The 72,089-nt window shown below is 35.1% G+C and overlaps 4 protein-coding genes and 1 pseudogene across 6 annotated transcripts; 3 read left to right on the top strand and 2 right to left on the bottom strand.

Moving 5' to 3' along the window:
• Window positions 1-6,367: 6,367 nt before the first annotated feature.
• LOC132068583 (GDSL esterase/lipase At4g01130-like) lies at window positions 6,368-10,140 on the top strand. The gene is made up of 6 exons (XM_059462220.1): window positions 6,368-6,538; window positions 6,653-6,760; window positions 7,551-7,760; window positions 7,965-8,122; window positions 8,995-9,265; window positions 9,801-10,140. Exons 1-6 carry the CDS (start codon window positions 6,421-6,423, stop codon window positions 10,067-10,069), a joined length of 1,134 nt encoding a protein of 377 aa, XP_059318203.1. The 5' UTR covers window positions 6,368-6,420; the 3' UTR covers window positions 10,070-10,140.
• Window positions 10,141-10,987: 847 nt separating this feature from the next.
• LOC132068585 (eukaryotic translation initiation factor 1A) lies at window positions 10,988-22,911 on the bottom strand. Of its 3 annotated transcripts, XR_009417445.1 has the most exons (4): window positions 22,523-22,911; window positions 11,752-11,961; window positions 11,450-11,500; window positions 10,988-11,319 (listed from the first exon to the last, which is right to left on the bottom strand). XR_009417445.1 is itself a non-coding variant. In XM_059462222.1 (3 exons), the coding sequence occupies exons 1-2, from the start codon at window positions 22,775-22,777 to the stop codon at window positions 11,779-11,781; spliced, it is 438 nt and encodes a 145-aa protein (XP_059318205.1). In that variant the 5' UTR covers window positions 22,778-22,911; the 3' UTR covers window positions 10,988-11,319; window positions 11,752-11,778. The 3 variants fall into 3 exon arrangements, 2 of the variants coding, with proteins under 2 accessions (XP_059318205.1, XP_059318204.1); XM_059462222.1 differs by lacking the exon at window positions 11,450-11,500; XM_059462221.1 differs by lacking the exons at window positions 10,988-11,319; window positions 11,450-11,500 and having other exon boundaries at window positions 11,593-11,961; window positions 22,523-22,909.
• On the top strand, window positions 15,631-16,522 carry LOC132068584 (DNA (cytosine-5)-methyltransferase DRM2-like; annotated as a pseudogene).
• A 13,069-nt stretch (window positions 22,912-35,980) lies between the features above and the next one.
• LOC132068581 (F-box/kelch-repeat protein At3g61590-like) lies at window positions 35,981-48,361 on the bottom strand. The gene is made up of 3 exons (XM_059462219.1): window positions 48,219-48,361; window positions 38,557-38,633; window positions 35,981-37,434 (listed from the first exon to the last, which is right to left on the bottom strand). The coding sequence occupies exon 3, from the start codon at window positions 37,410-37,412 to the stop codon at window positions 36,192-36,194; it is 1,221 nt and encodes a 406-aa protein (XP_059318202.1). The 5' UTR covers window positions 37,413-37,434; window positions 38,557-38,633; window positions 48,219-48,361; the 3' UTR covers window positions 35,981-36,191.
• Window positions 48,362-54,024: 5,663 nt separating this feature from the next.
• LOC132066406 (cysteine-rich repeat secretory protein 38-like) lies at window positions 54,025-54,537 on the top strand. Its single transcript, XM_059459723.1, has one exon. It carries the CDS (start codon window positions 54,025-54,027, stop codon window positions 54,535-54,537), a length of 513 nt encoding a protein of 170 aa, XP_059315706.1.
• The last annotated feature ends 17,552 nt before the right edge of the window (window positions 54,538-72,089 follow it).

Raw genomic sequence — 72,089 nt, 5'->3', positions numbered from 1 at the left:
TTTCAATGGCTTGATAGGAACCTTTTAAAACTCCATATACATCTCCATCATCGTGTCCCTTTGTCCTTTGATTCGTTTGATTCGTCAAAGATCGTATGCATACTTTCTTCCACACATTGAGTTCTTTTGTTATAGACCTTGTACGCCTTGCTTTGAGAAAAGTAACTGAGAAATATTCCTTCATCACTCTTTGCGTCGAATTTTCCCAAAGCTTCCTTACCATTGTTGAGAACAAAGCATTTGCGTCTAAAGGCTTTTAGGGTCGACTTAGGCTTTCTCCCGTTTTGCAATTCATAGGAGTCTTCTCAAGTAAGGACCTGATCATGCCTATTAATCACATGGCAAGCGGTGTTGATAGCCTCGACCCCAAAACTTTTAGACACACCACTTACTGTCAACATTGTTCTTCGTATCTTCAAGTGTCCTTTTTTCTCTCTCGACAACACCATTTTTGAGAGGTTTTGGGGGGCAAAAAAATTGTGACTTATACCATTTTCAGCAGAATTCTTTAAATTTGGCATTCTCGAACTCGGTACATGATTAGATCTAATACTCACCACTTGATTTCCCAACTTTACTTGAATTTGTTTCTGAAAGGCCACAAATACGGGGAATGTTTCATCCTTGGTTCTTAAACGAGTCGAGTAATCTGCGGAATAGTCATCAACAATCATAAAGATATACTTATTTCCTCATACGCTTTTAAACCCTCGTTGGTCCACAGGATCCGTGTGAAGAAGATCGAGTAGCCTTGAGGTGCTGCGCTAAGCCTTTGGTTTGAAGGAGTGCTCTCACTCTCGCTTCTCCACTTTTATGCATGCATCGCACGCCTTGTGATCTTTGAATTTGACTTTTGGCGACCCACGGACGAGGTCCTTTACAACAAGTTTATTCAACAAAGAGAAGCTTGCATGTCCTAGTCGCCTGTGCCATAACTTAGCATTATCATCTACATAACTGAGGCATGTCAAATCACCACCATTTAATGAATCAAAATTTGCAACATAGATGTTCTTGAATCCTATATAAGCACAACTTCACCCAGTTGCTAGATTGAGTGACGGTAAGAAATAGGACAAAAACTTCACTTCATTTCCTTATCACGCATTGGGACACAACTTAACAACCGTATTTCAAGCCATTTACATAGTAGACATTTTCAATTGCATGGGAGTGTGTCTTTCCAATTTTGTCAATGCCAAGAATATATCCTTTCTTGCCATTTCTAAAAGACACACTCACACCTTAGAAGGCCTTAAGTGAGAGGAAATCATTCGTTCTTCCAGTCGTATGCTTTGAGCAACCACTATCCATGTACCATTTTTTACTGCCTCCTCTCACTTTAGCCTGCAAATAGAGTCACTTGTTAGATTTAGGAACCCAAACCAGTTTGGGTCCTTTATAATGATAGAATGGGTGAATTAAGTTTATTTTTGCCCAAACAGGGAGCACATTCTTCTTCGTCCGGGGATCAGGTCCCTGGCTTTAGACTTCTTTTCAACAAAATTCTTGTTTTTATGCAAGGATTGAAGTTTGGCTCAACATGTTTCTTTGTAATAGCCAGTTTGACCACAGTGAGTGCACAGCCAATTGTCAGTCACAGTGACATATTTACTATGGGGATTGTCGGGGGCTTTGGCCTTTTGAAAACCAATGCCTTGCCTTCCACCAGTACTCTTGTACATATCAACAACTAAATCAGAGGACCAGGTCCAGTGACGTGACTTGTCAAGATCAATTTTAACCCTTTTTAGATCCTTTTGAAGTTGCTTATTCTTTTCTAGCTTAGCAGTGAGACTCATTTTGATTTTCTTGAGTTCACTTTCAAGCTCAAGGTGAGTCTCACTGGCCACTTATTTTCCCTTAGAAGGAGTGTTAACCCATTTTTCCATTTGCCTTTGTAACAGAGGGTTATCTCTAGTTACATCCTTAACTTGCTCTTTTAGATATACCACAGTGACTACCAAATCATCCCTTACTTGTTCTAATTCATCAATTTCTTCGCTTAAAGCATTTTTCTCATTAATAAGGCTATTATAGGTATCAATCAACACATTTGCTAAAGATATTAACCTTTTTTTAGAGTAACTTTTTAGATTTTTCTTAACATAAAAAAAGTTTACCTTATCTTTCTCATTGTCTCCATCATCTTCAGATTTGGCCATGAGTGCACTTATTGACTCATATTCTGAACTATCAATAGCCAGCATGGATGTATCACCTGCACCATCTTCATATTCAGATTCGCTGGAAGAATCTCCCCAAGCAGTCAGAGCCTACTTTACCAGGTTGTCAGCAACTTCCCTTTTGTTGAATTTCTTGTCAGGGACTTGGTTCTTCCAAGCCGTCTTATCAGGATTTTTGTAGTAATCTTGCTTGTGAAGAGGACACTCTTTGATGAAGTGTCCAGGCTTCCCATATTTATGACAGCAATCATTTCATTTGAAGTTCCTGCTAGAACTTCCTCTCTTTGGGACCCCACCATTTCTTCTAATCATCTTATGAAATCTTCTAGTGAGGTACGCCATCTTAGATTCATCACTGCTCATGTCACTTTTAGCAGCTTTAAGAACCAGGTTCTTCTCCCTTTTTGGCTCTCTTCTTTAAGGATCCTTCTTTTTCTTCATTTCATAAGTCTTAAGATTCCCAATAAACTCATTAATAGTCAGTGTTTGCAGGTCCTTGGCTTCAGTGATAGCATTAGCTTTGCTTTCCCAAGACCCTAGTAGAACAACGAGTATTTTTCGCACTAGCTTGTTTGTGGGAATGATTTCCCCAAGTGAATGGAGCTCATTGATTATGGAGGTGAAACGAGTGTGCATATCATGAATGGACTCATCCTCTTCCATTTTGAACAACTCATACTCAGTGGTAAGCAGATCTATTTTGGACTTCTTTACCTGAATGGTTCCTTCATGGGCTGTTTGAAGAAATTCTCATATCTCTTTAGCAGATCCATAAGATGAGAGACAATTGTATTCATCTGCCCAATACCACAAATCAAAATTTTCTCTACCTTGTAGTTCTTTTTAATGGCTTTTCTGTCAGTTTCAGAGTACTCTTTTCTAGTTTTAGGAACTGACTTATAGCTCTCATCAGTTTTCATGGGAACAAAAGGACCACACAGATGATGTCCCAAAGCTTTGAATCTTCGGCCATAATGTAATCATGCATCCTTGTCTTCCACCACCTATAGTACTTTCCATTAAACCTTAGTGGTCTTGTTTGAGATTGTTCTTCCTCGAGGTTTGGTGGAGCAGCCATGGAGAAGATCCTTTTTAGGTGTTAACCTTTTAGAAAGAACCTCATCTGATACCAATTGATAGAAACTAAGAGTCCACCAACGGTTCTCTATCTGTTCCTTCAAGTAAATAACAAAAAGTAAATAAGACAAGATATTTACGTGAAAAAATCCTTGCTCGCGGATTAAAAACCACGGCCCACCGGAGTAGGATTTCAACTTCACTAACTGAGTAATTTTCAGATTACAACCTTACCAACCTAGGAATTAAAACTCTTAATTATAATAACTCTATTGTAAGCTACAACCCTTGACTAACTCTAGCTAAGAAACCAACTCATATTGACTAACTCTAGCCAATAAACTACTGACCTTGACTAACTCTAGCCAAGACAACAGAATAACCAAGGTTGAGAAGCTTCCTACAATGACACTTCTCGAAAGTAGTGTAGGATTACAAGTAAGAACAAAGTAACAAAGACTTAACAAACTTTAGGAATTAAGACGTCTTCAGTTGTTGGGATCTGGTCCTTGAGTTTGATGAAGCTTTGTTCTCGAAAGCACTAAGAGAGCAGTGGCGGCTACACTTGAGAGAGAATGTATTTTCTGATTTTGCAAGTGATTCATTGAACCTAGTAACATGTTGTATATATATTAGGGAGCATGTGAGTAGCATGTGACCATGGATAGAGACCTTTCACCTTTTGATACTGGCCTTTAGCTATAGGTTTGACCTTCAACACGCTGCGCATTTGTCTTTAATATGGTTCTGCCAGTCGGCACATAAAAATCTGACGAGCCTTTACGGTGCAGCGCGTTCGTATTGCACTCAAAGGACCTCATTGAGTACCTAGTCCCTCTGGTGTTTGTTAAATCATCAAAACACAATATGGCATAACTTATCATTGTCATTTTGGCAGGTGAAAGAATGAAATCAATCTTCTTGCAAAATATTTCGACAACCCAACCAAGGGACGGTCATTGCCGAAAAATACATTCTATATAAAAGATTAAGATATATTTATGTATATGTAGTAGATGTTGAATTCCTTTGATTTCTTGATGTGTTTGTCTTTATATTTTTTATCCCTTTACTGAAAATCTTAGCTCCGCTACAGCCCCAACCCCCAATACTTTGTCATTTGGGCTAGTGAAAGTCAAAACGAAATCAAACTTCTCGCAAGTACGTACTTTCATACTCTTTTCTAGTATTCTATTTCATGTGACACTTCTTACTCATTAGTCAATTCTAAAGTGAATGACATCTTTTTTATATTTAAAATAGAGATATTGACACAAATAGCTAGCCGGATTCATTGTTTACTTTCCTAGCTGGTATACATAGATTATGCACTGATTATACATGGTTATACACACATTACATATGTTATACATCCACCTGGCTTTAGTTTAAGCGGTTGGTGGAAGCTATTTAGGTTATACATTTCTTAATTTACATATGGATTATACATATGTTATACATTTCTCATTTCGCCATTAATTCAATGGCTTGCTTTTATAAACACAAATTATCATGAATACATGTTAAATACCACCAATTTCAAAAATATTTTCTCTTAAATTCTATGTGTAGTCAAATAATGCCACGTAAATTGAAACGACGAGTTATTAGCTATCCACCTTTTTGTTGTAGTGTTATATCAACACCGACGTTATCCCTAAATTGTCATGAGTTGATCATCATCATTGTTGCTAGCTAGCTGTATAATAGCTAGCTAATTTGTTGTGCTTGCCCACAGCTTAGAAAAAGACATTGTTCATTCCCACCCCTCTTTTAGACTAAATCAAAGAAGACAATCTTGTGCATACGTTAATTTGTTGCACTTCCCAAGTTAATGATAAGTTCTTCCCCCCACCACAACATCCAAATCGAAAGATACAGTTGTTCCTTTTTTGTTTTCAGCCATCGAAATGAACTAGGTAGGAAACAAAGAACAAGAGACAAGTACTTTTTATAGAGGCTGAGACGCAGAATATGAAATTTATGGGTCTGGAATTTTAGTCATGACTTTGAGTTACTGATTTATAAATTAAATATTTTTATATATTACCAAATGAATTTCTTAAGATATATTCTCTCTGTTTCAAATTGTTTGTCTGGTTTTGACTTGGCACGGAGTTTAAGAAAATAAAGAAGACTTTTGAATCTTGTGGTCTTAAATTAAAGATATGTAGAATATACCAAAATGCGTTATAATTTTGTGGTCTTACACATGCCGTGTGGAAAGTTGGAATTAAAGAGTTGCCAAAAAAAGACTGAGACGTTCTTTTTTAAACTGACTAAATAGAAAATTAAGACAAATAAATTAAAACAGAGGGAATATATATACTCAACGGAAAAAGCTCAAATATGTCATCGAACTATCGGAAATGGCTCATTTATGTCACTCATCAATAGTTTGGCTCATTTATGCCATCGAACTATCGGAAATGGCTCATTTATGCCACTCATCAATAGTTTGGCTCATTTATGCCATCTCCGTTACCAAAATGATTCATTCATGTCATTTTTCATTAACGCCGATTTTATAATACCAAATATGACACGTAGCCTCCAATTAGAAGTCTACATCGTTTAATTAAACCAACTCAATTTTAAATCCCAAATTAATAAAAAATCCAACCCATACACCCGACCCACCCACAACCATAATCCAGTTGGAGGCCACATATCATATTTGGTATTGTAAAACCGGTGTTAATGAAAAATGGCATGAATGAATTATTTTGGTAACGGACGATGGCATAAATGAGTCAAACTATTAATAAGTGACATAGATGAGTCATTTCCGATAGTTCGATAGCGTAAAGAGCCAAACTATTGACGAGTTGCATAAATGAACAATTTCCGATAGTTCAATGGCATATTTGAGCCTTTTCCGTATACTAAAACTACTGAATTCTGTCTAACCCGCTTTCTTCACGTACTCAGGCTCATTCCCTAACTCTTTGGGAAAACTATTAGTAGTACGTCAATAGTTTGAAAGTATTAGTAACAGTATTTCTTTGTACATACAATAATTCATTGCGTCAGCAATTGATGTGGTCCCCATGCATTGGCTTCTCCTTCTATAAAGCTGGAAAATGTGCTATAACAGAATCCATCACTATATTACTATATTTTTGTGTCTTGTGAGAAAAACTTAACAACAAAAAAAATGAGTTTTTGGTGTTCAATTGCGGTTTGGTTACTTTTAATAGGAAGTTCTAGTTTGGTGGAAAGCAAATGTGCATTTGAGGCTATCTTTAACTTTGGAGACTCCAACACTGATACAGGTAGTTGAAGTATAATTCATAGTTATAGAAAATTATATTTGTTTAGGATTTGATAATGTAATATTTTTTTAGTTTATGATACTGAGAATAAATCATTTTCCTTCATATATACAGGTGGATTTTGTGCAGCATTTCCACCTCAAGGGTCTCCTTATGGAATGACTTATTTCAAAAGACCAGTAGGACGACCAACTGATGGCAGGGTTATCGTTGATTTTCTTGGTATATATTTCATCTAGTTTTATTTTATTTTCAGATTGATATTATTCTGTATGTTTGTTACTGTTCCATATTTTGCATAACTACCGATTCCTCATTACGCTATATTCATACTATTAGTTTCTTCCGGAAAGAATGATACACTTTTATACGTGAAAATAATTTAATTTAGACTTTTTATCTTTATCCTAAGTGAGAATCTTTGATAGGTTGGGAAAAAATAACATTTATAGCCATACAAATGTTGTGACATGTTTAAGAACACAAGTTTCAAGAGTCTGATAGTCACACTAATGTTATGAATGTTTAAGATCACAGTTTTTAAAAAAAATTGTTGCTTTTTTAAACTCTGTGTCGACTATTCAAATTATATCAAATAAATTAAAACGTGGAGTAAATTAAGAAGAAGTGTTTTTCTCATCATAGCTTTAGCTAGATATTTGATTGCTTAGTACTCTTGGAAGAATGAATTTTATGTACGCATTAGCGTTCAAGTACCTAGAGATATATACCAGAAAATGAACCTACTAATAATATGGTTTTAATGTCTGAATGTCAAGTGTAAGTATTAAAAGTTCTGTCCTAGGTTCTAATGGATTTAACTTAAACACACTGATCATGATGTTAATTTTCTTTACGTTATTAGCATATTTTAACTTGTTATAGTAGCATATAACTTGTCTTATTTTTCAAGTTACTTTCTGCTCCCTTTGGACTCTAATTCACGATTTATCATAAAAGAGGGTTATAGCATTTCTGAAAGTCTTATTAATTAGTCTTGTTTGACGTGCAGCTCAAGCATTTGGTTTGCCATTTGTGAGTCCATATTTGCAATCAATTGGATCTGATTTCAAACATGGTGCCAACTTTGCAACATCTGCATCCACAGTGCTCATGCCACAAACATCATTGTTTGTATCAGGCGTTAGCCCCTTCTATCTTGATGTTCAGCTACAACAGTTCAAGGAATTTAAGGTCAAAGTCGATGCACTTCAGAATAAAGGTAACGAAAATATGTTCCATTTAGCAACATTCATATATTTTTACCTTAATCATAAAATTTACATACAGTCAAACCTCTTTAAAACAGTGTCGTTACATAACATGAAATATCGATTCCACAGAAAACATGACTGTTATTAAGAAATGTTATTATAGAGGATGATTATCATAGAAATGTCTTGACTGTATGTATTTTTCTTTCCAGGGAATACTAATCTGCCTCCCTCAGACATATTTGGGAAGTCACTTTATACATTCTACATAGGTCAGAATGATTTCACTGGCAATTTGGCAAGTCAAGGAATAGGTGGAGTGAAGCAGTACTTACCTCAAGTAGTTTCCAAAATTACTAGCACCATCAAGGTAATAACATTAGAATATACTCCCGGCCTGTTATAATTTATGTTAAGTAGTTTGATTCTACACGAAATTTAATTAAGAAAAGAAAAAGATTTTTAAAACTTGTAATCTTAAACATATCATAACATTTGTGTGTCAATAAAAGTTTCTCGTTAAGGGTAGAATGAAAAGTGTAGAGTTACTTATTTTTAATATAAGAATTGTTAAGTTTCCCACATTAGTTGTGGATGTGGAACTTGGTATCCATATATCGGTCATGAGCTAGTTTTTAGGGTTGGGTTAGCTTAAGGCTCATTTATGGTATTAGAACTAGACCCGTCTCAATTCATAGTTTTCCCGATGTTGGGCCCATTTTATATTTTCCACGCGCCAGTTGTCAAATTTGAGCATGGGGAGGGTGTTTCCCCACATCGCCTTTGTGGATGGGGACTTAGTCTCCATATAGTCATGGGCAATCCTCACCTCACGATCTAGCTTTTGGAATAGAGTTTGGTCAAGTTCCATTTCTTCATCATGGTATAAGATCCATACTCATCTGAATTCGTAGTTTACCGATGTTCGGCCCCCATGTATATTATATATGCTTCAGTTATCAGGCCGGAGCGTGTAGGAGGTATTGAGTTTCCCACATCAGTTGTGGAGTTGGTCTCCTTATATAGTCTTGCACAATCCTCACCTCATGATCTAGCATTTGAAGTTAAGTTTGGCTCAAGATCCAGTTTCTTTTGCAACGGAGTAATAACAAAATAGAATCACATAAACTCGGACGGAGGGAATAGTCTTTGGGGTCCTAAATTTGAAGGATAATTAGCTGTTTTCTACAACTAAATAGTGTGAAAATCTGATCATTTTTTATTTTATTAATTTTTCACCAGGAAATCCATGGATTAGGGGGGAGAACATTTTTCGTACTTAACCTTGCACCAATTGGATGCTACCCAATGTTTCTGGTCCAGCTCTCTCACGATAGTTCTGATATTGATGAGTTTGGGTGCTTGAAATCATACGACAATGCAGTGGTGGAATATAACAATATGCTTAAAGAAGCATTGGCACAAACCAGAAAAGAACTTTCAGATGCAAATGTTGTTTATGTGGATACTCATTCTGTGCTCCTGGAGCTTTTCCAACACCCCACTTCTCACGGTAAGTTAATTTCTTTTGATATTATGTAAGTTCAATGAAACAATTGCTGCCGAGACAAAATTCCGAACTATGACGTGTTCCAATTGATCACTTGAACATATGATAAAGTGTTCCTATTAGACATTCCCGACTCATACTTTGAAAAAGTTCTTGCAAATGTTCATAAGCGCTCATTATGTAAATAAGTTAATCATTTAAAATGCCTCCTCCCGTAATTATCCAAATCAACACCATTGAAACATGCAAGAGGTTTTACGGTATTGATGCTAATGCATAAAAATAAAGGAAGTGACATATTTTAAGTGATTAACTTGTCTATATAATGGACGCTTGACAATACGCGCAAAAGCTTTTTCAAAATTTTGAGTCGGAAATGTCCAATGGAAACCGTTTATCATGTGTTCAAGTTGTTAATTGAAACATGTAGTATTTCGAGTACCATCAACACTCGAGTAGCTCTAATGGTGCATTGGTATTCTGCTTCCACTGACTTTAACATTATCAACTAGCTTCAAATGATGTTTTGTCTTTGTAGGGTTAAAATATGGAACCAGAGCATGTTGTGGACATGGAGGAGGTTCTTACAACTTCAACCAGCAGGTATTATGCGGAAATACCAAAGAGATAGATGGACAAACATTGTCAGCCACAGCTTGTGAGGATCCATACAATTATGTAAGCTGGGATGGGATACATGCCACTGACGCAGCAAACAAACAAATTGCATCTGCCATTCTCAGTGATTCTCATTTTGATCCTCCATTTTCACTACATAAATTATGTGATATTCAGCGAATCGGTTGATACATGGAGAAAATGAGCCGTGGGTTATTATTACTAGGGAAGATGAATAAAAGAAAGTGATGTTTCTATGATTTATATTGTTATGGCCTACTGTTATTTTGTGTTGATGATAGATGCATTAGGTTGCATTTAAATGTAATGAACGCCGGATTAACAGAGACGTCCTTTAACACAAACAGGCCATCATCAACAAATCTCATCAGTCGATTTCTCCCCACAAGACATAATCTCATAAGCATCAATCAACAACTTATCATGAACGAAAATAGTGACTTTCACCCAAAGAAGATCGAAACAACTAATACAGGTAAAAAGATTCTCGACTGCAGAAGGCCTACCAAAGTGGCACCATGAGCTGCTGTCTCTATATCTAAAAGGGCACCCCACAAATAGGGCTGAACAAACCATCTAACACAAAGACATATGCCTTCAATGGTTCGCTTGGTTTTAGTTCCAAGTCCCAACCATCTTCAAGTTATTACCTAAAATTTCATCAAAATTCTGTTGTTGAACGAACATTCTCATTTGCCAACTGAATTAAAGTTTGCACCCTTGTTATATAGTAAAAAGATTGTACACTCGTATGATTTTGATGTTTGTTAATCCATTCCAGTTACAAAGTGCAACAACTGCAATTGTTTCCAGGTATATTTCAGTAGATGATTGACCTCTGAATGTAAATTTTCCCTTTCAATCTGCAAGGCTGACCAAATATGAGGACATCATTTCATACTAGGTCGACCTCACATAACACTGTATCAGCAAATGGCCAGGTCTTAGAGTCTTACACCACACCATATTTTCTACCACAAGCCTTTTACAGATGTGGCAAAAACTAGAATCAGTGATTATAAAGTGCTATTTAAAGCAATGTGAGACAGCAACACAAATTAATCCCCTAAAACCCCAAGAAATCAGTGATTATAAAGTGCTATTTAAAGCAATGTGAGACAGCAACACAAATTAATCCCCTAAAACCCCAAGAATGACAGTCTTGATAAGGCAGCATTATACCATTGGTCCCTGTGAGAAACCTTGGTTTTTGCCATAAGTTGATTCCTTTCAAAACTCTGTTGTTCAAACAGCATGCAACCCTCAAAATAAACAGTGCACAAGCAAAATAAAAAGAAGGAAGCATGTCGGACCATTTAATTCAGTTCCTAAACCAAATTCATCATCCAGCATCACCTTACAAAACCATTGCAAAAGCGGTAGTAGATGAATTGAGTCCAAATCCCTCATTTCTACCCCTAAAAAGGCAAAAAACTCTAGATCAGTAATCTATGAAGTAAAGCAGTTCATCAGCTACGGATTCAACCATAAACTTAGAAGCCCTACAAAACCTAAAGGCTACGGGTCCTGCAATCGTAGTCTACTCACCCCATCCTCAAAGATGAGCTTCCTTTATCAGAAGATAACTTAGAGCAGACACTAGAAGAAAAAGGGTAGACTAAATAGGTCTTAGTCCTCAATTAAGTACATCAACAAGCCCCTCTAATGAGGTCAACAACCAATTCAGAAACTAGCTAGAAAATTGCATTCATTTCATGAAACATAAATTTTCATACAGAACTCCGATGCACAAAGCTGGATCATACAACTTCAAACGATACACATAAATACTCTCTCAATGTTTATGGAAAAAGAACCCCACAGAAATATTAGCAAGACCTATAATGGACCTCAGTAACAGCAGTTTGAGTTCAGATTTATATTTTGTCAATGTCTTCATCCTCAAATTCAATGTAATCATCCACAGCAGCGTCATCCTCTTCATCCAGACCATTAGCAATACCCTCATTAAGCCTTGTGTTCTCCGGTAACTCTCCATATGCCTTCAATAACCTGGCCTCATCAGGCATGTACTTCAAGATCACATCAGCTTTGTCGTCCTGGCAAAATAAAAAATACAAAGTTAAAATACAGCAATATCCACATTGGATAAGAACCCAAATCTCATCAAAGCAAATAATAATAACATGCCTCAATCCCAAGCAAGTTGAGGTCGATAACAAATCCTCATTATCAAACTAGATGCCACTGCTAGCACGGGCCCAACAATTTAGTTGTTTCCTGTCAAATTTTAATTATTATTTTCTTGACCTAGAAGTTTTATCTCTTCTACTTTGTATTGTTAGTGTTTTGTTGTGCAGACTATTTTAGCCATGAATCTCTTATTCTAGTTGGTTCTTGTTAAATGTTTATTGTATTTTATTACTCCCTCCGTCCCAATTAACGTGTTTAGAAAAACCTCAAGACCTTGCCAAGGTTGAATTATTCTTTGTAGAGTAAAATAAAAGTAGATACTAACTGCAGTTCTGCATTATGCCCGGATATGAAACTAAAGAAATCATCATGGTAAAAAAAAAAAATGATATATACACTTAGTACTTCCTTGTGATAGCATGTCCATACTATTACAAAGTAGTTAGGCGCTCCATATCCAATAACTTAAATCCTCTATATGCATATGCCCTTCAATTAGAAAACTGGGATCAATAGTTTTGTCCCAATATACAAGAGGCTATTTTTGTACATCAACCCGTTTATAATTTATAAAAAGTCCAACTCATTTGGGCAAGGTAGCCAAAATTTTACAAGCAAACCTATACCCTAAAAAGCAAAGGGAGATTTTTGGTGAAGAGACAATTCGGTTGTCCAAACCTATGATTAGATTCAGAGTTCTCAACGAATCAGTTCCAACAATAGTCCAAAGAATTCTTCCAAAGAAAACCATTGGCCCGCCTTTTCCTACTATGAAAATGTCGGTCTGGCTCCAAAGGGTGTGTGGGACACCATTGTACCATTAAGAGGTATATGTATGAGATTGAGCCCGAGTTTGTTAACTCAAAAGTATTTTTCCGCTACTGCAAGAAAAGAGGATATCATAACAATCTACCAGTTGAAAATAGATTTCCTTTATTTCCACTTACCCCACGGATCATACATGAGACACTTCCCAGATTAAAAAAATGGTGGCCATCTTGGGATACAAGGACAAAGTTAAATTGTTTGCAAACAGCCACTAGGAGTGCAAAAATGATAGATAAGACTAGGAAAGTTGTGGAGAAGTATGATGGTGAGCCACCTACGGAAGTACAGAATGTTTTTTATCAATGCAGGAAGTGGAGTTTGGTGTGGGTTGGGAGAAACAAAGTTGCCCCTTTGGAGCGTGATGAAGTTGAAATGCTATTTGGGTTTCCAAAGAACCATACTACGAAGGTGGCATAAGTAGGATAGATAGATACAAGTCGCTTGGCAACTCATTCCGGGTCGAAACAATGGTTAACACTTATCAGTGTTGAGAGTTGTGTTTCCAAATAGCATCAATATCTTATCACTCTTCTCAGGAATTGGCGGTGCTGAAGTTTCTCTTCTCGAGATTAGACTCAGTAATGTGGTTTCGATTGAAAAATCCAAAGTCAACAGGAATATTGTGAGAAGCTAGTGGGAGCAAATAAATCAGAGGAGGAATCTCATACATTTTGACGATGTGCAACTGCTGAACAAAGACCGATTGAAGAAATTAATAGAATCATTTAGAAGAATTGATTTAGTGATTGTTGGAAGCCTGTGTAACAACCTCGCAGGCAGTAACCGATGAGTAGGGATGGGCTTGAAGGCAAAGAGTTCTCTATTTTTTTATTATGTTCAGTTATTGTATAACGTCAAAGTCCATAATGTCTACACATAGATATGAAACTGTCTCAAATCTAGAAATCCTATTCCTTTTTCTTAACCTTGCCAAGGCTGAATTATTCTTTGTAGAGTAAAATCAAAGTAGATACTAATTGCAAAGCTGCATTATGGGGGGTATCTTTACTATATGAAACTAATGAGACTATCATGGTAAAAAACAAATCGTACACACTCTTTCTACATCCTTGTAATAGCATGTCCATACTATTACAAAGTTGTAGGTATTCCATATCCAATAACTTAAAATCCTCTATCTGCATATGCCCTTCAATTACAAAACTATGGTTTCAATAGTTGTCCCAATATACAGGAGATTATTTTTGTACATCATCCTGTTTATACTTCTTCAAAAATCCAACCAATTTGGGCAAGGTAGTCAAAATTTTACAAGAAAACCCCAAACCCTAAAAAGCAAAGGGAGATTTTTGATGAAGAGACGATTCGATTGCCCAAACCTATGATTGGATTCAAAGTTCCTACTGAATCAGTTCCAACAATAGTCCAAAGACTTCTTCTTGAAAAGACCATTGGCCCGCCTTTTTTCGGGTGTGCGGGACACCATTAACATTAAGAGGATTTTGTATGAGATTGAGCTTGAGTTTGTCGACTCAAAGTATTTTCCCGTTACTACAAGAAAAAGTGAATATCTTCATAATTCTGCCTGTTGAAAATAGTTTTGCTTTGTTTCCAATTACCCCACGGCCCATTCATGAGATACTTCCTCTATCAAAAAAATGGTGGTTAAACAGTTTGCAAACAGCCATTGAGAGTGCAAAATTGATAGATAAGATCAAGAAAGTTGTGGAGAAGTATGATGGTGAGCCACCTATGGAAGTACATAGGTATGTTCTTGATCAATACAGGAAATGGAATTTGGTGTCGGTTGTGAGAAACGAAGTTGCCCTTTGGAGGCTGATGAAGTTGAAATGCTATTGGGATTTCGATAGAACCTTACCAGGGGAGGTGGTGTAAGTAGGACGGATAGATACAAGTCGCTTCACAACTCATTCGTGGTTGAAACAATAGCGTACTACTTATCGGTGTTGAGAGACGTGTTTCCAAATGGCATCAGCATCTTATCACTCTTCCTCGGAAGTAGCGGTGCTGAATTTGCTCCTTACCGTCTCGGGATTAAACTCAATAACGTGGTTCGACTGAAAAACTCAAAGTCAACATGAATATTGTGAGAAGCTGGTGGGAGCAAACTAATCAGAGGGGAAAATCATACAGTTTGACGATGTGCAACTGCTGAACAAAGACCGCTTAGAGAAATTGATAGAACCATTTAGAGGATTTGACTTAGTGATTGGTGGAAGCCTGTGTAACAACCTTGCAAGCGGTAACAGGGTGATTAGAGATGGGCTTGAAGGCAGAGAGTATTCTCTAATTTTTTATTATGTTCGGATACGGGATAACGTCAAGTCCATAATGTCTAAACATAGATGTTATTGTCTCAAGTGTAGATATTCTAGTTTATTCTTGGTAGAGTTAAATCAGACTAATTACTAATTGCAATTCTGCATTGTACTGGGTATCATTACTATATAAAACTAATGAGACTGTCATGGTAAAAAACAAATCATACACACACTTTCTACTTCCTTGTGGTAGCATGTCCAAACTATTACAAAGTATTAGGTTCTCCACATCTAATAACTTAAAATCCTCTATCTGCATATGCCCTTCAATCAGAAAACTTTGGGATCAATAGTTTTGTCCCAATATACCGAAGGCTATTTTTATACATCATCCCGTTTATACTTCATTAAAATTCCAACTCATTTGGGCAAGGTAGTCAAAATTTTACAAGCAAACTCTAAACACAAAAAGGCAAAGGGAGATTTTTGGGAAGAGACAATTCGATTGCCCAAACCTATGGTTGGATTTAGAGTTCCTACCGGATTAGTTCCAACAATGGTGATAATTCTTCCCAAGAAAACCATTTGCCCACCTTTTTTCTACCTATGAAAAATGTTGCTCTAGCTCCAAAGGGTGTGTGGGACACCATCAAGAGGTTTCCATATGAGATTGAGCCTGAGTTTGTCGACTCAAAGTATGATGGTCATCTTGGGATACAAGGACAAAGTTAAATTGTTTGCAAACAGCCATTAGGCATGCAAAAATGATAGATAAGATCAGAAAGTTGTGGAGAAGTTTGATGGTGAGTCACCTAGATATATGTTCTTGATCAATACAGGAAGCGGAATTTAGTGTGTGTTGGGAGAAACCATGTTACCACTTTGGAGCTTGATGAAGTTGAAATGCTATTGGGGTTTTCAAAGAACCATACTAGGGGAGGTGGTATAAGTAGGACAGATAGATACAATTCGCTCGGCAACTCATTCCAAGTTGAAACAGTGGCGTACCACTTATCAGTATCAACATCTTATTACTCTCCTCTGGAATTGGCGGTGCTGAAGTTGCGCTTTACCGTCTCGGGATTAGACTCAATAATATGGTTTCAATTGAAAAATCCAAAGTCAACAGGTGGGAGCAAACTAATCAGAGGGGGAATCTCTGACCCCAATATTGCCCAATACAGGGTAGACAACACTTGAACCCCCAATATTCAGAAGGAACTTGCAGGAGGAACTTGCAGGACTGGGAAATCAATGAACTCATCTCATTACTACATACACCGGAGGAATGCAACATTTGATGAACAAATCCCAGACTGACTACTTTGGGGCAACACCAAGGAAGGGATTTATACTGTGAAGGAAAGCTACAAATTTTGGTGTTCACAGAATGGCATCTTTGATGTTTTTCTTTGGAAACATATCTGGAGAACAGACAACCTCTGAAGGTTTCCTGTTTTACCTGGACAGCCTTACATAAAGCATGTCTAACTCAAAATAACCTCAGAAAGAAAGGACTCATCCTCATCAACAGATGTTTCTTCTGCAAGTAGGCCAATGAAACTGTCAGCCATCTCTTTTTGCACTGTCCCACAGCAACTGATTTATAGCATCTCTGTCACTTCTCTGTTTGGTCCTCAATGGGTTATGCCCCTTTCCATTAAAGATGCCTTTGCTAGCCGGATAGGCTGGAAAGTTGACAAGACCAGCAAAAGGATCTGGAGGATGATCCCAGCAGTTATTTTTTGGAGTATTTGGAAAGAAAGGAATTGCAGATGCTTTGATGGAATCTCAACTTCCATTAGCACACTTAAGGCTACATGTCTAACCACTCTTTTCAGTTGGCACTTTCTTTCCCCTGCAAACAGTGTGGATAACTTTTTGGATTTTGTTAATTCACTAACTCTAGCACACGGTTTTGGAGATGAAATTTTTGGCTGTTTACAGACTTTTGCTCAGCTAGCTTCATGTTTATTTTGTTTTGAAGCAGCTATTTATCTTTCCTGTAACTTTGCATTTTCTTGATGCCTTTCTAATACAATTTAATTACTTCACCCAAAAAACAAAAAAAAATCAGAGGGGGAATCGCATACATTTTGACGATGTGCAATAGCTAGACATAGATCACTTGAAGAAATTGATAGAATCATTTAGAGGATTTGATTTAGTGATGGATGGAAGCCCGCATAACAACCTTGCGGGCTGTAACAAGGTGAACAGGTATGGGCTTGAAGGCAAAGAGTCTTCTTTGTTTTCTTATTATGTTCAAATATTGGATAACATCAAGTCCATAATGTCTAGACATAGATGATACTGTCTCAGATTTAGATATCCTATTCCTTTTTCTTCTTCTTCTTTTTTTTTTTTTTTTTTTTTAAATAAAGAATCCTATTCCTTTTTCTTAACCTTGCCAAGGATGAATTATTCGTTGCAGAGAAAATCAAACTGGATACTAATTGCAATTCTGCATTATGTTAGGATATCTTTACTATATTAAATTAACGAGACTGTCATGGTCAAAAACAAGTCATGCATACACTTTTTCCTTCCTTGTGATAGCATGTCATACACTTTTTCCTTCCTTGTGATAGCATGTCCATACTATTACAAGGTAGTAGGTGCTCCATATCCAATAACTTAGAATACTCTATCTGCATATGCCCTTCAATAAGAAAACTATGGGATCAATAGTTTTGTCCCAATATATATGACGCTATTTTTGTACATCATCCCATTTATACTTTATAAAAGATCCAACTCAATTGGGCAAGGTAGTCAAAATTTTACAAGCAAACCCTAAACCCTAAATAGCAAAGGTAGATTTTTGGTGAAGAGATAGTTCAATTGCCCGAACCTATGATTGGATTCAAAGTTCCTACCGAATCAGTTCCAACAATGGTCAAAACAATTCTTCCTGAGAAAACTATTGGCCCACCTTTTTCCTACAATGAAAATGTTGCTCTAGCTCCAACGGGTGTGTGGGACACCATTAAGAGGTTTTTGTATGAGATTAAGCCTGAGTTTGTTGACTCAAAGTATTTTTCCGATACTGCAAGAAAAAGAGGATATCTTCATAATTTGCCGGATGAAAATAGATTTCTTTTTTAGTTACCAGTATCCAAAAAAAAAAAAATAGATTTCTTTTGTTTCCACTGACCCCATGAACCATTCATGTGGCATTTCCCTATCAAAAAAATGGTGGCCATCTTGGGATACAACAACAAAGTTAAAATGTTTGCACACAGCCATTGGGAGTGCAATATTGACAGATAAGATCAAGAAAGTTATGGAGAAGTATGGTGATTAGCCATCTATGGAAGTACATAAGTTGATCAATGCAGGGAGTGAAATTTGGTGTGGATTGGGAGAAACAAAGTTGCCCCTTTAGAGCCTAATGAAGTTGAAATGCTAATGGGATTTACTATACTAGTGGAGGTGGTATAAGTAGGACGGATAGATACAAGTCGCTTGGCAACTCATTCCAGGTTGAAATAGTGGCGTACCACTTAGGTGTTGAGACATGTTTCCAAGTGACATCAACATCTTATCACTCTTCTCTGGAATTGACAGTGCTAAAGTTGATCTTTAGAATCGTTTAGAGGATTTGATTTAGTGTTTGGGGGATGCTTGTGTAACAACCTTGCAAGAAGGTTTGAATGGCTTTAACACGTGTGGAGATATCTATAATATCCGTCTTTCTTCTCTTTTATCGTTGGCAAAGAGTTAGCAGGGATGGGCTAGAAGGCAAAGAGTCTTCTCTATTTTTTAATTATGTTCGTATATTGTATAACGTTAAGTCCATAATATCTAGACAGAGATGATATTGTCTCAAATTTAGACATCTTATTCCCTTTTCTTAACCTTGTCAAGGCTGAATTATTCTTTGTAGAGTAAACTAAAACTAGACACTAATTGCAGTTCTGTATTATGATGGGTTATCTTTATTGTATGAAACAAATGAGACTGTCATGGTCAAAAACAAATCATACATAAACTTAGTACTTCCTTGTGATAGCATGTCCATACTATTACAAAGTAGCAGGTGCACCATATCCAATAACTTAAAAATCCTCTATCGCATATGCCCTTCAATCAAAGAACTATGGGATCAATAGTTTTGTCCCAGAATACAAGAGGCTATTTTTGTACATCATCCCATCTATACTTCATAAAAAATCCAACTCATTCGGGCAAGGTAGTCAAAATTTTACAAGCAAACCCTAAACACTAAAAAGCAAAGGGAGATTTTTGGTGAAGAGACAATTCGATTGCCCAAACCTATGATTAGATTCAAAATTCCTACCGTATCAGTTCCAACAATGGTCCAAAAAATCTTCCCCCAGAAAACCATGGCCCACCTTTTTTCTACTATGAAAATGTTGCTCTAGCTCCAAAGGGTGTGTGGGATACCATTAAGAGGTTCCTGTATGAGATTGAGCAAGTGTTTGTCGACTCAAAGTATTTTTCCGCTACTGCACAAAAAAAAAAAAAGAGGATATCTTCATTATCTACCGGTTGAAAATAGATTTACTTTGTTTCCACTGACACCAATACTTCCACTAACAAAAAAATGGTGGTCATCTTGGAATACAAGGACAAAGTTAAATTGTTTGCAAACAGCCATTGAGAGTGCAAAATTGATGAATAAGATCAGGAAAGCTGTGGAGAAGTATGATGGTAAGCCACCTATGGAAGTACAAAAGTATGTTCTTAACCAATGCAGAAAGTGGAATTCGGTGTGGGTTGGGAGAAACAAAGTTACCACTTTGGTGCCTAGAAATGCTATTGGAGTTTTCAAAAATCATACTAGGGGAGGTGGTATAAGTGGACTAATAGATCCAAGTCGCTTAGCTACTCATTCCAGGTTGACACAGTGGCGTACCACTTATCGGTGTTGAGAGACATGTTTCCAAATGGCATCAACGTCTTATCACTCTTCTCTGGAATTGTCGTTGCTGAAATTGCGCTTTACTGTCTCGGGATTAGACTCAATAATGTGGTTTCAAATGAAAATCCAAAGTCAATAGGAATATTGTGAAAAGAAGTTGGGAGCAAACCAGTGTTGTCAAAGGCGCGCTTACGCCCTGAAGCGAAGCTCAAAACATGTTGAGCGCTTCGCCTCCCTTTATGTCCGCATCAGTGTCATCATCAAGGCTCTAAAACATACTTTTCCTTGCCAACGAGCCTCTCTTGATGAGGTGGCACCAGATAATTGATATTTCACTTTATCGTAATGTTTTTACAATTACTTTGTCCATATATTTGTTATTCATGCTTATTGTTATTAGTCTTGGACTATACATATATATTTTTGTATGTTCGCACCATTGCGCTTTTATTCATTAAAGCTCACACTTTATTTGCGCTTAAAGCCCCAGCTGACCTTAGAGCTTTTTTAAGCTTTTCGCTTTTGATAACACTGGAGCAAACTAATCAAAGGGGGAATCTCAAACATTTTGACGATGTGCAGCTGCTAAACAAAGACCGCTTAGAGAAATTGATAGAATCATTTGGAGGATTTGATTTAACGATTGTTGGAAGCCCATGTAACAACCTTGCAGACAGGTAACAGGGTGATGGGCTTGAAGGCAAAGAGTCTTCTCTATTTTTTTATTATGTTCGGATATTGGATAACCTCAAGTCTATAATGTTGTTGTCTCAGATTTAGATATCCTATTCCTTTTTCTTAACCTTGCCAAGGCTGAATTATTCATTGTAGAGTAAAATCAAACTAAGATACTAATTGCAATTCTACATTATACTGGGTATCATAACTATATGAAACTAATGAGACTATCATGGTAATAAACAAATTATTCATACAGTTACTTCCTTGTGTTAGCATGTCCATACTATTACAAAGTTGTAGGTGCTCCATATCTAATAACTTAAAATCCTCTATCTGCATATGCCCTTCAATCGGAAAACTATGGGATCAATAGTTGTGTCCCAACATACAAGAGGATATTTTTGTACATCATCCTATTTATACTTCATAAATAATTCAGCTAATTTGGGCAAGGTAATCAAAATGTTACAAGCAAACCCTAAACATTAAAACGCAAAGAGAGATTTTTGGTGAAGATACAATTCGATTGCCCAAACCTATGATTGGATTCAGAGTTCCTACCGTATCAGTTCCAACAATGGTACAAAAAATTCTTCCCCAGAAAACCCTGGCCCACCTTTTATCTACTATGAAAATGTTGCTCTGGCTCCAAAGGGTGTGTGGGATACCATTAAGAGGTTCCCGTATGAGATTGAGCAAGAGTTTGTCGACAAAGTATTTTTCCGCTACTGCAAAAAAAAAAAAAGGATATCTTCATAATCTACCGATTGAAAATAGATTTCCTTTGTTTCCACTTACCACAAACCATTCATGAGACACTTCCTCTATCAATAAAAATGGCAGTCATCTTGGAATACAAGGAAATGTTAAATTGTTTGCAAATAGCCATTGGGAGTGCAAAATTGATAGATAAGATTAGGAAAGTTCTGGAGAATATGATTGTGACCCACCTATGGAAGTAGAGAAGTATGTTCTTGATCAATGCAAGAAAAGGAATTTGGTGTGGATCGGGAGAAACAAAGTTTCCCTTTTGGAACCTGATGAAGTGGAAATGCTATTGGGGTTTCCAAAGAAACATACTCAGGGAGGTGGTATAAGTAGGACTGAAGATACAACTCACTTGGCAGCTGGCAACTCATTCCAGGTTGAAACAGTAGTGTACCACTTATCGGTGTTGAGAGACTCTAATCACTTTTATCTGGAGCTGGCGGTGCTGAAGTTGCTCTTTTCGGTCTCGAGAGCAGACTCAATAATGTGATTTCAGTTGAAAAATCTAAAGTCAACAAGAATTTTGTGAGAAGCAAGTGGAAGCAAACTAATGTCTAATCAGAGGGGAAATCTCATACATTTTGACGATGTGCAACTGTTGAACAAAGACCGCTCGTAGAAATTGATAGAATCATTTAGAGGATTTGATTTACTGATTGTTTAGTCATTGTTGGAACCCCGTGTAACAACCTTGCAGACAGTTACAGGGTAAAGAGGGATGGGCTTGAAGGAAAAGAGACTTCTCTATCTTTTGATTATGTTCGGGTATTGGATAACCACCCCCACCCCACCACCCACCCACTTAGACAAGGTAGTCAAAATTTTACACGGGAATATCCACTGTAAACTAACAAAAAAAAAACACCTGGGCACGAACAAAAATTACTCAGATACGCAAAATAAGTTAATTTCTTACTTATTTTCTCATGTTCGGTTGGCCAGTGAAAAACATATTTGGAAAATACTCACCCACCCCAAATTACACAAGCAAACAACACAAACAAAAACTACACCAAATTACAAATAGCATTAAAGGTATCAGAAAAACAGGATGATTACCTGATAATCACGAAGTCCAACAAGAACGATATCACCAGCAGCAATCCAAACTTTCTTATGCATTTTACCACGTATATGACAAAGACGTTTTGTTCCATCAATACACATAGCTTCACAACGACCATTACCTAACATACGTTGTACCTGTGCATATTCTTGTCCATCTTCTTTGAAAACAAGTTCTCTTTTCTCATCATCTGCTTCATTTTTACCTCTTTTCCTGTTTTTACCTCCTTTACCTTTGTTCTTTGGCATGTTTTTTGTTTGATTTGCTTCTCTTTAAGTGTCTGTTGAAACCCTAAACTGGAAATGAGGGGGGGTTCTTGTTCCTTTATTTTATTTATCTGATCTGATGAATGGTTATTTTTTGGTGTTCTTTTGATGTTGTAGAAGTGTTGAGAACTAGCGTTGAACCCACGAGTGTTATGGTTGGCACACGTGCGGTGAACAAAGGTTTACTGTATTCAACATCAATACCCTTTTTGTCCTTTTCAATTTCCATTTTCGGTTGAAAAGGCGATCGTGTAGTTTGCTTTCTTCCTTGCGTATTAGTATTTGTTGCCCCATTTGCTTAAATAAAATTATCTTAATTTGATTTGATATGAAATTTAAAAAATAAAAAAATATTTTTAAAATGTGTGGTTTACAACAAGCCTTAGATATTTGTGTGGCTATAAATCATCTCATAAATTTAAATTATTTCTAAATATAAAAATGTGTCTATCTTTTTTGGACAATTTAATAAGGAAAGTAAGACAATTTTTTTTTGACGGATAGATTATTTCTTGTGATATCATACTTCAAATTTTTTTCTTTTCTTTTGAGCTAAAAATCTATCGAAAAATGCTTTCTTCCTACAGATAGAGATAGGTTCCGCATATATCTCCTATCCTTTCCGGACATCACTTATGTTAATATACTGGTATGTTGTTGTTGGTTGAAAAGGAGATCAAATGAAAAATTGTTTGCACATCAATTTCCTTTGGAGTCCTTTGGTTTAAAATCGAAATATATCAAAATTGTTGAGATTATCATCAGGATTATAATATGAATTATTTATCCCATTTTCTATATGAAATAAGTTATTCAAATTATACTTCTAATTATAATATTGATTTTAGCTAATACAATCAAACATGAAATAAAATCCCAAATTTTATATTCGAATAATCCAGTTGATTCCTTGAACCAAGCCTTTAGTATTCAATCGTCATATCTGAATATTTTTATGGAGTACTATTTAAATACTTTTTGCAATATTTTGCACATCACTATATCCATCCGAGTACCCAACATTAACATTCCTAAAACTGTCAGCATTTTGCATTTTGTTGAAGGTCAGGCAGCAATGTTAAATACTTATTAGTGTTTACACCAAATCAATGCAATTTATTATGGTTAAGTGATTTAATAAAGTAAATATATACATTAATTAATCATGGTACCCTTTTTGCTCCGTTCGCCTTATCCCCCTTTAGGGGTATTTTAGTGATAGGTTCTATAGGAACTGGACGATCCTATCAGGGTCGGCTCAACAAATTTGGTGGCCTAAACCCAAACTGCAATACGAGGCCTTAGTTTATTTTGTGACATTTATTCAAATGACAAATGTATATAATTCAAAAAGATCTATATTCCGAGGTAATGTAAAGATCTAAATGGGTTTTTTTTCTACACTAATATCAATCATAGTTTCAAAAAAAATCTTTTTTATACTCCTTCCTTCCCAACAGACTAGTCATATTTCGTTTCTACAAAGTCAAATCGTATACATTTTGATCAACATTTTTAAGATGTACTTTTTCATCATATTTATATGAGAAAAAATACGACTTATAATATTTTTCATATAGTTTTTGAATATCTAACTTTTAAAATATTGAATTAACCAAATCTAATTTAGCTTGGAATATTAATCAAATTGATTCTCGAGAAGTGAAAGATACCAATTATTTTGGAATGGAGGGAGTAAATATATTTCATAGTTTCTACACCATACTTTTTAATAATTTTTTAATACACATTCTATAATTAGAAAATGAGGCCTCCAAAACTTGGGGGCCTAAAGCAATAGCTTTAGAGGCCTTACCCTCTAGCCGGCTCTAGATCCTATTTGGTCAAATACCTAATGACAAACTCCTTAAGTGATAGTTGTATATATTCAAATACGTGTCATGTCATACATTGTATATATTCAAATACGTGTCATGTCATACATGTATTACTTTGGTGTAAACACGCGATATGGATAAGTTTTTACTTTTTTCCAGTTCAATCCCTTAGCTAATCTGACGAAATAAATTGAAAAAGATCCCAATTTCATATCTGGAATGAATGAATGAATGAATCAAAATCATACTAATGAGTGCGAGCCCTAAATAAATAAGGGAAAAGACATCATTTTCATCCTGAACTTGTCCCGAAAAGTCGAGTTCACGCTCCAAATAATCGAGCGACCTTTACCCCCAATTTTTATTTAAAGTGGTATTAGTATTCCCCTAAAACGATACAACCAGAATTCATCCTAGATGTGTATACACGCGTACTACACATGTCATTTGCACCTTTTTTTTTCCTTTCAATTTTAACAATTAAGTCTAATTGATTATATAATGCCCAATTAAAGATTGACGCCTAGACAATTTAATCAGCTTTTATGTCTCTCACACTTTTTCAAGAATTTGAACACACTTACCACATCATCTCACTTAAGGGGTATTAATACCACTTTAAATAAAAATGGGGGGAGGGGGTTAATAGATCCCCCGATAGTTGGAATGTGAATTCGACTTTTCAGGACAAGTTCAGGGCGGAAATGATGTCTTTTCCCAATAAATAAATTTGAGTAGTTTTGGGTATACTTAAAGTCAACTATAATTAGAAGGCATACCGACCTTCCTATTTTGTTTTTTGGCCGAATTCGATTCTGGCCTGCCCGTCTGCTGCTAGGTCCGTAAAATGGCGCTGTATGAGGGCTCTACTACGTCCCTTAATGAATAGAATGATCCTTTTTTTAATCATTATTCTCTTTGGAAAATTAAATATTACTTTAAAAAGGTGATTCATAATCCTTTTTCGAAAAATATTGATAAGAAAAGGTGACTCGTAATCTTTTTTCGAATATTATTTTTGTTGTGAATAATTCATTCTTTTGTATATTGTTAGATGAAGGTAAAATAACCTATCCACACCAAATGTTTAAACCAAATCATATCAACTTACAATCAAACACTTGCTCAAGAGTTTTGGAAAACAGATTGAGAAAAGCAAAATGGATGACAAATCTACTGCTTGCTCACACTTGGTAACGAGTCCGGAACCAAAATGACTCAATAAAAGACACATTGAACCAAAATATCCCGTAAAAAAAGAGGCACAAAAGTACCTTTAACGCAGTAAAATACTGCATTAAAGAACTTAACCGTAACGGCACGGTTAAGTCCTTTAACGCAGTATTTTACTGTGTTAAAGAGTATACCTTCTCTCCTTTAGCGCAGTAAAATACTGCGCTAAAGGACCCTGACATAAAACCCATCAGGTTCCACCACTGGTCCCCTCCACCCTCATAAAAAATTCAAAAAACGCCATTAGAGGCCTTTTTGAGGTGGACCCACTTCCAAAAACGTTGTTTTCTACTAAAATTTCATCGGGAAAGTTTAGATTCTCGGTATATCAAGTGGAAAAACTATTTCGATTAAAACAACCTTACAACAAATTCTAAGGTATTCTACTATGAACTTTTTATTATTTTGTTAAATACATTATATCCTAAGCATGTTTCGATTAATAACAACCTTAGAGAAAAAATATTAGCTATTGTGTTTTTTTTTTTTTTTTTTCAATTTATTATTTATTTTTGATTATTTGTTAATTTTTTAATTGATTATATTGTTAATTTGTTAATTGTTATGAATTTTTAATATAGTCATGACTATTTTGTAAGAATAAAATTATTAATTAATTAGTTGTTAATTGTTGATTTTTATTTTTGTTAATTGATTATGAATTATTAATTGATTCTTTATTAATTGTTTGATTTTTTAATTTTTTTGAATTTTTTTTTTTTAAATCCAAAAATAGTCTTTCAATACATGAATTGTTAATATTGCTCCAACATTTTTTACCAAATCATCAGTAGAAAACAACTCTACTAAATTTTGTTTCGGAATATAGTAATCTAACAAAAAAAAAAACACAGAACTTTTTCCATAAAATGAAGAGAACTCCAAGCCCTTATTAATTAATTAGTTGTTGCATTGTTGATGGTGTTATGAATTGATATTTTGCCTCTGCTTCTTGATTATGAATTATTGAAATTTGTTACGGCATTTTTATTAATTGTTTGATGTGAAATCACAAGGGATTGTTAATCCTAATATTTGTTAATTATGGCATTGTTAATTTATTTATTTGTGAAATTTTTTATCTCATGTTAATTATTTATTTATCCCGTGTTAATCGTTAAATAAATTAGTTCGTTATTTCTTTAATTGTTGTTAGGAGAATAATTGTAATTAGATATAATTATTCACAAAATATAATACAACATAATTCACATATTCCCTGTAAATGATTAATTAGTTAATATAACTTCACTTTAATTTCAAGAATAATGAATAATTTAGTTTCTACAGACACGACTTTTTCATGGATTCGAATGTTCACCCGGGGCTCGCTGTTCACCCGGGGCCCGATGATAGATCAGTACTTTCTTTGCAAGACAATCATAGGTCTGAGTTATTATGGATTGGTGCTATAGGGATAACGACTAGGCTCTGTCCCCATAGGTTGCAGAGAGCGTGGGCTCTTTTACGCGAGCGTCCCCCATACCCCTGCGTCTTAAAGATATTATTTCGGGGCGGTATCTATCGTTTCATGTCCGTTGGTCGGGTACAGCATGATTGGGCGCTCATTACGGCCATGGTTGAGCGGTGGAGGCCGGAGACACATACCTTTCATCTACGCACTGGTGAGGCCACGATTACACTTCAAGATGTGGAGGTCCTGTTTGGATTACGGGTAGATGGAGAGCCATTATACAGTCGGTACGAGCCTCCTCTTAGTAGGGCATGAGTGTCGGAGTTGGCTGGGCTCACCCACTTCGTGCTTGGTGTCGCGGCCCGTGTGTCTCGGGATTGAGTCAGGTGCAGATTAGTGCACTCTGCACTTATTTTCTCGCAGAGCCTCCTATTGGGGACAACACTCCTCAGGACGTTGTTGATCGTCATGCCCGTTTGTAACTTCTTATTATATTCGGGAGCATCTTGTTCCCGAACACATCGGGTGCCTATGTCAGCTTACGATATTTGATCTTCTTGGAGCATCTAGGCCAGAGACTACGGTGGGGCGATCTTTGTTTTGGCGTACCTCTATCGATGCCTATACTGAGCGTCTATTGGTCGTATCAGCGATGTTGTGTGGATTTTGTACTCTTCTCCAGGTAATATTTTAAGTGTGCGTTCCTTTAATGTAAACAAACCTCTTGAAACGACGATTAAAAAAATCGTATTTTCTAATATCGCTTTTAGTTATGGGCCTGGGAGAGGATGCTGCCTTTTCAGCCCGTACCTAAGCATCACCTCGGTATTGACATGCCCTGCGTGAGGAGGTGGACAGTAGCTTTTGACCGGAACGTGGATATGCACCACAGTATTCTTCCCTTCCGGGACTTGCTTGATCAGATGACGGACGATACGGTAAAACTATTTAACTTTACACTATTAATTTAATTAAACGTCTTTTCTACTTGGTGATCACTAATTTGTATCTATATTTTATGCAACTATTTGCATGGACGCCGTACACTGCTATTTTGGATGGGTTACCGGCCTTTTGCAGGGCTAGTCAGGCCATGTAGAGGTCGCAGTGTCCATTGATACACCTAGACATTGTTCAAGACCACATGCCCGAGTGCGTCTTACGACAGTTTGGGCATACTCAGAATATACCCCCCGACGTTCATCATGAGCTCCGACACTACCAGCGGGACGATTGAGCGGCCATCGATGATGCATTTCTGGCTTTCATGGGTGTCCAACTCCAGCGTTGGCAGGACAGATTGGGGACTTTAGCGGTGGTCGGTCATGCGACTCACATCATGGATTACATGCACTAGTATCATGGGATCACACGCCGATTGATTGGCAACCCAGCTTTGCGTCCCGCAAGAGATGTAGGATACGCAGCACTCGCGGGGCAGTACGAGGCGCTGGTAAGTTTGTCGTATTTAGATTTATTTTATTGTATTAATTATTACATTTTAAAAATAACTATTTTCTTACTGGTGAACACAAATGCAGCTGATGGCCGTACACCAATTACGCATATTGGGGTTGGAGCATATGTCTTACCCCGGGGTTGCGGGGCTTGCGGCGGAGATGGTACGAATATCCGAGGATGGTATTCGGCAGGCAGGAGAGTTTCGGCGCATGGATGATCCTATTCGCAGGGTGAGTATTAGGCGGCACTAGGAGGAGGACGTGGTGCTGCCAGAGAACGCGGTGTTGCTAGAGGACACGGTGCTGCTAGAGGACCTGGTGGTGGAGGACACCATCTAGTAGATAAGGCAGATGAGGCCGCTTCCATTCCATAGGCCATTCCCATTCTAATGCATCCCTTGGCCGTTCCTGTGCCGTTGGTAATTCGGTGGATGATAAACACCACATGATGAGCGAACAAGTGAGAAATTTGGACGGTCCCAGGATTTTTGACTTCGACGACTTTTTGATCCCAGCTAGTATTTAAAATACTTATTTGATAATTTAAAGTACTTATTTTAAATGTATATGTTACTTATTATTTCATAATTTTTTATATTTTAGGATTCGGCGCTAGTGGTTCCACCAGAGGGACCCACTTAGGCATTTTCTCATGGGCCTGCCGAGCCAGATGTGTCTTCTTATGAGACTGTCGAGCCACAGGTAAGATTTTTATTGAAAATTAATTTTATTCAATATAAGGTGAATATTTAAAATACTTATTTGATTATTTAAAGTATTTATTTTAAATATATATGTTACTTATTATTTCGTAATTTTTTATATTTTAGGATTTGCGCGCCGGGTCCACCGTAGCCATCCCTCGCCCGTTTTCTCATGGCCTCGCCGAGCGTAGATGTCTTCTCATGAGACTGTCGAGCCACATGTAAGATTTTTAGTAAAAAATAATTTTATTCAATATAAGGTGAATATTTATTTAATTTTTTTAATCTTTATTTGGACCTCGAACAACATCTCGTCCATGAGAGTACTTTATATTCTGCACCAAACCCATCTCAGGAGCCTACTTAGGCACCCGTCGATACACATGTTTGATTATTCAACAAACGTTAATGTATTCAATATAATTAAGAAATTGTACTAATTTTTATATATTTTTCAGGTTCATCCTTCGGCGCCTGCGATGGCATCTCCCGTCGAGGATGAGGTCTCGTTTTCAGACCCAGATCAGCCTGAGATTCCGAGCTTACCAGCGGGACTAGATCCTAAGAAAAAGCACGTTATGTAGAAGGGCGCAAGGGCGAGGGATGATCATGGCTTAGAGCGCCCTCTTATTAAGAGGAAAAAGGGGGATGGAGACGATGCCGACGGCAGTGTGAATGGTATGAGCCTTAGGCCTAAGAATAGTCTCAAGCATACCACATGTGGGACCCATCCACGATAGCGTATATACAATAGTGTTGTACAGTTTACGTAAACATTGTATATTTTTTGCGTATCTATTTATATTTATAAGTATTATCTTAGTCTTTATTATCGTTTATAGTGTCACCTCCTAAATTGATAATAAAAAAAATGTGACATATTCGAAATAAAGTTACGCATTAATTTAAAAATAACACGAAACCCTAAAACATAAAAACTTATAGCTAATGACAACAAGTCTTAAAAAAAAAAATGGACTTCAAGCACTTTTCAACCACTAAAACGACAATCAAAAGTTTTATGTATCCTTGATGTATTGAGCTTATCTTATCAATCGCACAAAAATAAATAGGGTTTTATATAAAATATTGAAGTTTTGGAATCTTGGAGCATGATTAATATATGGCTAAAGTACGTAAAAAATGAAAATGTAAAAGAAAGAGAGTTTAACCAAAACAAATAGGTCCTTTAGCGCAGTATTTTCTTTTGCTCTGAAGGAGAGAAGGTATACTCTTTAACGCAGTAAAATACTACGTTAAAGGTACTTTTGTACCTCTTTTTTTTTTTGAGATATTTTGGTTCAATGTATCTTTTATTGGGCCATTTTGATTCCGGACTCCTCGGTAACTTTAGTTAGAACACGATAAGTAGATGACCAATAAAAATCTTGAAACTCAATGATGGAAATATCGATAATTATTGTATTTAGTCCTGCACCAACGAATGTAAGTTTAGCAATTAATAAAGTGAAAATAAATCACCTAAAATCTTTTTATATTAGTAAATAAATCCGCGCGTCGCACGGTTATATAAAAAAACTTTTCTTAATTAGATTATGTTAACAAATATGTATTTTATTTGCATTTCTTTTTTTTATTTAATGAAACTTTTACTTGGAAGAATACTAAAATTGATGTTGCAATAAACCTAAATTAATTCTTTTTTGAAAAGAATAGAGCCTCTAAAAATGAAGATAGTAGCTACAAATTTTATCGTAATTTCAATGTTAACATTTTCTCTTTTTTTGTTCTTTACTAAATGATTTTGGTGGGGAGAGAGTTTGTAACACAAAGAAAAAAAAAATCAAAAAATCTTTCATCAACATTAAAATTGTGTATGTTCTTAGAAGGTGCAAGAATAAAAGTATAAGAAAGTGAAAATTATCCACATCTCAAATTCTCCAATCATTTTAAAAATCTCTAAATGATTGGATATTCGAATGTCTATAAATTTTAATGAGTTTATTGTACGTGTATCTGAAATAACAAATTAAAGTGAAAATATTTATTTATTTATTTCTCCTAATTAAAGCTTACTAAATTTTTCCAAGAATAGTATGTACTCTTCAATAAGTTATATGATTGTCCACAAATAACTCTAGAGTTATAACAATCAACAATGTTAAATATATTTTAAAAAATAAAAGGGCATGAAGAGAATATGTATATATTTCTTTCTTTTTCTTTACGCAATAAATGTTTCGAAATATATCAAACCAATAAAGTACATAAAAATTATAAATACTATATTTATCAAAAGAAGAAAGAACTACAAATATATAATGGTAGTTTGGTATAAGACAAAAAATAACAAAGATGACTGTAAGTTAACTGCAAATGTTATATATTCGTACTTTGTAAGCAAAAATCATTACTGAAGTATGCGATGAGATAGTTCTTTCATAATGAATTAAAGATTTCAAATATGAAAGTTAAAATTAATGAATAAATCCCTAAAAGACGCTAAATGGAAAAATATAACACCATAAAAAGTATTTAGAAAAAAGCTTAAAGCCAAAAAAACACTTAAAATAAGCCATCCCAAACACCCTTTTATTAAGGTGACCATAAATTTTTTGGCAGTTTGCCCTATGCACTTTGCAATTGATGAGGAAGATAGAAAGAACGGAATAGTGAATTTGTACCTTTGCAACTTACAATTTTACCTGCCTTAATAGGGTTTTAATCTCATTGAAGATCCTCCCTTCTTTCATTATACATATATATATAAAATTAAAAAGAAACTAATGAACCGCGTCCCCGAAAATGTTTTTTCTTGTCTTTTTCGACAGTTCTCGAATCAATCCAGTATAATGTATACCTAACAAAGGAGGATATGAAAATAAATGAACTAATTAAAGGATAAACTGATAGGAATTTGAAAAGAACCAACCCATCGATATAAACAACTACACATTACAATAGTATCAACATATACTAAACAATTAAAGGAAAAAGGGAAAAAGAAAGAAACAATAATCCATAGAATAATGTAAAGAACATGAAGAGGTATAAAACGATATTGAATTACATTTACGGGACCTAATCAAGCTGGCAAAAAAATACTTACAAACGAAAATTGTAGTCGGATCCAAATCACAATCAATAACGATAAACAAAAACAGAAAAGCAAAATCATATTTTAGTTGATATCAAATTAACCTCTCATTGTTAGTAAAGCAAGTTGATTCAATGTATAATAATATGCTAGAACTCATTTGAGAATCAACTCCAAAATCGATATCATATATATTATTTTATTGAAAAATATACATATGAGCATTATGACGTAGAAAACGAACCTGAACATGATTACTGATTTGAATAATGGCTGTTGCATCCTTTCACCCATTTATGCGAAGATAGAAATGAGAGAGCCGATTTTACGAATAAAATTAAAAAGAAACTAATGAACCGCGTCCCCGAAAATGATTTTTCTTGTCTTTTTTGACAGTTCTCGAATCAGTCCAGTATAATGTATACCTACCAAAGGAGGATATGAAAGTAAATGAACTAATTAAAGGATAAACTGAAAGGAATTTGAAAAGAACCAACCCAGCGAGATAAACAACTACACATTACAATAGTATCAACATATATTAAACAATTATAGGAGAAAGGGAAAAAGAAAGAAACGATAATCCATAGAATAACGTAAAGAACATGAAGAGGTATAAAAAGATATTGAAATACATTTTTGGGACCTAATCAAGCTGGCAAAAATATACTTACAAACGAAAACTGTAGTCGGATCCAAATCACAATCAATGGCGATAAACAAAAACAGAAAAGCAAAACCACATTTTAATTGATATCAAGTTAACCTCTCATGGAGTAGTAAAGCAAGTTAATTCAATGTATAATATGCTAGAACTCATTTGAGAATCAACTCCAAAATCGATATCATATGTAGTATTTTATTGAAAAATACACACATGAGCATTATGACGTAGAAAACGAACCTGAACATGATTACTGATGTGAATTTTGGTTGTTGCATCCTTTCACCCATTTATGCGAAGATAGAAATGAGAGCCGATTTTATGAAGTTAAATTTTTTTAAAATTAGCCAAAGTATAAGCAATAATTTTATTATTCTCCAGACCATTTGAACATATTACATGAATAAATTATTTAACCACCATTATTAGACGTCAAAAGAAAAACAAAAACCTCCTAGAAAATTTACAAAATCTCAAGATTGTGCACGTTAAAATTCAAACAACAATGAACTGAAAATTACCGCTGCAGAAAGAAAAGGGAGGGACATTCTTAGTGTTGTTGATTGTGCCCATATTCTTAGATCATATTTCAACGTTTTATGTAGTTTTATTTTAGTGCATAAATGATCACTAATTGCAAAATTAATAGTAGCAGTGACTATCACTAATTGCAAAAGTAATAGCAGTAACTTTTGGGCTTTGTAAATTGAAAAAAAAAAAAAAAAAGATGAGTAATTAATAGAATGTAATTAATTAAGAAATGAATTTCCTATTTTTAATATATCATATAAATAGGAAAAAATAGGAAAAATGTCAAAAAAAAATGAGAAAAAAGATAAATATGAATGGTGGCCAAAGAGAGGTGCCACATCACCTTATCTATGCCTAGCTTTAGAGTCCGGAGCCTAAAGGGTATAAAAATACACGGTATTTACTAAAAGGGGATGACAAAAAATTTATATACCAAAAGGGGTATATCGTGGGCTGATCCACGATATACCCCAAAAAAATTTTCGGCTGTCAGACGCAAATCAACGAAAAATTTAAAAAAAAAAATAAATTAAATTGTATAACGTGGTGATGTCCACGTTATACATTCATATATTTGTGATATGTACTGTGCATTGTGATCACAATGAATAATTATAACAGATTTTTAGCTTTTGAGATTCTCTTTTCTAGGTTTTGGTAGTGAGGCGATGGGGTTGAGAATTTTGATTTGCATATATTGGAGCTTTGTATCTTTGCAACTAAATACAAGCAAGAGATCCACCACAGATAGACGGATTCAGGATTTAAGTTTTATGGTTTCAAAGTTTAAGATCTTTAGGATTAAACTCAGATAGTTTTAAAATTATGGGTTCAGACCTTTTATTTGTTGTAATTTTAGTTGCTTTTTACACATAAATTTATATTTCGTATCGAAAGTATTGGGTTCACATGAACCTAATATTGCAATGTCGCATCTATTTTTCGCCACCACACTGACCGTTGAAAAATATGATGATCTTTAAACCGGAGACTTCTCGAACCATAAAATAAAGAACGTTGCGATAAATTACCCTTAGGTGATACAAATTCAAACTAATCAAATAAGTGAGCTTTGAAAGTGAATTACCCTTAGCTCACTATAAACCGGAGACTTCTTTGAACCATAAAATAAAGAACGTTGCGATAAATCACTCATTTGATTAGTTTGAATTTGTATCACCTAAGGGTAATTTATCGCAACGTTCTTTATTTTATGGTTCGAGAAGAAGTCATCCGTTTAAAGATCATCATATTTTTCAAAGGTCGTGTGTAAAAAGTAAAATTACAACAAATAAAGGTCCTAACCCATAATTTTAAAACTATCCGAGTTTAATCCTAAAGATCTTAAACTTTGAAACCATAAAACTTAAATCCCGAAAATAGATACAAAGTCCAACATATGCAAATCAAAATTCTCAACCCCATCGCCTCACTACAAAACCTAGAAAAGAGAATCTCAAAGTTAAAAATCATATAATTATTCATTGTGATCACAATGCACAAGACATATCACAAATATATGAATGTATAACGTGGACATCACCACGTTATACAATTTAATATTTTAGGTTCATGGGGATATCATGGATTATAGAACTTGTTTTTCCTACTCCCACCATAAAAGTCATTTTCCTGATTTTTCTTTATAATATATATATATAGAGAGAGATAGATTTGATAGTTTGGATATAGAAAAAATGTTCCCATAACGTCCTTCTCACTTAAGACAACCAAACAGGAAAAATTGGCATTTCCCCTCCATACCAAACACACACCCTTAGAGGAAGTGTTCAAAGATTAAAAAGTGCTTGCACTTCATAGACAATTAAATATTATAATCAAAGACACGATTGTGAAATACAGAACAATAATGCCATACAAATTAGTCATCCAGAGTAGAGGTTGTAGATAGAATTTCCATGCAATTTCATTACAATCACCACATCTCTATCTCACTTGAGCTAAAACTCTCTCAGGGTATTCGTAAAGTGACCTTCCTTCACACACACACACACTGAAATGCTCATGACTAATACAAATCTGGATCATCAAAAGACACTGCTAATAGTTCACTTATTCCATTTGCATGTAAAATTATGCATTCTACTAATCATATCTGTATCACAGTTTGATAAGTAACTATGGTCCCAAAACTAAGATGCCAAAAGATCCACAAACAAGTCAATCACAATTGAGATTTGAAGGAAATTTTTTACTTTGCAATTTTGAAGAATTATCTCTCAAAGTTGAGAGACCCCTACCATATGTAGTTACAGATATAAATCAAGAAACGTATCGATTAATAATTTGGAGCTGAAATACTCACATTTCAGAATGGAAAAAGAAAATGTCTAAAATATTCTCATCCGATAATTTTAGAAGCCTCACCAGACTGTACATGTATAAAAGTTTTCATAAATCTTTGTACCAAGAGAAAAGGAACAAAAATTGAAAATATATGGGAAGAAAGTATATTTTTATTTCTAAAGAAGAATTATGGAGCGATTTCAAGCCTTGGCTCGAAGCAAAAACCAGTAAAAAGCTGAAGGGGAAACCTCTTTGTCACGGGACATTTCAGGCTCCACCTCCACTTTATCTGCTCCACATCGAAAATAAGAAGAGCAGGTGCTCCATAACTCTGAATGTATATGAAGTCATCTGTACCGCTACTAGCAAAAACTTCATCAAATTCCCCAAAACCTTGGAAATACTTATGTGGCATTCGGGTAATTTGTTGCCATTCCGTCCCGTTAAGTCTCCATATGCCGATCCCCTTAATTATGTCAGCCCGATCTCGCCTCCCTATACCTCCTACCATTATTAACTTTTCCTTCAGGTTTATTAAGCGGCCACATGTAAGAGAACATGGCACTGAAATAAAACTCCTCATCAACAAACCGGGCGATGCCGATATGCTTGAGACGTCGTAAGTGATTAAACCATGACGATTTTCCAAACCACCAATTCCAGTCGAGTAGATCATGAAATACAAAATACCGTCACATATTACACTTTCATCCCCACCTCTCCATCCTGCCAAAACATCGGTCAAACGGGTGGTCCACGTCATCGTTCCAGAATCGTATATGTGAATGGAAATATCCCACTGAAAGAGGTTTCCGGGGATGTGCTTCGATTTAACAATACTGACACTATAGCGACGGGTTTTCCTATTTACGAACATTGCCAATGCATTGTAATCAGAAAACTTGAAGCCAGGTGGCTCCTTGAGGCTCTTGCAACATTTGGTTATTGGATTACATACATATAGCTCAGTTCTACTATCATTGTCCATGAAGCAAAATAATCCAGAAGATGAAGATATAAAGCAACTCGATGTCCAAATGCAGGGGAGTTCAATACCGTACCATTTCCGAAAGGTCGGATCATAGGCATAACCTACTGGTTCCTTCAAACTTGTGAACATAAAGTACCATGGTTTATGAGACAGAGACTTGGAGGAGTTCCACAAGAACTTTCCGGACTTCACTATCTCGTGCCATCTTTTACACACACAACTTGCCCTAAAGAGGCTAGCAACAGGAAGACATGCTAAGATCCTTTCAAGTATATCATCAGGCAATATGAAATCCACAAGAACTGAGGAAACTTCTTTTTTGTCTTCATCTTTAAGCTCGGAGAAAGAATCAGACTCAACTGTGTTAATTGCAGCATGATCATGGCAATGACTTATCCATGATGTTTCCCCTTTCATGATGATTAAAAGTGACAAGAACCTGAAAGCATTATATTTTTTGAATGAGATTATGTATACAAAAATAAATGGGATAATTACATTTTTGGACCGGTCAAAAGAATAATAGCCAAAAAATGTATAGGTTTTGTATATCAAGTATAAATATACATATAGCATACATATAATATACAGTTTATATTGCATGTAATATACCTATTGTATACATATAACATACATATAATATACATAATCAGTGTATATATTTTGTATATTTTGGATAGTGCCTGTAATTAATTTCGGCTGACAGGCCAAAAATGAAAAAAGCCCTTCATTAAACTACTGTCATCCCTGATGCAACTAATGTAAACATAGATTTCAACTACTTGGTACTTATTAATCAACCTTTTCTTAGCTAATGAAGAAATGTAACACATGACACAAAGAGATGCAAAATTTTAGTTAGATCAGATTGTACATTTTACATAATCCACTGCTTAACAAAGCAGAATGAGCAGCAACAAGAAGCCACTACGCGTATAAATCAATTCGCATAACAATTACTACCATGCAAATTCCACAGGAAAACAGAATTTCAGAAATATACAATGATATGGAGAAACAATGTGCCATTCACAAATTAATAGCAGATGAAACAAAAGGAAAACCATGTTCAAACCATATATACAACAACGGAAAAACAGAAGCCACTTCCATAGTTTTAACTACAAAAAATTGAAATTAGCTACGAACTTCATCGCTAAATTGCTCGTAGCTAACATAATCTTTTTTTTAATCCATCCCTAATTCGTCTCATAAGATTAGCGACAGATTTTTCCATTTAGCTATAGAATTTCTCCGCGCTAATTCGTCGCCAAATAGGATTAGCATAGATTTTTCTATTTAGCTACAGAATATTTCCGTCGCTAATTCCTATTATTTTTAGCAGTGTTTGGAAATCAATATTAAAAGTGGGGTTGTTGAAAAAAATAAAATGAAGCCAGACACAAAAAAAAACACTGTTTAAGGAAATTCACAGAACAACAATAAAATCAAAACCTTGGAAGATAAATTACAAGAAATGAACATGTTCTTAAGTAAATATCATCTTAGCCCCTAAAAGAAACCAAATTGTGTCTGAGATGAACCAAAATTAAGACATTACCTAAGAAAAAAAATCCTCCTTTATCAGAATTAGTCCAGCCAGATTGCTCATAATCTTCAAGATTTAGCAGTAAAATGCTAAAAAAAAATTAAAAAAATCAGATGCTAACAACATTGCATAGCAAAAAAAAAAAAAACCAATGGGGTATCTAAAATTCTCATTAAAAAAAACAATGAATCATCATAAGGTTCTTTGTTTCTCTTCCTCTCTGTTTAGTGAAAGTGGAGAGAAAAAAAAAAAAGTTGAGTTGTCTTACTAGGCTATTTTTATGGTTTTTAAGAGCATTGAGATTTTGACAATTTGACTACTAATAAAAAAAATAAAAAGAAAAATGTTATTCACACCTGGCATTTGTCTACCAAAAAAATTCAAATCATGTGTCTTGTCATTATGTATTTACCATTTTAAGAAAAATACTTTGCCCACTCAATTATTACATTAGATTAATTGATTTAATTTAAAGAGTTAAAATTGAAGAGAGTACGTATCACTAAATTATAATTAAATGATAAAAATTCATATGCAAGATAACTATAGATCAAGTGATATATATCATTTATTGTTAACTCTTTAGAAAAAATTAATAATTCTTGCAATCCTTTTTCGAAAACCTTCTCTTTTGACTCGAGGGTCTATTGAAAGATAAAGTCTGCATACATCTAGCTTTTCCCGACTCCACTTATTGAATTAATAGGGTATGTTGTTGTTGTTGTTGTAGATTAAATTAATTAATTTGATAAAAATATTAAATGGGTAAGTATTTTCCTTAAATTGGGCAACATATCATTATGAAGATTTGCCGACAAAACACATGATTTGCATTCTTTGGGTAGATAGATGTTAAAGTGTGGATAAGTACATTATTTTCTTTTAGTTGTTTTCGGAAAACATTGGATTTGACCGCAACAAAAAAGAAAAGCTCAAATGGTATTATACGACGGGTAAGGACTTTTGTGACTTTTGTTCTTCTTGGCGTCTGTTAGTTTGGGACAAATCTTTTTGGTTCTTAAAAAGAAATAGTTCGAGGTTCAATGGCCGATTCAGAGATTTATCGATATCAAATTCATAAGAAAAATCAAATTCTTATTCGCGACTATTTATGATTTTAAAAAAATAAAATTCTGAAAGCTCGTTTGTTTTATTTATACTCTTCTTCAAATTATACATATCACATGACACACTTTAACAATATATATGATATGATTTGTATTCATTTAAAGTAGATTAAATATTAAGTATGAATTAAAAAAAAAATCCAAAAAGTATTGGAATTGATCTCAACAAAAAGATGAGAGTAATATCTACTAGCCTGTTTGGCCAAGCTTATGAAATTAGTTTATTTTAAAAAGTACTTTTTTTAAAAGTACTTTTCAAAAAAATACTTTTGGCGAAAAATAGTTTGTGTTTGGCCAATTAATTTCAAAAGCACTTTTGAGAACCAATTAGTGTTTGGCCAAACTTTTAAAAAGTGCTTCTAAGTGTATTTTTCTCAGAAGTACTTTTCAAAAAAGTGTTTTTGGGCAAAAACTATTTTTTTTTAGCACGAAAAATTCTTCCTTTTCAGAAATACTTATTTTCTTCCAAAAGCTTGGCCAAACACCTCATTTTTTTTAAAATAAGCACTTATTGAAAAAATAAATACTTTTAGGGGAAAATAAGCTTGGCCAAACAGGCTATAAGTCATCACATATTCACATTAGGACTTCTATATGTTTCTTCTAAATTCTTTTGCCCTTTTTCTCTATCATTGTTTATTTTCTTCCTTTTCCTACCTAATCCCTATTTCTGCCACTTTCTTCATGACTTCTACTTCTACTTCTCCTTCCCTCTTACCTTAGTTTCCTTTTAGAATATTATTGAATGAGGAACCAATGCTTTTAGAAAGTAATAGGCAAAAGATTGAATATACAGAAAGGGAACAAATTAAAATTTACTATATATGAATAAAATAGAAATATTTATAAAAAATGAGAGAAGTATAAGTTTATGCGTTTGCATTCACTTATTTTCATTCATTTTTTCTTTTGACCATTTAAAATATCTTGAAAAGTTGAACAAACTTTTGTTTTTCTAATCTTCGAATCTATAATATTTCCATTTACCTATAGCATATGTTTGGAATATACTTTACCAACATATACAAGATTGCCCCCTAGGACATATTCTTTTCTTCTCTGATTTGCTCTTAGAGATACGAATATAATTTTTTTGGGCTGATTTTGGTTTCCAAACTGGATTTTAATTCTTTAATAGCTATGCCACCTAATTAATCCCCCATCAATCTTTTGTAGGGTATTCTACCTAACCATTTGAATTTAACAAGTAATCCTTTTCATCTTTGAATTGACAGAAGCCACTCGATCTTGAAGCAGCTAGTAGTCATAATGAGCTAGTCATTGTAGAATTAATATTTTTGAAAGTCAAAAATGACAAATATGAATATATTCAAGCTAAACTCCTAACATTTTGGGAGAAAACAATACCCTCCTCATCTTCTGAACGAAATAGAGAACCTTATAAACTAACTTTTCAAAATAAATTTCAAAATTTCAAAATGTTTTGAAATTATGTTCATATCACCTATAAACTGTTCAAACATCGAATGTTGTTACTTTTAATTTTCTAAAATAATTATTAATGAAATTATTATTTTTCGAATAATTAGACCTCAAAATGCTAAGAATGATACGCAAATTGAAAATAAATCTTTCTTGAAAATTGATTAGAAAAAATAAAGTTTTATTTCTAGTAATTTTACAGGTAACAAAAAGAATGATCAAGTTGTATTAAAAAAAAAATCTGAATTCTAAGGAAAAATAAGTATCACAACGCAAGATGAGGCTTTACATTAGAGAAAACTAACGAGAAAACAGAAAAGTATGGAATTTCAATTTTTATACCATAATACTCCGTAAGTTCTTCATTGTTGAAAAAAATAACTATCGTACTTTGACTTTTAAAGTTGAAGTAAGAGAAGCTTTCAGCCTCATTCAGAAACTAAAAATTGTCAAAACTGGATATATATTGGACTGTATATTGGGTATATTGTTGTATGTCACGCGGCAGAGGTTGTGAGAGTTAGTTGATGTTGTGATCATTAGTTTGTTAGTTAGTTTTGAGTGCAATGATTAGTTGTATGCTAGCTGTAGTACAGCTGGCCAAAGTAGTCTACAAATATCTCATTTCCCTCCTCACATGTAATTCAATTCAATACAAAATTCTTCTCTCTACTCGATTTGCTTCAACTGCAATCTTCATGATCAAGCTTAAGGCTTGATCATGGTTTCTAATTGATAAATTCACATGGTATCAGAGCAGTGATCACTCGATCTATACTGCGCAATTCGAAACTCCATTAGAGAGGATACTTGAAAGCTTGAAACAAAGAAAATGGGAGAAGAAACTACAATTGTTACAGTCGATCATCATCATCCACTTTACTTGCAAGCTTCAGATGTACCAGGTATGGTACTGATTTCAACTAAGCTTACAGGTCCAGAAAACTACATATTATGGAGCAGGTCCATGAAACTAGCTCTAAGAGGTAAAGGAAAACTAGGATTTATAAATGGAAACTGTGTTACCAGTGATTATAAAGGTAAAGGAGATTTAGAAGAGTTATGGGAGAAGTGTGATGCTATAGTATTGTCATGGATAGGAAGCACAATTTCAAGTGAGTTGACACTAAGTATCATCTATGCTGTAAGTGCTAAGAAAGTATGGGATGAATTTAAGGAAAGATTTGATAGATCTAACCTTACTAGGATCTATCATATCTGGACAGATATAGTGAATCTAAAACAAGGAAATGACACAGTCACCAGTTACTACTCTAAGGTGAAGAAACTGTGGGATGAATTGGATGTAATTGTGCCTTTACCTTCATGTTGTGATGAGTCCAAGCATTATACAGATCATCTTAAAGCTCAGAGACTGATACAGTTTCTAATGGGATTGAATGAAAGTTATAGTAACATAAGGAGCAACTTGTTAGCAAAAGGATCTGATGTCACAGTAAATGAAGCCTATGCAGTGGCAACACAGGAAGAAAGTCAAAGAGCCTTAGGTGTGGTGGATACTGGTCATATTGTGGCCCTAACTATGCTAACGGGAAAGAATCAAGGAAACAGGTACAGGAAGGAAGCTTTAACATCAGCATATTCTGGTCCACCTTGTGGAGAATGTGGATACAAAGGACACAAAACTAAATATTGTTATAGATTGGTTAGATATCCTGCAAACTTCAAAAGTAAGAAGAAACAAGGACAATATGGTGACTTCAAGCCCTATGCAAACTCAACTACCACTGATGGAAATTCAGGAGAGTCCAGTAGCTCACAACATAAAACTGATGGCTTGTTCACTCCACAACAATATCAGGAGGTCTTTGAATAAATTGGATGAATCAGGAACGGACAAATGTGTGTCTAACATGGCAGGTATAACTTCTCTATTATCCAATGCAGTTGCATATGAATGGATAGTAGATTCAAGAGCATCACATCATATAACACCCTGTAAAGAACTTCTAAATGCACTTTGAAGTTTGTCTGATCACAAAGGTAATCAGGTGCAGATACCTACAAGTGGCAAATATCACATAGAAAATGCAGGAATGCTATGATCTTGGAAGGACATAAGATTCAAAATGTATTGCATGTGCCAGACTTCAAATTTAACTTGCTCTCAGTGTCTAAACTCACCAAGGAACTATGTTGTGCAACAATTTTCTTACCTGATTTCTGTGTGTTTTAGGGAATCTTCAATGGAAAGGTTATGGGGATTGGTAGAGAAAGAGATGGTTTGTACATATTGCAGGAGTCAAGAAAAATAAATCACACACAGCTAGTGGCAAATTCATTCCCAATAAGGAAGGAGAACTGCGGCATCTCAGATTGGGATATCCTTCAATAGGTGCAATGAAGCATATCCCATCATTAAAGTTCAAAGTAGAGTCTGCTGTTCAGGATAGATGTGCAGTATGTCCATTGTCTAAACATCATAGATTGAAATTTCCATTAAGTGAGAATAAAACTGTTGCTTGTTTTCAACTTGTGCATGTTGACCTTTGGGGGCCATATAAGAAGGCAACTTATGACAACAAACACTACTTTGTTATATTGGTTGATGATTACAGCAGGTATACTTGGTTTTGTCTCATACATTCAAAACATGAAGTGTTTACTGTATTTTCAGATTCCATAAGTTTGATGAAGAGTCAGTTTGGTTGCCTTTGTTAAAACACTTAGATCTAATAATGGCATAGATTTTTTTTTTAACTCTAATTATGTAGAATTGTTTGCTCAACATGGCATTATACATCAGAGTAGTTATCCTTATACACCTCAACAAAATGGAACAGTAGAAAGGAAACATAGGCACATCTTAGAAGTTGCTAGAGCCTTAAGATTCCAGAGTGGTGTTCCAATAAGTTTCTGGGGTAATTATGTGAGAACAACTATTTACTTGATCAATAAGCTTCCTACATTGGTCCTAGATGGGAAAAGTCCATATGAGAAGTTATTTGGGAAAGAACCAAGCATTCAACACTTGAGAGTATTTAGATGCCTTTGCTATGCTAGCAAGCTGCCTAGAGGAGATAAATTTGATTCAAGGGTAGGAAATCTGTATTAGTTGGTTATTCTGAAACTCAGAAGGGATATAGGCTGTTTGATCTCAACAGAAAGGTTCTCTTTATCAGTAGAGATGTGTCCTTTAGAGAATTCACCTTCCCCTTTAAGCAAGAGTCTCCTCCTAGCACAGATGACATATTTTTGATCAACCATGAGGGAATTACTGAAGTAATGAGGATAAGAGAAGTTGATGGTGTTACTGATGATAGTGTCAATGATACTTCACCAATTTTCCTACATGATGAGATGGCACAAGCACCATCCACATACCGGGATGGTGGTGTGTCAGTTCTTGACACAAACAATGCTGAGAGTAATGAGTCATTTGAGGCAGCAGAAGTAGTTGAAGAGGTAGATCATGAAGCACAAGAGGAAGTTGAGCAAGTCAATGATGAGGAACTGATACAAGCACCAATACTGCAGCAACATGAACAAGTTAATGAACAAATGCCAATAATACCAGAAGAACAAGGCAGACCTGCCAGAAGTATCAGACCACCTATATGGCATAGAGACTACGTGGTGGCATCTCAACACAATAGTCACTGTGTATATCCTATTTCCAACCACCTATCTTACACTCATTTATCTCCAACATATCAAACATATTTGAGTTGTTTCTTTAGTGTTGTGGAGCCCAAAAACTTTCATGAAGCATCAAAAGAGAAAGTGTGGATAGAAGCAATGCAGAAGGAGATTGAAGCACTGGTGGAGAACAACACTTGGGAACTAGTTGAACTGCCACCAGGAAAACAAACTATTGGATCCAAATAGGTGTACAAGGTGAAGTTAAAGGCTAATGGAGAAGTTGACAAATACAAAGCCAGGTTAGTAGCAAAAGGTTACACACAAAAAAAAGGTTTAGATTATCATGAAACCTTCTCACCGGTAGCAAAAATGGTCACATTAAGGACAGTGATCAGCATAGCAGCATCACATAATTGGGAGCTGGTCCAAATGGATTTCGACAATGTCTTCCTCCAAGGAGATTTGGAAGAGGAAGTATAAATGTCTCTGCCTTAGGGATCTACAGACAAGGGGAGAACAAAGTATGTAAACTTTTGAAGTCACTATATAGGCGGAAACAAGCTTGAAGGCAATGAAACATCAAGCTGACTGCTGCATTGTTGCATGTTGGATACACATAGAGCTCCTGTTGATCATTCATTATTCAGCAAGAAGAGAGGAAATGAACTTGTCATCATCTTGATATATGTTGATGATTTACTGATAACAGGAAACAGTTCTAGCCTGGTGGATGAGATAAATAAGTATTTGCATAGTCAATTCAAAGTTAAAAACTTGGGAATATTGAAGTATTTCCTTGGAATAGAAGTTATAAGATCAAAACATGGGATACTGCTTAATCAAAGGAAATATACATTGGAGTTGATTTCTGAATTAGGACTTAGTAGAGCAAAACCATCCTCCACACCATTAGAAGTAATGTCAATTTGACCTCAGTTGAATATGATGCAACATATGACAAGGAAAATGATTCAACAAGAAGGAAAATGGATGATCCAATACTTGAAGACATAGGCAGCTATCAGAAGTTAGTGGGGAAGCTGATTTATCTGACCATTACAAGACCAACTATTTGCTTTGCAGTACAGGTCTTAAGTCAATTCATGCAGATGCCAAAGAAGTCTCATTAGGATGCAAACCTAAGAGTGGTGAAATATGTCAAAATATCACCAGGATTAGGCATATTGCGGAGAAGAAACTCTATTGAAGAATTGACAGTTTTCTATGATTCAGACTGGGCTTCTTGTCCTAATACTAGGAGATTAGTAACATGATTTGTTGTGCAGCTTGGACAAGCATTAATCTCCTGGAAATCCAAGAAGCAACACACAGTAAGTAGGAGCTCAGTTGAACCTGAGTATAGAAGCATGGCCTCAGCAGTTTTTGAGATTGTTTGGCTAACAGGTTTGTTAAGGGAACTAGAAGTTAATGTGAAGCTTCCCATAAAGGTTTATTGTGATAGAAAAGCTACTATACTTAGCAGGGGATCCAATATTTCATGAACGCACAAAGCATATTGAAATTGATTGTCATTTTGCAAGGGAAAAATTCAAGGATGGGACCATCTTGCCAACTTATGTCAACACCAAATTGCAGCTAGCTGATCTATTAACAAAGGGCCTAGGAGTGTCACAACATCACATGCTTTTGTCCAATCTGGGAGTGATACATGTATTTCACCCACCAGCTTGAAGGGGAGTGTCAAAACTGGATGTATATTGGACTGTATATTGGGTATATTGCTGTATATCACGTGGCAGAGATTGTGAGAGTTAGTTGATGTTGTGATCATTAGTTTGTTAGTTAGTTTGAGTGCAATGATTAGTTGTATGCCAGTTGTAGTACAACTGGCCAAAGTAGTCTACAAATATCTCATTTCCCTCCTCACATGTAGAGTGTAGTCAATACAAGTTTGGCCCGCGAGACCGGCCCAACCTAACCCTTTATTTAAGTAGGGTTGGGCTAAGATTTCTTTGGCCCATAGAGAAGTGAGGCTCAAAAGCCCAGCCTCTCTTAGCTCGCCGTCCTCAAGGGTTGGGCTGAGGCCAGAAAAGAATAATAAATAATTTTTTTAAAAAAAAATATAAGTAAATTAAACAAAAAGATAAAAAGTAATGAGAAAAAAATGTACTTACTACTAAGAAGTAATTAGATTCTGGAGTAATATTTTTTAGTCTTAGAATTTATATTATGTATAATTTCTTTTGAACGTAATCTGAATTAGTGATTAAAAATAATAATTTATATTTGTTCTCTTGAATTTTTTCTTCTATGATATGGATTTGCGCAAGAATGGGTGGTAGAATATTCTATTTAATATTGTGAAAGTTTCATGTTCAAATTGTACCAAAAATCACTTAGAAAATGTTATTTCAAAAGACGAAAAACTTAGGCTGGCCCGTCCTAGCCCGCGGCCCGCTTATGCCATACGAGTTAATTTGTCATTTTGGCCCTTCAATTAAAAGTAGCCCATCCTAAATTTATTTAAGTCTTTGGCCCTTTAGGGCTGGATTGGGTTGGGCTGGGCCAACCCATTTTGACACCTCTAGTCACATGTAATTCAATTCAATACAAAAATCTTCTCTCCACTCAATTTGCTTCAACTGCAATCTTCATGATCAAGGTTTCTAATTGATAAATTCACAAAAAGTTATCATTTTCCAAACTCAAAAGAGATTGACATCTAGCTTTCCTCCTTTTTCCCAAATTGTAGGAGGTCTAGTTGAAAATTATCGTTGCATATGATACATATTTTTGAAGTAAAAATTGTCAAAATACAAACTGCTAGTACACATTGTTTCTTTTAACCAAAATGGGTCTGGAAGTGCAAGAAAGCTTAGTTAGACCAGGCTTTGAATGTATTTTGTAAGAAATTTGGTATGAATTATAATTACCAACGTAGACATAATACGTGCAATTTTTACATGGTATGGTTAGCAATAATGCACAGCACATCTGCCTGGGAAGAATTTGTTATTCGGATAGAGAAGTTATTCGATTACTATATGACTCATTTCCTTAAATTTCATACAGATTTTATTATTGGGAACATTGTCGAGAAACAAGATAATAGTTCGAGAGCAGTGTAATCTAATATTGTCAAACAAGATAGATCACTATTTGGAATGATTAGCAATTGTTAATATTATTCACGCATCGCAGGTTCTAATACTAGTTTTGAACTTAAACAAAACCAACTTCTACTTTTGAACGAAAACACTAGATAGCCTCTAAACATATGTTATCAATTATCATCCTTCTCTTTTAGACTTTTACCTTGATCAAAATCATCTATTAATATTTGTAACCGTCATTCTATGAGTAATTTCGAAACAACCAACCAATATCATTGCTATACCTAATCAAATTCGTGATCGAGAAAAAAAATTAAGACAGCATAGTTCGTAGGATTCATCATTTTTGGTTCACTAGTCTTCAATAAAATCATATGTAAAATAAAACACGAATTTATATTGCAAATTTCGTAGTTTAAAGTCGTACCTTTTATTTAATTACTGAAGAAAAAACTCGGTTGGAATCCTCTTACGGAGAGAGCCATCTTCTTCTTCTTCTTCTAATTCTTATGTTGGAAGGAGATAAAAAATTTAACCTTAGAAAGAAAAATATGATATGCAGTATCTTATATAAACAAGACAAAATTCGTGTATATTCTATATAGGCAATTATTATCAGTTGTGATTGTTCTACTTTTATTTGATTTTTATTTTATTGATCCACATGGTTAATCCATATTCCATACTTATTCATGGACTAACAAAAGTCTAATAGTTAGGAGAAAGGAAAAACAAAGAATATTTCCACCAAAATAGACGCCTAGCTACTTCACCTAGGTTTGTTAGCTACAGAAATTGCTCAATATTCGATGATATTTTTTCCTTGTTGAAGAATTAGTCAACATTATTAGCTCTAATTCTAAACAAGGAGAAACCAAAGAAACAGGAAAGAAATAGAAAATTTGAAAGGTTTCATGCGTATTATTAGTACTAGTTCTCTAAAATGTGCATTACACGTTGTATTCCGCGTTAGTCATTATAAAAATTGTATATATTTTGTTTAAGGATCTGATAGACATGAGATACCATCAAACTACACTATTAAAATGTGTTTTCATGTATGTGTTGTACAAATATTACGTATGTGTTACGATTCAAATCCAAATGACCATCACTTGAAACACTCTATTCGAACCAAGTGATAAGCATATCTCCAACCATATGTTCACAAATGAATACGAAATCCTTATAGATCATAATCATTTTAATCCACATTTCTACTTATTTTATATTTTCTTGTAGTTTTTATGTAATTTTATACATTTTATAATTTATTTTTATTATATTAATTTATAAATATTTAAATCAAAGATCCATGGGGCTTACGCCTCGAGGCTTACGCCCTTAAGCCCAATACTTCGAGGCTTACGCTTCGCCTGTATCGGGTAAAATGCCTCGCCTTGCACCTGCGGCTTTTGAAACACCAATAGGCAATAAGTATTACCCAATGAGGAATTCCAGGTTTCCTAATTTGGTCCTAAAGTCCCTCCTTTACCGTTTTAAGTAAATCCTAGTTTAATAGGCAATAAGTATTACCCAATGAGGAATTCCAGGTTTCCTAATTTGGTCCTAAAGTCCCTCCTTTACCGTTTTAAGTAAATCCTAGTTTAGCTCACAACTGTTCACCCAAATGGGTTGGAATGAATTGCAAATTAAACTGGGCTAGTAGATGAGTAATTTTGTACATGCCCAGACTTGGCCCAGTTGTTTAAAACAGCCCATAGACTTAATTAACATGGTTGGGATTGATTCAAGTAAAATTTTCACAAACAGCTACCTTTTAGCTCCTTCTAACAACCTATAACTACATGTTCTACATTTACAATTCGTAGCTGGAGGACCCTATATTTAGCTAGTAGACGCGTCGACTTAAATATAGGATAAATATAACGGAAATACACACGCTGAGAAAACTGAAAGTGCTATATTTATGGAAACAAAATCTATTCTAATTTAAATTAAAATAAGTTTTTAATGTTCCCTGATTCACGCAAAAATCCTCCTATTCCATATCTGATCTCATATCTCATTCAAACAGCTAACAAGATGTTATGTTATATTGGTGGTTTAATAAGATTTGAAAAGTCTACTCTATATAAACTTATTTGACCTTTTGTTTAGGATTTATGTTTTTATAGTTGTATTTCGTATATATTTTGGCTATATTTTAGTTGTATTTTGACTGATCTGTTAGATACTACTTATTCTAGTTTACTGTTAACTATATTTCATATATATTTTACATCTATTGGGAGTGTATTTAGATGAAATTTTAACTACTGTGACACACTGTACATTAAAAGTGGACTTATGAAATATATCTAAGTTATATTTGTTGTATATTTCGCATGTATTTAAATGGTTAAATATACTACAAAAAATTACAGTTATGGTGAAGAACAATAAACACGAATTAACTGAAAAACATGTGAAAAAAATAAACAATACAAAATATACTTAAAATGCACATAATATAGATCTGGTTAAGTCACAGATCTGTAATAACTGAACTAAAAAATACAAACGAACTAAATATATTGAAAATACAACATAAATATATAGGTTAAATACATGATGAAACGTAAAAATCAGTCTAGAATCTTACCTTTTTTGGGAATTAGATTTGAATTATGAGTGAAATTAATGAGTAGTTAATTAGAGATAAACAAGGAAGATGAACTATTGTAAAACTGATTTGAAATTGGAGGAAATTAAGGGATATTGGGCATAATGGTGTGTATTTAGGGGGATAGGAGAGAGGGACGTTTTTTTTTGCTTAAATTTAGGGGTGTGAGAAGTTATCAGATGAGTGGTAATAAATTGGTAGCTATAGGAAGTAAATATGTTATATTTTAGCTACTAAATATAATTATTGTAAAGTTTAGTTATGTTCCATAAATAGGTAATAATGTAAGCTATGCCAAGTAAATTTTAGTTGATTGAAAGATCACATGATACAGACAAAGGCCCTAAATTATAATTTCTAAGTGTAATATAGCAACTAATCTAGACAAATAAATTATCAGACCAAACAAGTGACTATATTTAACTAAATAATCTAATTAGTATGAACAACTAATTTTTTTTGGTTTCCCACCCGGTGTCCGGTATCCTTATTGGAGCCAGAATATATCCAGATTCGCACCGCATAGGGCCCCATTCGGAGGGAAGCGCTCCCTACCAATGATTTTTCCATACCCAGGACTCGAAAGTATGAACAACTAATTGATTTACGCTAAATAGCAGTCTAATGATAAAGCAGAAGGAAACTAAAACTCGAACTAAACATAATTAAGCTGGAAATAGTGATTTGTGCACTTCCCCATCAAATAAGGATTCACCAGGAGCAATTCTTCTCAGAGGCGGATCTAGGATTTAAATTCAAGGGGTTCAACATCTTAAATTTTTGGCATTAAACCATTATATTTCTAAAGTTATGGGTTCATATCTACTATTTATTGTAATTTTAGTAAATTTTTACACATAAATTTATACCCCGCATCGAAAGTTTGGGGTTCAATTGAACCCCAAGCTATAGTGCTCCATCCGCCTCTGATTCTTCTACCTTTCATCATTAATTTGTGCAAAGATTTGCATAAAACAGTGGAATCAAATTAATTTTCATAAACCCTATTAGGACATTTCTTCAAAAATGATCCCCACCCTTGATACTCAAAGTACTCTGAGATAGGATTAGATTGCATGTTCATACATTTGCTTATTTCCCCTATAATGGAGTATATTTATGTGCCAAGATTCATCATTTAACTTTATTGTAGTGCTTCCGCAACTTTATTATTTTATGTTACCTTGTACAAATAGTCAATAAGTGGACTCTTTAAATTTGGTCCAAGAGAAATAATAAAAACAAATAGTCAATAAGTGGGCTCTTTAAATTTATTACAAGAGAAATGCCGAATAAAAAATATTTTTCAAAATTTTGACCAACAAAAAATGAGAAAATTAGAAAACATTTTTCTCCACGCCAAACGCACTCTAAGTACCTTTTTTTCTTAATCCAATAACTTTTTACAATTTCAAAGTCTAGAAAATTAAGTCCTCAGAAAAAGTTTATTGAACCAACTGGGGCATGCAAGAGTGGAGGACTTAATTGGTCACGAAGAGAATGATGCAGCTAAACATTGTTAGTCTTTGTAGGTATATTTGATATATCAGTAATGACATATTGGATGTGCACTTTGAAAAATTCATTCAATTTGAACCATAAAAAATGTGTTAAAATTTCATTTATATTGGAATGAAGAGAGTAATAAGCAATGTTCACAACCCAAAAGACCAAAAACAGTAAAAGCACTTGTAAATTTCCACGGAATCGCAAGTTACAATGTCCTTCTTTTAACCATTTAAAATTTCTTGAAAAGTTGAATCCCAAATTAAGCCTGTCAATTGGGCCGGGTCAGCCCGGGACCGGGTCGGCCCGGGACCGGCCCACCTAACCCGGCCGGCCCGGTCCCCCAACCCGGTAAAAGGGTGGTGGGCTGGGCTAGTGGAAAAAATGAGGGGGCTGGGCCGGACATGCCATTTAGCCCGCTAGCCCGGCCCACCAACAGCCCGGGTTCTAGCCCACCGGGGGCCCGGCCCGGCCCACTTCGAATTAATTTTAAAAAAAAATTTAAGTGGTATATTTGTGTATATCTTATATATGTTAATGGTATATTTGTGTATATCTTGAATATGTTGTTGGAATGAAGACTCCCAACAGCTATTCAAGTGCCAAAAAATTATAAAAAGTTGAGAATGCGATACAAGACTACATAAGTAATTTAAAATAAAACTTCAAACTTAAATTGATAACATTGCAAATTCAAAACATACAAACTTGAACGGTTAACTTATTACAAATGAAAAGTTCAAAACGCTAGCATCGATGGAGAAATTTAAAGAAGAGATAAACTTCAAAGTTCAATTTTGTGCCTTTTGTCCAAGTGCCTACGTAACGGACCGGTACCCCCAAAAACCGGTTCGGACTTATGGAGATATATTTGACCACAATGTTGACATTTAACATGTTCCTCTTCTACTAGCTCAAAATGCAACCACACCGGACTTGAAATTGATCTTCGGACGAGGAGGTGGAGGATTATCATTATCCATTAAATTTAAATTTTGAAATTTGAACTTGGAAGTTGGAGAAGAGAGAGAGAGAGAGATGAGTAGGAAATTTAGGGAAAGAGGAAAGTAGGGAATTGTGAGACAATATGGAGAAGAATGAATGGTATTTATAGATTGAAAATAGGGCCAAAGTATATTTAAGGAACTTGATGGTTAAAATAAAGTTGACAACAACTAGATTTTAAAGTATGAAACTCAATAAATTTTAGTATTAGAATTTTTTTTTAAAATAATTAAAATTCGGCCCGGCCCACTAACTAAAACTCGGCCCGGCCCACTTAGCCCACTATGTACCCTTACCCGGGTAGGGGGCTGGGCCGGACACCCCTTTCCCTCCTCCAACCCGGCCCACTAACTATGGCCCGGCCCCCAGCCCGGCCCCATGTGACCGGCATTTATATGGCCCGGCCCACTAACTATGGCCTTGCCCCCAGCCCGGCCCCATGTGACCCGCATTTATATGGCCCGGCCCGACCCACTTGACAGGCTTATCCCAAATTTTCTATTTCCAATCTTCCAATTCCAATCTACTATAATATTTCCATTTTTTAATAAGTTTGTTCAAAAAATAATGATATCTTATTTTTGCCTTTGGTGACATTCTTTTATAACCACAAAAAACTCATAGCATGGTTAAAATCATATATTTAATCAAACATTATCTATCCTTAAAAGAATCAAACTCCTTTCTTCCTTGATAACATTTATGGTTTTAAAAAATTGTCAACTTTTTTAATGCGCTCGCTAATGTAGTCCACTGCACCCTTTCAATGCTTCTTCACCAGCACCGAATTACAATAAAAATCTACCTATATATTAATTACTTGTAGTAACCATTCTATCTATTTATTTTCTTAGCTTCTACAGATTACAACTTCATGGCTATTCACAAATTACTACTCTTTTTTATTTTTCATATTTACCTTCACGGCTTCATCCTAGCTCAGCCTAATTTAGTATTCACTAGTTGTGGTAACAATGGTGACTACACTCTAAATAGTGCATACCGCAATAATCTTAACGCACTCCTCTCCTCCCTTTCGTCAAATATAAATAACTATGGTTTTCACAACACTTCTATTGGCCAAAACACCGACAATATGGTCAGTGCTATTGTGCTATGCAGAGGGGATGTGAACATTAGACAATGTCGCGCTTGTGTCAACAACGTTGCTCAAAAGCTCGTACATTCATGTCCCAACAAGAAAGAAGCTTTTGGTGGATACGATGAATGTATGTTACAGTACTCTGGTCGATCAATTTTGGGTACTACATCGAATTTGCCTCTACTCTACATGTGGGACGACGCATTTGCTTCAAAACCCGAGGAATTTAACCAAGAGCTCAAGAAATTGATGGATGTATTGCGAGGCGTAGCTGCATATGGCGATCCACTTCGTAAATATGCCACTGGTCGGGCTATAGATCGGAATTATCAGACTATATATGCACTTGTGCAATGTACTCCTGACTTGTCCCCTCAGGATTGCTACGATTGCCTAACGAACGCTTATGGAGCTATGGCTACTTGTCCCTGTAATGGCAATAGGGGCAGTAGACAAATAGGGTCTAGGTGCAACTTCCGTTATGAGAGGGCTTGTTTCTTTAACTAGGTGAATGTTTTTGTTTTCCGGGGCGGAGCTAAAGGGACAAAAAGGATTCACCCGAACCTTCGTTGTGAGAAAATCAACACTATGTCTATATATGTAAGGTCAAATAAAACAATAATAACATATGTATAATGAACCTTTTGGCGAATATCTTGCCTTGGTTCAGCTAAAGACCGTAGCGTCCTATTTTATTTAAGAAGAAATTTCACAAAGCACTATGATTTGTATGATGTTTACCGTGCGCAACTACAACTCATATAATTACATTTCGCAGCTATTGTTTTGTTGCTTTTAGCTCGTCTCACATGTAGTCATTCGCGTTAAATAGTTGTATCAACAAATACAATTTGTATTTGTTTGCTTGGAGCTGTATCTATTCAATCCATTTAAATCTCCAGAAGAAGCAGGGTTAGAGAACCACAAAACAAATACAGTCAAACAAAGATACGTATAACCAAAATACATCCCAACCTGAAAAAATAATACATACATGGTATAACCAAGGCGAAATACAGAAAAACAGGTGTGTATATATACAAGGATAAAAACAACAAAAATACAGGGGTGAATATATGGGTACGTAACCATAAAGATACAGTCAAACAAGGATACATCCATAAGCATACAGTCACATAAGGATGCAAACAACCAAAATATATCCCATAACTGAAAAGAATAATACATACATGATACAATCAAGGCGAAATACAGAAATACGTGGAACATATACATGGATACATGACCACAAAAATACAGTCTTTCGCTACTTCTCTTGATCTTTTTCTGATAATGGGCAATTGTACAGAATTAGTATTAACCCTACAATTGCTTTTGAACACTGTTTTGATAAGCATACTTTTCTTAATCCAATGAGTATACTTTTTACAACTCCAAAGTCTAGAAAATTAAGTACTCAAAAAAAGTTTATTGACCCAACTGGAGCATGGAAGAGTGGAAGACTTAATTGGTCGCGAGAGAATGATGCAGCTAAACATTAATGTTAGTCTTCGTAGATATATTTGATATATTGGTAAAAGGATATACAATCACCTTTCTATAACAGCATCTTCATATATAGTGGCGGAAACATGATTTTTATAAAGGGGGTTGGAAAATATAAGAAAGAAGCAAACACACGAAGAAGTCAAGGGGATTCAACATCTACTATATATACATAAAAATAATGATAATTTATATATACAATGTAATTTTTCGCCGAAGGAGATTCGGATGATAATGTATGGCTCAGGCTTATTTTTTTCTTCTATAGAAATCATATCTATATTTATAACCGTCTCATTCTCACCTAAATTATAATACACCTCCTTGGAGGGAAGTCTAACCTACTAGTTTTTGGGTATCCATTTATCTATATTTTTCTATTATATATAAGCCTCTAACGAGACCAACACAGCGTCAAGTACTTGTACCAAAAGTTTTACAAATTGTACACGCAATGAATGCTTGTACCATAAGCTATATAACTTGTACACTTTATCCAACTATTTTTTTATCCCACGTGGACATATGTCATAGTACTTAATATTTATTCCCTTCTCATGTATAGACGTATGCACTTCAATTTTAATTCTCCGACACATTTATTTTCTCCGTGCACTTTTACTTGTTCACTTTTGACTTTTCACGTTCTTGCTGAATATTTATTCTTTTCTCATGTATAGACAAACGTATGCAGTTCAATTTTAATTCTCCTACACAAATTTATTTCCTCCGTGTACTTTTACTTGTTCGCTTTTGACTTTTCACGTTCTTTAAGAATTAATAAATGAAGCGTGGGATATATGCCATAGTACTGAATATTTATTCTCTTCTCATGTATACATGTATGCACTTCAATTTTAATTCTCCGACACATATTTATTTCCTCCGTGCACTTTTACTTGTTCACTTTTGACTTTTCACGTTCTTACTGAATATTTATTCTCTTCTCATGTATACATGTATGCACTTCAATTTTAATTCTCCGACACATATTTATTTCCTCCGTGCACTTTTACTTGTTCACTTTTGACTTTTCACGTTCTTTAAGAATTAATAAATGAAGTACTCCCTTCGTCCCATATTACTTGGCCACATTACTAAAAATATATGTCTATTTTTCTATTCTATATTTTTCTTCTTATATATAAACGCCCAAGGTGGATGAACACAACAACAATAAGTTGTACAAAAAACAACTGAAATTGTACTCTAAGCAGGGACTAACATGTGTACATTTCAGAAGTTGAACATTAATTCTACCTCTTGTGTGTTTACTTTTTAAGTCCCCACAGGTCCGCAGTGTCTTAATTGTCCTTTCATTTCCTTCATTTGGCATATACTCCCTCTTTCTCAATTTAAGTGTCTACGTTTGACTAGACATGGAGTTTAAGAAATGAAAATAGATTTTCAAATCTTGTGGTTCTAAATTAAAAATGTGTATAATATAATAAAATATCCTTTGAATCTTGTGCTTATAAACTTGACATGTAGGATATTTGAATTGTCAACTTACTAAATATAAAAAAGAGGCGGACATAACCAAAATAAGACTATTTTTTTTTTTTTAACAACAAACGCCCAAGTGGACGAACACAGCAACAATAAGTTGTACAAAAAGCAACTGAAATTGTACTCTAAGCCAGGACTAACATGTGTACATTTCAGAAGTTTAACATTAATACTACCTCTTGTGTGTTTACTTTTTAAGTCCCCACGTGTCCGCAGTGTCTCAATTGTCCTTTCATTTCCTTCATTTGGCATATACTCCCTCTGTCTCAATTTAAGTGTCTATATTTGACTAGACACGGAGTTTAAGAAATAAATATAGACTATCTTGTGGTTCTAAATTAAAAATGTGTATAATATAATAAAATATCCTTTGAATCTTGTGATTATAAACTTGACATGTAAGATATTTGAATTGTCAACTTACTAAATATAAAAAGAGGTTGACATAACCAAAATAAGACAAATTTTAATAACAATTGAGAAATTAAGGGAAAAAATAAGATAAAAAATAAAAAATATGGAGACTCACTAAGGAAAATCGAGATATCCTTTACAAAATATACAAACCATAAAGACTAACTAAATTGAGTAACCAAATTAATCATGTTGGACCTCGTGCATCGCACGGGCATAATTTGCTAGTTTGTAATATATACATATGGAGAATTCTATTAGTTCGCTCTATATACCACTTGTTTATATATGTACAATCCGCATCTCCCAAAATGAATAAGTATACAAAAATTACAACAGATTTCAGAAAAGATAGATGCACGACAAACTATAATCATAAATTTGATAACTCTTTCATGGGTCAAATAAAAATAATTCATTTAATATATATCACTGTATTTATATATACTAGAGAAAAAGCTCATGAAGGGGGCAAATGAGGGTGTGAATTATGAAAGTGGATGGGGTCTTAAAGCTATTTTGGAGAGAGAGAATAGATGAAGGGATTTCACTTCACTAATGTGAGTTAAAATGGGAGAGTTAAGAGCTAAGGGTGTCAAGTGGGCCGGGCCAGCCTTAACCCAGCCCGGTAAACTGGGCCCACCATCGGCCCGGCCCAGACCCACTAAGAGGTGTAAGGGGCTGGGCTAGGTGGGATTTATTAGGGGGCGGGGCTAGGTGGGATTTATTAGGGGGCTAGGCTAGATGGGATTTATTCAAATTTGGGCGGACAACTGGACAACCCACGGCCCGGCCCGCTTTATTAGTCCGGTGATGGCCCACAGCCTGACCCGGCCCACTTCAAATAAAAAAAAAAGAAAAAAGATAAGTACTACATTTATTACTAATAATAAGTATTTTAAAAACATTGTATCCCAATAAATTAGGAGTCTCTTTTTACGGAGCACTTTAGTTTTCTTTAAAATTGTATTTTAAAGCTAGACAATCTTGTTTTCTCAACAAATATACCTTTGATACATTTTCAGTATATAGTATGTATTAGATTGTGATAGTACTTATCTCAACAAATATACCTTTGATAAATCATTCAGTTCAATTTCATGCCTTTTCACAAGTGTCTACGCAACACACCGGTACCCTCCTCCACCCCCACCCCCCTAATAGGCTAATACCCGACGCTCAGGACTTGTGGAGATATATGTCACCACAATGTTGATATTTAACATGTTCCTCATTTACTCGCTCAAAATGCATCCACACCGCACTTGAAGTTGATCTTCGAACTCGAGGAGAAGGTGGAGGTGAAGTAATTTACACTAGTTGAATAACAAATTTAGATAAAGAGAGAATTGTGAAAGAATTGTGTGAAAATGAAGAAGAATGGAGGGGTATTTATAGTTTGAAAATATGACCAAAGTGAAGTTATTCATAAATTTAGGGGTTCAAATAAAATTAGCAACGACTAGTTTTTTAAATTTACAATGGCTAGCTTTTTGAATTTGAGGACGACTAAACTTTTTTTAATTTAGCAATTTTATCATTAGATGTAAATGTTAATTTTATTATTATTAATAAATGTAAATGTCTATTTTTGTATTAGAACTTTTTTTTAAAAAAAAGAAGCCCGGCCCACTAAATATAACCCGGCCCGGCCCGGTTAGCCCGAGGTGTAGCTCCTATCCGGGGTGGGCTGGGCCGAACACCCTTTTCCCTCTCCAAGCCCGGCCCCCTAACTTACGGCCCGGCCCCTTGTGGCCACGTTTAAATGGCCCGGCCCGGCCCGCTTGACACCCTTATTAAGAGTGAACTAAAAGATTATTTCATTTTCTTTATAATTACTTTAATAAATATGCAAGGAGATTAATATAATGAAAGGAAGAATAGCATTAAATTAAGACTAAAGAATAATATATAGTTTACTTAATAGAGCAAACAAAAGTAATTTCGTTTTGGTGAGTTGTGATCACCCATATGAGGAAACTAAATTTTAATCAAGCTTGTCTTTTTATGATCACGACTCACATACTTCATACGTGCAATGTACGTGATATTCTAAAAATATCATTTGGATAATTTCTATCCATCAGAAAAAAGTGTCCAGTCTAACTAAGGGAACATATGTGATCAGATTATAATATACCTTCTTAATTCTTTTTTTATTTTTTTTTTTTTTTTATTTTTTTATTTTTTATAACTTGTTTGTTTTAGTAACGACCAATCTCATTTTCATTTAGATTATAATCAAATCGTGGAGTAAACGAATTTTTTTTTTTTTTTTCCATTATTTAGTATACATTTTTTTTTTTTTTTTTTTTTGTTTATATTTATAAAAACAGATGAAAAATTCTATTTTGTTTTCTCCACATATTAGTTGTCTAATATAATTTAAAATTTTACTTTAGTTTATCTTCAAATTCGACGAAAATAATATCAATCTTAAATGATGTCTTAAAATATTTCATTGGGAGATTTGCCTCTTTTATTCAATCATTATATAATCATGTGAGAACATCTATTCAATCTAAGTTAAAGGAATAAATTCAGGGATCCGACACAACTTTAGGGGTAGCAACACAGTGACTGACGTTTTGGCACGCCAAGGAGCAAAATCATCATCAAACAACCAATACGTCTTTTCGAGGAATCCACCGTTTTGGTTGCAAGGAATGCTACAACGAGATTAAGAAGGACATTATATTACTAATTTTTTCTTATGGTCCGTAATAATTTAGCTAAATTTGGGAACCTTATTGTTATGCTTTGCTATGTAATGACTAAATCACGTATCCATAAATAAATAAATATAATTTATTACCAAACAAAAGAAGTTAAAGGAATAAGTACAACAAATTGAAGTAGTTTCGTTTTGGTAAGTTGTCCATTGATAGGAGGAAAATAAATTTCAATCAAGCAACTTTTTTTTTTTCCTGTTCACGGTGACGACTCACGTGCTTTATACGTGGTTTTGTAAGGATCTGTTTGGATAATTTCTATAAGTTGAACAAAAGTTATCCAGTTTTAGGTAAAGGATCATTGGTGATCTAAGATTATAATATACCTTCTTGAAGAAAACACTTATTCGACATATTGTAATTACTCATGAGACTAGGATTAGGCATTCTTTTAGAGAAGCTAACAAGGTTGCGGACAAATTAGCCTCGTTGAGCCATTCTACTAACGAAGTGTACGTATACACTGATTTTGCTGATTTACCAAGACAGATTCAAGGTTTTCGTAATGTGGATAGATGGAATTTACTCACATTTGAGTCAAGGGGAGAAATCCAAATTTGCTCATCTATGAGCCTCCTTGATTGCATCCTATATTTTTTTGGTTAACTGAGAAATTTTCATTCAACCAAGGATAAAATTTACAAAGCAGCTAACTCCTTTTTGGACTATTGAGTTAGTTCTCATCAAGCTATGCCTATACATGTTCGAATTTGTTACTCTCTACATAATGATAAACATACGAATTACAGAGTACATCATATCCATATCCCTTCCTACAAGCTACTATATTGTATCTTCTCTTTCTTCATGCCGGGTATCCCTTGAGTCTTTCTAGCTGAGCCTTCCATTTGACTTGTTGCTGTCCTGCAATATGAATTTGTACAGCAATCTCTCTCAGCAACTGTCTGCTTGGTTTAGCACCTTTCTGAATCCTTCTGTTGTTCTCTCAGCAACTGTCTGCTTGGTTTAGCACATTTCTGAAACCTTCTGTTGTTCCTTTCAATCCAGATGTGGTACACAGCTGCAGCAAAAACAAACCCCAATATCCCTGCTCTTGGTCTACTATTCCTGAGTTGGTCCTGGAGCCATGTTATCTCACTGTCCCAGCTGCTTGGTTGCCTTTGTATATTCAGCCATTTCAAAAGAGCACCCCATATATGTCTAGAGTAAGTGCAATTAAAGAACAGGTGTTCAGCATTTTCCTCAAGCCTGGAATCACAGAGTACACAATCTTTGTGCACTTGTATTCCCTATTTAGCTAATCTGTCCACAGTTGAGAGTCTGTGGTGTAGTGCAATCCATAGTATAAAGTGATGCCTAGGCAAGGGCCCTTTCACTAGTATCAGATTCGTCCATGTAGCCTTTTGATATTGAGGGAGCATAACCCCATAAGCTTTCTTGATGCTGTAATTCCCTTGAGCTGTCATAGGTTGTAAAGCTTGAATTATATATGTTTGCCCTTGAATCCATTTCCTAGCCTCAAATATCTTCCTAACTATCCAGCAAGGTTGTTTTGGTACTGGCATAGTAGTAAGATTTTGCCTCTTAATATAGAATGAATGGATCCACAAAACCCAGAGTTTATCCTTTTTCATAGCCAATGCCCACAATAACTTGCTAATGGCAGCTTTGTTCCAGGTCAGAAAGTCTAGAACATTTAATCCCCCAGCTGATTTTGGCTTTTTGCTGATAGAATAGGATCACTTCTTTGCTTTGGTCTATCCAGTCATACACTGGTGTAAAGGGTATGACCTCCTTCTCAATGTTCTCATGTTTCAAGCGACAATAAAATTGTGACTCGTTTAAGGTAAAAAAACTGCTTAATATAATTATAAATATAAATTTTCTATATTGATAACGGTCAATCTCCATTTAGACTATAATTACAACTAGAGGAAAGGTTTCCTTATTTATCTTTGAGTATCCGTTGTCACTACACCAAAAGAGGCTTTTAGTCCCAATATATTTTCCTTTTAGCGGCAATATTTATTGTCATACAAACATTTAACATCAATTGGTTAATGCTATTAGATCCAAGGTCGCAAAAGCCTATAGCGACATTTATTGTTAGGGCTAAAGTTTGGTATTCATAGGTAATAATTGATTCTAGAATATAATTAGCGGCAATTAAGTTATTGCCGCAAATTAATTGCCGCTAAAAGCATATTTTGTTGTAGTGTGTCTATGTCTATAATAGATGAAAAATTCTACTTATTTCTCTTCACATTTCATTTATCTACAGATAATTTGAAGATTTAATTCACTTTATCGTCAAATTCAATAAAATAATATTACTCAGATGGTAAGCACTCTCTATCTCCAACTTTAAAGTTATGGGTTTGAGTCGCCAAGGGAGCAAAAAAGCGGAAGTTCCTAGGAGAAAAAAATTACAAAATATTCTCGATGTTTTGATTGATTAATTTCTTTTATATTAAAATAAAAAAATAAACTTTTATTTTTATGAATTTGACTATAGTGATGAGGAGTGAAACATGTCATTTATCTGTAGAACTTTAAAATTCTTTGTCGTAGAAAACAAAAGTAGTTACCTAACTAAAACAAAAGCAGTTACCTAACTCTCTCTAAACGTATAGTTATCAGTATACCTCGACAAAGATTGTTAACTTTTGTCCATTGCTATCAAATTTGGAGAATTTTTGTTATTACGCTACTCTTTTTATTACAGTCACGTGCATTACACGTGCAATGATAGTGATATTGTAAGGATCGTTTGGTTTCCTATAAGCTGGACAAAAAGTGTCTAGTTTTAGCTCAATGATCATATATGGCATAGGCTTATTATTTCTTCTATAGCTATTATATCTATATTTATAACCGTTAGTCTCATTCTCACCAAAATTATAATATACCTCCTTGGAGGAAAGTCTAACCTACTTGTATTTGGATATCCATTTGTCTATATTTGTAATATATATATATAGAAAATTCTATTTAATTCGCTCCAGATATCACTTGTTTATATATGTAAAATATGTATCTCCCTAAAATGAATAAGTATAAAAATTACAACAAATTTCGAAACAAGTTCAATATATGATAAATTATAATAAAAAATGTGATAATTCTTTCATGGGTCATACAAATTTTTTTTTATCCCTGCATTCTAACTATATAGAAGTGTGGGTTTCTATCCGGATCGACATGTGTGCTTTGTGATAGTAGATTTCAAATATTGTTGTCATTTCATATATAATTTCATGTAGCAATACATACGTGGCTTTTATTCCTGTATCCACCTCATACTCATCTTTGTCGGCGTTCCTGAGTTTGTCTCTTTTCCTCTCTTCGCTGTTCTTGCCCATTTCTCTCATTCACAGGTATGTTCTCTCTCTTTTGTGCAATCAAAGTTCAATTTTATTTTGATTTCAACTCGGTTAATTTCTAAGGTTTTTTGTAGAAGAATTGGTAATTTGTTCAATTTTAGAATACGTGATGAAAGACTATAATGTAGAGATTGTTGCATATACAAGTGTCGTAGGTTTCATGAGATGTTACAGACCATGAGCTTGAAGAAGCCTTTGGCCATTTTGGTAAAATTATCCATTGTTAGGTTTGTACGTTACAGACTATTGTCGTTATAGACCATCACTTTATGTACTTCTATTTCAGTTTCATCAGGATTAAGGGAGAATCAAGTGGAGCACTTGGCGGGAAAACCCTAAGCCTGCGTAATAGCCGCGTAGTGAAATTTTGGTTAGATTTCGTCCTTGAATTTCTGTTTGATTTGTTGCTGCAGGCAGCGAAAGTTTGTTTATGTTAGTTTTACACTAGCGTTTCAGTAGTCATTGGATTTAAAGGGTCTTGGAAATGGAAGTTTTAAAGTTCCTTCTATTTCTCTTTCGTCTCAAGCTTGTAGTTGAGTTCAAGAATTAGCTATAGGTGTAGCTCCTTGACTGGATTGTATAGATTAGGTGCATAACGGAGATAATAGTAGCCTCCAGCTAGAATGTGTAGAAATCTTAAGCAAAATCAGAGGGAAAAGAATTGTTATTGATCATGAACATAGTCGTGTACAGCATCTCCTTTTATAGGAGTAAAATACAAGAGACCTTAGCCTACTATAAGTGATATACATGAGAGAATCCTATTCAAGCTTAACTATACTAGTCTAAGACTTATCATAACTAACATAAGTACAAGAGATTGAATACATATAGGACTCAAGTTAGTAGGATAGCCAACTGCATACAATGCATATCTAATATCTTCATGTATATCCTGATATATCTTGTATATCAGGATCCTTATCTTCAACACTTCCCCTTAAGCTAGTGGGTGGAGGAACTGTCACTCCTAGATTGCTTCTGAAACCAATAAATAGCTGCTTAGTCAAAGCCTTAGTGTGTATATCAGCTAGCTGATCCTTTGACCTCACAAACTGTGTTAGCAACTGTCCTCTAGCCACCTTTTCTCTAACAAAATGGTAGTCCATCTCAACATACTTAGTTCTTGCATGCAGTACTGGATTAACAGTCATGTACAAAGCACTTAAATTATCACAGTACAATATAGGGACTTTCCTGATATATACTCCAATATCATGGAGAATATAGATGATCCATGTCATCTCAGCTGCAGTAGATGCTAATGCTCTATATTCAGCTTCAGCACTTGATCTTGCCACTGTAGATTGTTTCTTGGATGCCCAAGAAATGCGCTTGCTTTGAGATAGATGTGTCGCCGTAGTTGATCTCCTAGTTGTACGCCAGCCTCCCCGATGCTACCGTATCCGAGTAACCATATAACCTACAAGTAGACTGTGAAATGATTCTGAGTTCATGATGCAGAGTTCTTTTGATATATCTGAGGATCCTTTTTACACCTTGAAGGTGTTCACTATTGGGATTTTGCATAAACTGGCTAGCCAAGTTGACTGCATGAGTGATATCAAGCCTGGTGAGTGTTAAGTACTGTAAATTCCCAACAATGCTTCTGTACAAAGAGACATCAACAGGACTGCCTGTTGCTTATTGTTAGACATGTTTCTGAGCCAAAGGTGTATGTACTGCCTTTGCTAGTGTCATATCAGTCTTATGTAGGAGTTCAGCTGCATACTTGCCTTGACTCAAATGAATTCCTCCTGAGAACTGTTTGACTTCAATACCTAAGAAAAAATGAAGTAATCCAAGATCCTTCATTGCAAATTCTTTGCCTAATGTGGTGATCACCTCTGAGACATGCTCATGATTACTTCCTGTTATTATGATATCATCTACATATAGCAGAAGTAAAATGGTTCCTCTTTTGCAATGCAAAGTGAATAAGGAAGAATCTGCTTTGCTACATATGAATCCTAGGTGAAGTAAGTGCAAACTAAACCTGTCAAACCAAGCTCTAGGAGCTTGTTTGAGTCCATTCAATGCTTTCTTTAGAGAACACACATGATTTGGATACCTGAGATCTGTGAATCCTGGAGGTTGGCTTATAAACACCTCTTCTTGTAAGTGACCATGCATGAATGCATTCTTGACATCTAGCTGTCTGATTTTCCAGTTTGAGCTGATTGCAACTGACAATACAACTCTTATAGTAGTAGCTTTAATCACAGGACTGAAAGTTTCCTCAAAGTCAATTCCTTCAAGCTGAGAAAAGCCTCTAGCAACTAGTCTTGCTTTGTGTCTGTCTATGGTTCCATCTGCCTTCAACTTGGTTTTGAACACCCATTTTGAGCCAACTATGTTCATTCCTGCTGTTTTTGGCACCAGTATCCAAGTATTGTTATTATGCAAGGAATTAATCTCCTCTTGCATTGCTGCAAGCCAATGTGGACTCTTCAAGGCTTCTTTAATGTTTGTTGGTTCCTTGTATGTCTCCACCTTGCTAGCAGTAAGGGAAACATGTGCTATTGCAGCAGTCCCAGCCTTGTACCTTGTCATCATGGGATGTCCTTGTTCACCAGAGGTTGTAGGACCTGCAACTTCTACTGCTGGATCTGGATCTGTATCTTCTTGATGTGAAACATGAATTGTATCACTAGGAGGATTGAACCATTTTTAGATGTCCACCTTCAGCTGTATTCCTTGAGGATCATGTACAGACACTATGTTGTCTTGTGCTGTATTTGTCTCCATGTTGTCATCAGAGTCACTGCTTGAAACCTGATCATCATCAAGGACTTCTATGTCTGATGCATGATCCTGATTAGTTGCTGCTCCATCACCATCAGTTGTGGTAACTCCATCATCATCAGCTGTAGTAAATTGCAATAAATCATGCTGAGTAATTGCATCATCTGTGGACACTTCCCCTAAAATGACAGCATCAGTATTTGCAAGAGCATGATCAACATGATCACTAGGATCAACATGATCACTAGGTAGCACTTCTTCTAGATTTTGCACCTGTAACTTAGAGAAAAACTCAGTAAAAGTAGCTAAGTGAGTTGAAACATCAGGGGTTGCCTCTTTCTGATCTGAGTGCACATAAGGTAGTAGAGACTCATCAAAGATTACATGTATAGAAACATACACTCTTCTTGTTGGAGGATGATAACACCTATATCCCTTATGCAAACTGTTGTATCCTATAAATACACAAGGATAAGTTTTTGGACTAAACTTTGTACTGCCTTTTATGTATGGAAAACACCTACATCCAAACACCTTTAGACTGTTGTAGTCAGGTTGAGCACCAAACAACTTAACAAAAGGTGTTTCCATTTTTAAAACTGATGAAGGCAATCTGTTTATGAGGAACACTGCTGTCAAAAATGCTTCTACCCATAGAAATAAAGGCAACTTTGCATGAAACAGTAGAGTTAGTCCAGTTTCAACTATATGCTTGTGTTTCCTTTCAGCAATTCCATTTTGTTCTGGTGTGTTAGGACAAGAAATATGTCTTATGATACCACAATCCTCCATATGTTTGATGAACTCAGTTTTTATGAATTCACCACCTCCATCACACTGAAATATATTTATGACCTTTGGCTTCCTTTTCTACCATTTTCTGAAATTTTAGAAAGGTGTCAAAGAAGTCTGACTTCTTTCTCAATGGATAGACCCATGAATATCTTGTATGATCATCAACAAACACCACATAATATCTCATATGTTGAGATGATTCAACTGGAGCAGGACCCCACAGATCACAATGGATTTTAATAAAGGTTCTTTCTCAATTTTATTTCTCAAAAAAGGTAGTTAACAATTCTTCCCTAACTAACAACTAGAACAAACACTAGGCACTTTATTCCAAGCACTAACATCAATGCAACTACTTCTACTCAAAATTTGTAAAGATATTAAACTAGGATGTCCTAATCTATTATGCCAAATTGTGTCTGATTTCTTCCAGTCTTGTGCAGCAGTTAAGGCAAACAAGTTGTTATCCTCCAATGCATATAGGCCTTCCTTTTTAGTTCCCTTAGCCAGTAGACTCCTTGTCTTCTTGTCCTTAACAACAAAATGAGACTCATCAAATTCAAGAGTGCATGAGTTATCCTTTGCAATTTTGCTGACTGAAAGTAAATTCTTATTGATCTGTGGTACTACAAGAACCTCCTTTAATTTTAGTCCTGCTTTAGTTGTGTTTCCAACATGAGTAATATCTAACTTTGAACCATTTCCAACAACAATCTTATCAGAACCATTATAGCTCTTAAGTTCAGATAAAATACCTGAGTTGTTTGTCAAGTGAGTGGTTGCTCCTGAATCCATATACATTGAATCATCTGTACTGGATATGTTCTGTAGGTTTACAGCACTTAATGCTTGTGGCAACTCATCTGCTGCCTGATATGAATAATCCCACCTGTAGAAACACTTTAAAGCTGTGTGTTATTTCTACCACAGATTTGACATGCCTCAGATGCATCCTTCCCTTTGTTTTGAGTTCCACCTGAATTGTTCTGACTGTTTTGACTGTTGTTTCCTTGTCCAGAAGGCCTGAAACCTCTTCCCTTTGAGTTGAAGTTATTGTTTCCTCTGCCCCTTTGAGAGTAGTTTCCTCTTCCTCTACCCCTTTGAGCAGAGAATGCCATGTTAAAGTTTTGCTGAGGCACTTCTTCTTCATCCTCTCTCATGTCAAAGCCTCTAAGTGCATTGACAAATTGGTTTAGAGTAGGATATGGTGCCTTGCCTAGCATGACAGTTCTGAAGGTCTTGTATTTGAGACCTAAACCTCTAGCAAAGTTGATCACTTTGCTGTCTTCATCAACAGGCTTGTGTATGGCTGCAAGTCCATCACAGATGCCTTTGAACTCCCTAATGTAATCATCAATCTTCTTGGTTCCCAACTTAATATTTTGCAGTTGTTGTTTAAGTTGAAACTCCTTATCTTTGGTTGCTTGAAGGTAGGCTTCCTTCAAACATTCCCACATCTCTTTAGCACTGGTGCATCCTACTATGTGTACATACTCTCTTCTGTTAAAGTTCCTGAAATATAACTCCTGAGAAGGACATCTTTCTCTTCCCAATCTTCCTTACTACTGCTGTCTACAGTTCCCTTAGAGTCTGTTTCAGTAGTTTTTCGTGTTCCTTTCTCAGATGATGGTACTTTTGCCTCTTCCTTGATGAGATATGTCAACCTCATTACTTGAATAAGTTGCCTCATCTGTGTTCTCCAGATCAAGTAGTTTGTTGGTTTAAGTTTAATGGAACATGAAGCAATAAGGTGGTGCAGTGATGAAGTTGAGAGAGTATTAGCAGTAGGTGTGTTTGGAGCCATTGAGAGTGGATAGGAAGGTGTAGTTTCAAGATGTTTACGACTAAAACAGCAAGAAGAGTTCTATTGCTCTGATACCATGTAGAATTCTTAAGCCAAATCAGAGGGAAAAGATTTGTTATTGATGATGAATATAGTTGTGTACAACATCTTCCTTTATAGGAGTAAATACAAGAGACCTTAGCCTACTATAAGTGATATACATTAGAGAGTTCTATTCAAGCTTAACTATACTAGTCTAAGACTTATCATAACTAACTAAGTACAAGAGATTGAATACATATGAGACTCAAGTTAGTCGGATAACCAACTGCATACAATGCATATCCAATATCTTCATGTATATCCTATGTATATCATGATATATCTTGTATATCAGTATCCTTATCTTCAACAGAATGGAGATAAAATATCTAACAAAGTAAAGCTAAAGGGATAAGTAGCTTTAGCTTGTTGGCATAGGAAACCAGAAAAGTTTCGAGGATACCTTATTTGATGATATTCCAGAGAAGCTTAGAGTTCTTCTTTAATCCCTAAACATATTGTTCTCAAAATGAGTTCAACATGTCTGTTATTTGGCATTAAATTTTAACTAAGGTTATGTTAGTCATTGTATCTCTTAGGTTTTATGGGTGTACTTGCATGTCTAAACATCAGCTAGCCACGACCTCTAACTTTTCCCATTTTGTCTATGTACCTGCCACGACAACCCACATTCTTTTGAAGAAAATTGCTTCACCTAGAAATGTACCTTTAGTTATACCAGAAATAATCCCTCTTATTCTTTACCCAATAAAATTTTAGCCCTTAATACAATAAATATTAAAATCAAGTAACTAATTAAGAGAACGTAAATAGAAGAAGTACAGTCCTACAATAGATTATTATGTCAGTCTTACCTCATAAAATTTTCATATAAACAAGCCCAACAAGTTTCAAATTGAGTTGTAGTAGATTGACTGATTGACGCTATGTTTGCGAAATTTGGTGCTTTATAAATTAGTGGTCTCTTGACAGGAAGATATGGGCACAAGCACATTACTAGAAGCGTTATTTGGATCTGTTTAATACAACCTTATCATTTCTTCACGCAGAGATGCCAGTCTCTATTTAGAGTCATATTGTAACACCCCGTAAATCTGAGTTAGGTGTGAATGTGTAAAAACTAGTATTGAGATGATATTTTAGCTATATGAATCCATTCGGGATGATTTCGGGTGATAAAATGTTGTTTTGAAGTCAAATCAAAAAATGGAGTTGTTAAGGGCTTCTAAATTCGTCTAAATCTCAGACAGTCTGCACTTATGTCCAGTTTTAGGGTATTTTCGTAGGAAATTTGAGAAAACTCAAAATATTAAAGTTGTAGGTATTTGAAATACCTTTCCAACGATATATTATGGAGGCCTAATGGAGCTCTTTACAAGAAGTTATGTCCATTTTACTGAACACTGCGCAGAAACTAACACGGGCCGCATGATGGCCACGCTTCGCGCGCGTACGATGGATCCGCGACATGCTCCGAGGGCACAAAAACACCCTTTCTGAATCTTAGGTCTGCAGGGGGTCTCGCGATGGCCATGCATCGCTGGCCCATCGCAAAAACGTAGGGTTTTGGGTAAAAAGTCGGATTTTCGCTTTTCTTTCTTATATTTAAGCTTGGGGGTTAGTTCCTAAACTTCTCTAATCATGAAAAATCAACCCTAAGGCCTCTCCAAACCTCTAAGGTGAGTTCCTACTCCATCTACATTGATTCTACACTAAATTCACCTCTTCTTAACACTAGTTCATCTCTCCAAACCCTAGATTCTTGAAAACTCAAGAAGAAGGAGATAAGGGCGTGCGGAGTTCGTCTAAGAGGTAAGACTTTTGATTTTTTGAGTTTAGTAATAAGGTTTAGATTGGTTTAGAGCATATTACAAGATTAGAATTCACTAATGATTCACATACGGATTCAAGAACAAGTTTTAAGGCTAGAAAAACCCTAGTTTTTCGAATAAGGGTAGAAATCCCTAGAATTGGTTAAAGTTCTAAACTTTGTTATTAATAAACATTGTAGTGTGATTGATGAACTTGGAAGGAATCCGATTTCTAGCTTATAGTGGGATTAGAGGTATGTCTCTTTTTTAACATACTCTTTCGAACGATTTTATGAACTCTTTGGTTGCGGTTTGTGTGTGTGAGGGACAAGCCCACATTAAACCTTATTTGTACTATATTATATATACGTATTCATGATTGTTTTCCTCTCTAAGGGATGATCGAAAAGGTAGATATAAAGCTTTGGTATTCGAACTCGAATTACCCCATAAGGGATGTGACTATCATGATATGACTTGTGACTCGGCTTCCATGCCATGATTTGAGATTCGGCTTCTATGCCATGATTGTGATTCGACTGCTTTGCTATGATTCTCTGTTGGTTGTGATTGTCCTAGCTACTCGGGAGGAAGGGTAGTCACTATAGATCCTAGTGGGGTTTGCTCAGCCATTCAGAGGGAAGAGTGGCCATCGAGGGTCGATAGCCCTGGTGTGGTTCATGCCTAGCCATTCGGGAGGAAGAGTGGTCATCGAGGGTTCATAACCCTGATGTGGTTTTGCCTAGCTATTCGGGAGAAAGGATAGTCGTCGAGGGTGACAAACCCCGATGTGGTGCTTCTATGCAGTTCAAGGAACCTTAAATTGTCGTCCCTTCGTTATGTTGATTTGGACCTGTATTGGCATGCATGATACTTTGGTTGTCTGTGAGTGGCTTGTTGATGATCTTGAATTCATGATTGAAAGACTTAAATGTGATAAATGACATAACGAGTTAAAATTGATTTATTTCTTCTTTAATGGTTTTCATTAATAGTGTTACTAAGTTTGGTGATTTATTCTCTCTCTTAATTTAAACAGCTTTTATTGACACCGTTTCTTGATCCTTATTATATTATTTTGTTATATTAACTATTGTCCTGAAAACACTCACTGAGTACCCAGTAACCAGACATACCATTGTTGTTTTTTATTGTGTTAGGTAACGAAAAAGAGCAGGTACAGACAGATCTCGCGGATTAAAGTACTTACTGCTTTCCAGATTGTTGAATAGCCCACACATTTGTTCATGGGTTTTTTGTCACGACCCTAACTGGAGGGCCATGACGGGTACCCGGAGCTAACCTACCGAGAACCACTGAACATACATCTCATACTTATTTCTAGGTGGGCCACAAA

The sequence above is a fragment of the Lycium ferocissimum genome, chromosome 8 (genome assembly GCF_029784015.1).
Source record: "Lycium ferocissimum isolate CSIRO_LF1 chromosome 8, AGI_CSIRO_Lferr_CH_V1, whole genome shotgun sequence".
Classification (NCBI taxonomy): domain Eukaryota; kingdom Viridiplantae; phylum Streptophyta; class Magnoliopsida; order Solanales; family Solanaceae; genus Lycium; species Lycium ferocissimum.
The sequence above is the reverse complement of the archived record's forward strand: the minus strand, read 5'-3'. Positions and strand labels throughout refer to the sequence as shown.

Excerpts from the sequence above, each read along its gene's own strand:
- LOC132068583 (XM_059462220.1), top strand. The coding sequence starts at position 6,421 with ATGAGTTTTTGGTGTTCAATTGCGGTTTGGTTACTTTTAATAGGAAGT. Across the intron at positions 6,761-7,550 it reads GGTTATCGTTGATTTTCTTG|CTCAAGCATTTGGTTTGCCA; the intron begins GTATATATTTCA and ends TTTGACGTGCAG. Across the intron at positions 8,123-8,994 it reads AAATTACTAGCACCATCAAG|GAAATCCATGGATTAGGGGG; the intron begins GTAATAACATTA and ends ATTTTTCACCAG.
- LOC132068585 (XM_059462222.1), bottom strand. The coding sequence starts at position 22,777 with ATGCCAAAGAACAAAGGTAAAGGAGGTAAAAACAGGAAAAGAGGTAAA. Across the intron at positions 11,962-22,522 it reads TTGGACTTCGTGATTATCAG|GACGACAAAGCTGATGTGAT; the intron begins GTAATCATCCTG and ends TTATTTTGCCAG.
- LOC132068581 (XM_059462219.1), bottom strand. The coding sequence starts at position 37,412 with ATGAAAGGGGAAACATCATGGATAAGTCATTGCCATGATCATGCTGCA.
- LOC132066406 (XM_059459723.1), top strand. The coding sequence starts at position 54,025 with ATGGTCAGTGCTATTGTGCTATGCAGAGGGGATGTGAACATTAGACAA.